Here is a 72,089-nt window from a genome sequence, read left to right as displayed (position 1 = left end):
ATTCGTTAACATTTTTGTCTACAGTTGTCATAAGATGTGGTATTTTATCCACTTTAATTCATTTGCGAAACGACTTTACTCTGCTTACTAATTTACTTACTTCGTTGAAAACTAATCAAAACAAAGTGTAGGCCTACCAGATGAGGAACAACTCCTACAGCAATGTTAATTTTACTAAATACTCTTTTGTGAACAAGCATTCCAAAAATTTGGAAACATGTAGTTTAAAGATGAAATTATTGTTTTTGACTGCTTTTTAAACACATCGTATGAAATTTAATGTTTGTCACATAATAAGGTATAAAAATACCTTAAACCAAAAACAAACAACAAAAAACGTAAAACCTTGTAGACAAAAAACAACGTGCAATTCGTGTGCAGATAACAGATTAAACAAAAACACTTTCCGTTAAAATCAACCAAATTGAGTTTTTCTATTGTTTACAAAAACCACTTTGCTCGCCAGTTTCTCAAAAAGCTTGTTTATGAGTAGACTATTTGTTATATTACCTACTTCTTTTTTGTAATAAGATTATTTTCCTTATATTGAAATTTAATTTTTAATACTTTTTAAATAACCTGAATTATGTGGTATAATGTACCTAGATTTCATAGTATTAAATTATATATCTAGTTCATTCCTTCTCCTGTCACTGTATGCAGTAGCAAACGTTTAACAAACTCAACTAGAGGACAATATATCAAACCGATCAAGATTTGAAATACACTTACACTTACACAAATTTTAACATCTAAAAAAGTTTGTTGATCAGCCGTAAACCAGAAAACATTACTATCAATTTTGTACAGACAGGTTCAGGAATAAGCACAGAATAAAGAAAAGACTACTCTACTCTTTATTCTGTGATATTAATTAATTGCATTCTATAATAATTCTCAGCTTCACATACATTACGTCTAAAACTTGCCCTACTACTCTTCATTCTATGATATTAATTAATTGCATTCAATAATATCCTCTACTTACATACAATACGACTAATAATTGCGACTGTAGCTAATTGCGCATACAATACAACTCAAAGTCTTCTGTTAACACATACAGGAAATCTCTTAAATCATCCAATTCGCTGGTCACCTACATTCTATAGCCAATCAACATAAGTCCGTCGCGTTGAGTGTTAAGTGCTCGGTGGCTAAGTGCATCTAGACATACGAATGCTAATGTCTCTCTATCACCACCCCTATCATCACTTTCACCCCCACCCATCCCCTTCATTAGAGTAGATCACCGTCAATCCTGGGTCGCATATAATAAGCTTTGTCAGGGATGGAGGTTTTGTTTTTAATTTTACTCATATAATACTTCTGAAACTTGATCACGATAAAAATATGAACAGTCATACTCCTGAAGTGATCCTAACATTAAGTGTAAAGTTTACTTGAGTAAATATGACCACCTCAGTATCTCACATTATAAGGTAGCTTTGTAACAACTAAGATGTCAAGGTCTGGACTGAACAACTCTCAGTTAAACAACACGAGAGTCGTCAATGTGGGACGTGTCTAGTCTCTAGCCGCTAGTGTGGCTTGTAATGGACACTGGACACTGGACATGCCTTATCAGGGCTCAGAGAGTGAGACCATGTGATGTTGACAAATATTACATGGGATCTAACTTAAACATAGAAAAACTTCTGTTACTCTGTTCCAAGTAGTATAACAATTTAAATAAAATCATACATTTGATTTGATTCAACTTGTTAAGCAGTTGAATACTCCTTTAATTTCCACTGATTAGGTTTATTAGTGAATATTAGGTTCATTCTCACAATCAGTTGAGTTTCTACTGACCACTACCTACCAGCTACAACTACTCTCATTTCCACCGTGTCCAGACAGCCGTGATAGTCTAGTGGTTAGGACATTGCGTTGTGGCCGCAATAACCCAGGTTCGAATCCTGGTCACGGCAGGACATATTTTATATTTTACAGTACAAATACTTTAAAATAAATTGCTATCCCAGAATATATTATCTGAATACATAATAAATAGCTCTCTGAATACATAAACAATTAATTGTTTGTTTATGAAACAAGCCTCGCATTACTAGTCCAATATTAGTAGAGGCCTTCCACTACACATTTCAATTCTTTAAGTCCATGGTTGTGTGTATCGTTTTATTTTGTACAAATTATGAAACAGTTGCAAGGTGAGTTCCGAATTCAGTTTACAATGATTATTGTTACATCGTTTTTAAATATACAACCAAGCATTTTTAGGCGTAGGCTTATAACAAACCAGTTCTAAAAGATTTGTCATATAAAATATACATATATTAAATGGATTGTTATAAAGATTTTCAAAGAATTACATTAGTTTTGTTCAAAATGTATCGAATAACATTATACCAAACAGTTTAGGTTAAAGCTTTAGGTTTAAGTTTAGGTTAAAGAAGAGCAATATGAGAATGTTGGGCATGGGTTATTGTTGTGGGCAGTTTTTAGGTTATTAGTAGTCATATTTATACAACTAAAACCTTAGGATGTATTTGATACCAATGATGAATGGCTACTAAGATGAACAAAAATTTACATTAAAGTAGATTTTAACAAAGATAATTAATATTCAAGCACGTAACCTAGAAGAGGTTCTCTTAAAATTTTTCTTGTTAGAAAATAAATAAGTGTGCTCTTAGACTTATTAAGATGCGCAATAATTTACAATGACCAGTATACAAGGATGTGTTTGTGTGGACGTGTTGTAGTGTTGTGTGACAGTAAGGCTCCTCCCCTGACAGGGGGTGGGCCGTGGTGAGCACCTCCTAGTGACGCCCCACACTCCCTATCTCTCACCTCACACCTCTCACCTCTCAAATACATCAATCAGTCGTCTAGATACATGATACATGAAATCATAACCTGACTGACTTTAAAGCCAAAATGTATATTTGAATATACCCAATCAATACAATAAAACACAGTTAAACCAGCAGTTAATCCATACTAATTCCAAGATTTGTAATGAAAAAATGAATTTTAATAAAAATGTAAATCATCTTATTAAGCTACAGCCTACTCTACCACTGATGATAAAATAATAACGTCTGTTTAAACCACAGTTGGTTTATGAAGCTCATTACATAGTAATATAGCACGTCCCACTTGACATCAGAGCAGACGCAAAGAAGCACTTTTAAGAATTAATTACAACATATATCTATCTTCTATATACATTGAAGAAATAATACGCTAAGCCGATGTTTATGAACAGAACTCCTCCCTCATGTTTTGACCGATTTTAATGATTAAAGTGTCAGAAAAAATGGACCTGATCTATAGTTAAAGTGGTTTTCATTTTTTTAAATTCTTTATTAGTTTGGACAGGACCTTACATCAAAGTTGGGTATTCTCCCATGAGGTTAACATGGGGGGATCAATACCCAACTAGCAGTTACTCGGCGCACGTTGCTGCGCTAACAACTATTATTTTGAATGTTAATTTGTTCATTACGATATATAATAAAAATGTATACCACAAACAAAAATAGAATATTTATTTTACTTAATTACCAGTGGATAAACAATGTTTTTTTGTTTTTTCATTAGTTGTATAAATATATAAGTTTTTAGGCGTACCTACCACCACGGGGTGAGCACGCAGCATACAGCTGTCTGTGTGAAAAGCATGCATTTTCTTAATTTAAATTTAAACTGGCGATAGTCAGGAATTGCCCTTGTTCCTTATAATGGTGGTTGCGAAAGCGAGACGCAATGGAAGTTGTAGTGGCTTGAATTCAAAGGGTAATTCGGATGAAATTATCGGTATTCTTGGGAGTAAGACTATTTCTCCTTTAAACTTACCACTGATGATTGTTGCTTCGATCAAGTTTGGTGTCATATTTTTAATCATCAGTCTGGTTCCGTAAGACAGCTTGGGTAGATTTAAGTTTCACATTATTATTATTGGAGTTCCTTCTTTTAATGATAAAAATGTGCTAGTAGAAGTGTACTAGTGAAGTGTAGAAGCTGAGACAACTGGCATTCGCATGTCTAGTAATTCCAGCTTTAACAGTAACCCCACGGCCAATTTCTCAAAACTATGCTAGAGGGTTATTCATTGGCTCAGAAGTACGCTATGATGACCGACGTAACGAAGTAAAAAATCTAATTTACAAAGCTTGACCTACTTTTGAAGTTTGAAGTAAGAACGTGCCTTCGCAACAAACAGATATTTGGTCTCAAATAAAAGCATTGATTTTATCTCCTTTACACTGATGAAATCACGGAAGTGTGTACCACAAAAGATCCACCAATAATATTTTAATACTATTTACAGGTTCTTCCAAAAGAAGAGAAACCAGTTAACATATTAATATTCCATACCGTTTTTCCCATACCGTACTCCTATGACGTACGGTATGGGAAATATTTTATTCATTGAATGATCAACCATATTTTGTAACTAACACAATAATCGTTTTTGTTTTTACACTCATTACTCATTAAACAATGCTAAATGCTCAATATTTGTAAAACTTCGCCCTACTTATTGCAGTTAGATGATTTAGCTGAAGCCTTGAAAGTAACCGTCGATTTCGACGGGTTTCGCTAAATATAATCTATTTCCCAAATATCGATTCAAAAAGACAGGAAGTAGTTTAATGTCTCAAAAGCCACCTTGTGAACGTTTTCCATAAGCTTGAGAAACTCAATTTATTAAACAATCGTAATTATCTTCAAGCAGGACTTAGTAATATATGGTTGAATTAGACTTTAAATAATAACATCACCAATATTTAATGAATTTTTAATTGCATGAGTTCACCAGCTATGATGGTTTTTGTTTTGTAATGTGTCTGATGATGCCAGCATAGCTGGCGGAAGACCTTATGAAATAAGAAATCCATTATATATCGGCGATGTATTTTAAATTTGAACTGTAATGTGTTACTAAATAATGTCGAAGTAAAGTTTTCTGGCAAACTGTATATAACAATTTAATTTCATTAATTAATTAATTAATTAATTAATTAATTAATTAATTAATTATTTAATACTTATTGTAAAAGCAAAATTGTCCTGCCGTGACCAGGATTCGAACCTGGGTTATTGCGGCCACAACGCAAGGTCCTAACCACTAGACTATCACGGCTGTCTGGACATGAAACCTACGGTAGTCAACAAAACTATTGACGTAAATATTTAGAATATTGCTAAGAGCAATCTTATTCTTCAGGGAATATACAATGTAGAATGGTTTCCTATCATATTAAAACTTTCTTTTCATCTATAAATTATTAGTATATACTATTACAACATCTATCTATCTTCTATATACATTGAAGTAATAATACGCTAAGCCGATGTTTATGAACATGTTGTCATAATATAAACCTGGTAGTGTTATAAGGATCAAAATTCTTTTCTGATACCCCACTTGCTATCGGGTATGGGTAGAATTTGTCTTCATATACGCAAGCAATGCCTACTGTGTGTATAGTTCAAAGGTTCATAACTAAATATACCTTGATCAAAATCATTATAACTGTAAATTTCTTGAAAATACAGTTTTTCTACTCTGATTAAAATATCACATCCCCTATGAGATTATATTTTTTTTAATACCCAATATTATCACAAAAACAAAATTTGAAATTTCTTTGTAAATAATTACGGTACATAGGAAAACTAGAAAATTGTAAATAGTATCATCTGTCAAATCACATAACAATTTAAGGTATTGCATTTCAATAAATCTAAACTTTATCCGTTTCCCTCTTAAGTTTTCAAAATATAAACCATAAACATGTTTTGACCACTATATAATATATTCTATTTTTTGTTTATTTACGATGTTAATTCCTAAACATGTATGACGCACAAGGCCGAAAGAGATCGGCCCTGCAAACAATTGACATGCATTTAACATGGGAAAAACATTTTTGTAATTGATAAGTCGAAATGTAAATAAAAGAAATACGGATAAAGATTAGGTTTTAACTTTTCTTAAAATCATGCCTTTAAATTAATTGATATGCAGTTTGTTATATGATGGAATTTTAAATTTTTCAGTTACGGCTGTGTAATTTTCGTATATAAAAAGTGTTTTTCATATTTTGTTTGTCAGGTCATAATGTGATGATACATATCAAAAAAGCACTTTCGTAGCAATTTCGTAAGGAAGGTGAAATTTTAATCAGAATATATATATATATATATATATATATATATGAAAATATTTTTCATAACCATGAAAGCTGTTTAACGCTTTGCAAATACATTTTATTTTCATATAGTAGTCATGTTAACTCAAATAAATTTATTAATTATTAATATCAATATTTTATTGTTAATTTATCTTCTTTTTTACACCATACGTATTTGGTTTCACATTAAAATCCGTTGATTATCTTACTAATGATTTGTTTTGTAAGCCAATGCTACCAATGCTAATGTAAATGTTATTTTACAACGAATAGGCTGATTATTACTTAATTGATATGCCAAATAGTTCAGCCAAGTAAACAAATTATAAGAATGGTTATGTTTGGTGTGTTGATTGTGTTTACTCCAATATGAAAATTTAATTATCTCCATTTCAAGAACTGGTTTTAATAGGTAATTAATACAGAGTAATTATTGGAAATGTAAAGTAAAACAACTGAATGAGCGCATTGTTGTTAAGTAATGAGATTTAAAGCAAGACTTGCTCTGCTGTTAAATAACATGAACGGTCGTTTACATTGTTATGAAATGGAATCTATTCTATATATATATATATATATATATATATACTTATTTAATACGCAAGCAGGTTTTTTGTGACAATTACTCCTCCGAAACTACTGAACCGATTGACATTTTTATGGTGTCATTGAAAAGAGCGTAACGTCGAGATGTGCAGGAAACTTTCTTTTTAGAGAAATAATAAGAGAGTGAGGCCCTGGGGCCCTTTAAATTTTCGTATTCCTCCTTAAGATTAACATGTGAAACAAACATGGTTATGAAACTCCAGCTGTTGTCAGAAATTAAAAGTGAGAAGTAGAACATATTATGTTAATTGTAAACAATCAATAAGTTTGCTAATTTAACAGTTTGCTACAAACATTTACTGACTTGGTTGAAATGAAATATTTACTATTTGAATTTCGGTTGGCGTAAATATTACAATGGAAAAAAGCGAGAGAGCCTGCATAATTTGATATACTAAAAAGAAAACTGGATTAACACTGTGCTGCATTTCTTAGTAATCATTGAAAGAGCCGATTTGCATACTATGGAAACTTAGGAAAGTCATAGAACACCACCAAGGAGAAGAAATTGAAATAATGTATTTTTTTATAATCGTTATTATGGACAACCTAAAGCTGCTATGAGTAAAGAAAACACTAAAAAACAAGATCAGCTATTGAAAAATTAAGATATTAACAAGAAATGTAGATTATATCGATCTGTTATGTACATCTTCAGTATTTCCATAATCTTTGAGTCGAATCTTCTAAAGAAATTATGACTCTTATTCGTTTTAAAATAACGCCTGTAATACTTAGCAATTGCTCGAATTCGAACAACAGGTACCTACACTAGTATAAACTTAAATAGTCTCAAAGCTAAGATTACATCTGATTTCGGGGCAAAGGTACTCTCAATTGTTAACATTTAGTTTTATAAGTATTTTATTATTTTTAATTTCAATCTTCGCCTCTTACCTCTTACCATTGGACTTAAAAACATCGGTTTAGATCTAAGTGTGAATTGGCTAGTCATGACTTATACTGAGAAAACCCTCTACTCTTTAAAAAGGTGTGGACGTCCTTAAGGGTTTGGAATTTAAAATTTACTATTCAAAGGCAACCCAGACATAATGTGGATAATCGAATATGTAAGTAGTTTAAGAAAACAGTCTTTAATCTTAATTCCAATCAAGTTTAACCGTAGAACATTTTACCAACTCAAAAACATATCAACAGTAATTTATGGTATAGCTTAACAAATGTAGGTTACATTACAGCATGTTACTAATTTTTAATTATTACTAAGGTTTTATCATGGCACTGAGGTTTTTGTAAAAAGGTTTATAATCGTAATCGTCTTCCTCATCTATACTTTTAAGGTATACTCAATCACAGTGGGCAGGGTGGATACCCTTTTAAAATTACCCTACCCACTGGGTAGATCTGCCTACCCCAGATCTGCCTAATAAGTGTAAAATCCATGTATATACCCAATAGAGTTTTATAAAAAGTATAAACTTTCTTCAGATTTGTCAACTTAAAATCAGTAAAAAAAGTAAGCTAATTTGTACGTTAGAAAGGAAATATGGTCAACTAAAACTAAAAAAAAACTCGATTAAGTACCTATCGCCCTAAACACTGGGTATTGATCATTTTTAAGTGGGTATTTGTGATTTGAAATATTATACCGTCAGTATTTTTTTGAGAGGACCTATGGTATGAAAATCATAATTTTCAATGAAAAAAAAACTTTAAACCTTATACAAATGATACTAAAACTACGACGATTTTGGAAAAAAGTGGCTACAAATTTAACATGGGGATGGAATATCTAAAAGGTATTAGGCCTATGTACAAATAGTGCCTAAATAGGACAGTAACACTTTAAGTTAAGAATAAGCTTAATTAATAAACCATTCCCCTTATAATTAAGGAGGATGAATTAAAATTATAATAAAAAGTCTACTGGGTGAAATGTATAAATTGTTTTCAAAATATCAAAATGGTGTTATAAATGTACATAAGCATGAAAATGTGTTACTTTCCATATAACTTGATGTAACCAAATAAGATATGCATAGCCTTGTTTTTTGCCGTCATTTAAAGAAAAAATCGTAAAAACTTGTGTGTAGCATGTCGATCGATAATATTTAAAAATGGATATTTACCTACAGTTTTCAGTATCCGGATATTTACCCACAGTTATGAGTACCCGGATATTTACCCACAGTTTTGAGTACCCGGATATTTACCCACAGTTATGAGTACCCGGATATTTTTACACCTCCGCCCAATCATACCTTAGTATACATTTAAACTTAAAGTATTTTATCCCTGGTTAAGGACGTTAAATAAACCTTATGTAAAGTGATGTGAACCTGTTTTGGTCACAAGGTAGGTATTGTAACTTCGGACTTTCTTTCTATGTTACGGCGGATAGTAGAACGTATTTAATCAAATGTCCTCTTTATCTGTAACGCTCTCTGAATTTTTCTTATGCAAATTATTATCTATGGTCAATTCAAGTGGTTGGTACATTTACCTAAATCCTAATATTGTATTCGATAATTTTTACAATCATATTAGTTTTTACCCCAGTCCTCATTATTTGCCCCGTTTGTCCCATTATTTGTCTTATTTTTTTAGTTTTTACCTCATTATTTGTACTCTAGTCGTTGCTTGTTATTACAAAAAGAAATCTGAAATGATTTAGAAATATTTGATTCAACTTGTAAACTATCTTGATCTTACCATATAAGTTTTACAACGATTACCCGTGCTCTAAAAAAATTTTGCTTATTTTTAAATCTAGCTTAAAATGCATGTTGACGGGTGCTGATGGATGCATTTACTTGGAACAATAATGTAGATAACAATGGTAAGTAATGTCATGCCAACAGGTTGATAATACATTATTATGATTTAAGTTTTCAGGTACCATACATAAATTTCTCCACATTATTTTATTTTAAACGTAATATTTAACCCTTTTTAACTGAACCAATTTCATTTTAAACACCACCATGTGTTGTGCAATAAACATCACTGAGTATGCCTGACAATAATGAACAATCTATACAGACCTGTGCTGCTATTAAATCAGATCACGTGAGCCACATGGCGGGAATGGTTTTATAAAACAGCTGTTATAAAACATCAGCTGTTATACCCCGCCACGGGGACTCAATCGTCCAGCGATCAGCGATGGCTGTGGTTGGGGGAGGGGGTAGTTTATTGGCACCATTGCAATTTTTTCATATCGAACTCTGTCATAAATATTGGGGTTAAACTTGGTCAAATGTTGCAGAGTAGGGTGACCTCCCCCCAGTCCTGGTGTCGCTCTGTCGCCCTTCGTGGTGCATAGCAGACAAAAATCTGAGATTTAAAACGAGCTCCTATTTATGATTACATATGTATATAAAAGGGGGTTTAATTTACTAGCAACCAGGCATCAAGTAAATAAAATTATGTTTTATCAGAATAAGTACAATACTGAGATCCAATACTTAAATATTTCACTAACTTTAAAATAATTTAACACAGGGGAAGTATTTTCTTATACAGTATAATCATATGATTGTTACAATATTGTTCATTTATGTATACTAGAGGTCTTCCAGTGGTTGAAAACTAGACCAAAAATATTTTTTATGTGCAGACTTCACTAGTTTTACCCCACGCTGTAAATAAAACATGGGATTGGAATTTCTTGCATTTGTTTTGATTTTCTGTGTACCAAAAAACACACCGGATTCATTACCGTATCAGGGTTTTGGTATTGTGTCTAATTAGGATCGTAAGTTGCATGGTATATTGTATTGTTATATCGTCACCAGCATGGCAACCCATAAGGCCCATGTTAATTTGTTTTTATTTAAAATTTTTTTTTGTTGATTTTCTATGCGATGCACACGAGCTAAGAAAAGAGGTTATAAAGAAACATGCCTGCTAGATAAAATTGGGATGACTAGGCACGTGTTGAACAACACAATACAATATAATTACAGTAATTTCAGTAATTGTATTATTAAACGAATCAACGATGAATACTTCATAATTTACTATTTTTTCAAGATAATTCTCATCGCCTCCACTTATTAGTTACCAAACTGAATTCAAGCGGAACGATTCCCCCGTGAAGAAAGAGGAAATGTAAATTTCGCTTAATTAAAAAACGTAATCAACCCATCACTATGTAAGACGGTGCTAAAAAGTAACAGCCAAAGGAGAAAGTGACGTAGAAGCAAGGTGGGTTGGTGACAAGGTTTGTACCACTGTTGGAGGTTTACCCCCCTCGCACCTCCCGGGAATTGAGGGGGAGTCTCATCAACCCCTGACTGACGGATCCTGAGCCCTCGCATACGAATGGCCTACTTGCACCGGTATATTTATTGTAGTGCTCTCCCCGCGCCCGTTCTACTCAGATAAGCCGTATTAATTGGGTTGGGGGCTTTTTGAAGGGGGGGGTTCAATTCTCACACATCACCTCCGCTTCTACTTTACTCTTGCTTTTAAAACACGTCCCCTTCACCGCGCATCTTGTCTCCAAATGTTTGGTCTTGTAATATCAAGTGTTGGGGTGAGCTATAAAAGTGTATTGATATCAGTATATTTTCCAGTGGATACTATTGAGAGTTGGGGGTGTGAAAAAGGTTAGAATAGTAGTGTTATTGAATTTGGATGTGTGCTATCAATATGACGTTGTATCATTATCGTTTAATTAATTGTTATTGAGTATTTTCATCTGTTATTCCTCCTTGTATTCGTGAGATGAATCATGGCCACAAGAATATTACTATGTTATAATAAAGAAAATGTTTAAGATGAGCCGTCCATAGCTATAAATTACAAGTCCCATGATTAAAGTTTTATCATACAACAATACTGTGTCGTTACAATGGATGTCCTCCAGTAAAATTAATAATGTAGCCTTAATGGAGGTAGAAAATGTAAAACATTTAGGTCTTACTCTTGACTAAAGATTGGAGAGCTCACGTCTGGTGCAAGAGACAGCAAATGGAATTGAAGACTCGTCAACTTAATTGGATATTAGGTACCAATTAAAAATTAGCCTTGGTCAAAACAATTTAACTACATAAAGCAATGATCAAACCCATTTAGAATATGGCATTCAATTTTAGGGGACCTCGAGTAAATCTAATAAAGAAATTATTTAACGCTTTGAGGCCAAAACTCTAAGAAGAATTATTGGCGCACCCTGGTTCATATCCGACACTACAATTAGAAAATATTTCTGTCACAGAAGAAATTACAGACCATAGTAAAAACATCAAGAAAAACTTGATCACCCACACAGTCTGGTGGTTAATCTGCTGGACAACAGTGAGTGTATTAACAGATTGAAAAGTGATAATATGTTGGACCTAAAGTACAGATTTGCTTAAATAATTATTCAACTATTTTAGCAAGACTTTTTCGATGGACAGGTGCTTGCTCCCTGCCAACTTTTTTGATAAGTATTCTACTTATTGTTCTAAAAATTGAATGAATAGATTGTAAAATAAATTCAGTTAAAAATTCTGTAAGCTAACCAACTATTGTAAATATACAGCACATGTTTTGCTAACAAAATTAGGTTGTTCTAAAAACTTTATGAACATATGTAAAATAAACGGTATCAGCATTCTGACACATACTTTCTCCCATAAGTTTGTCAACAACCTTTATCATGTGTAAGCGGTGAGAATAAATATACGAAAATGGGATTTGTACAATTTTCTTCAGAATTTAAAGGACTATAACATACTAAATTTGTATCAAAATCGTTCGAGCCAATTTTGGGAAAAACTGATTTTCCGTTATTTTATGGGGTTTTTATGGGAAAATAACATAATTTACAATAACTTTTGAACCGTAATTTTTACAGAAATGGGATTTGTACCATTTTGTTCAGAATAGAAAGGACTATAACATACTAAATTTTTATCAAAATCGTTCCAGCCATTTTTGGGAAAATCCTATTTTTCCGTTATTTTATGGGGTTTTATGGAAAAATCCCCATTAAAAATAAAAATTTCTAAAAAATGAAAAAAACTATTAAAGTTGTAAGGACCATAACATACTATGTTAAATCAAAACCGGATTTTTGTCTAAAATCCTATTTTTCGTTATTTTATGGGATTTTTAATGGGAAAATAAAATAATTTACCATAACTTTTGAACAGTAATTTTTACAGAAATGAGATTTGTACCATTTTGTTCAGAATTTAAAGGACTACAACACACTAAATTTTTATCAAAATCGTTCGGGCCATTTTTGAGAAAATCCGATTTTTCCGGTTTTTTATGGGTTTTTATGGGAAAATCCCCATTAAAAATCAAAATTTCAAAAAAATGAAAAAAACGCCTGGAGATACCATGGATTAGAACCTACATACCAAATTTCATCGAAATCGGACCACAGGTGTAGTCTCTAGCTCTGTACACATCCAGACACACAGACACACAGACACACAGACACACACACACACACACAGACATCACTTCGAAAACCACTTTTTTGGGTCCAGGGGGACCCAAAACGAATATATCCACTCAAAACTCAAACTCGAAAATTTTGACGAAAACAATACTTTCTCCATATACTATGGTATAGGGGGAGAAAGTAAAAATCATAAAAATTCTGTAAACTAACTAACCGTTGTAAATATACAGCACTAGTTTTGCTAACAAAATGTTGTTGTTTATTTTAGCAAATTTCCCATATAGGGAATAAGCTATTACCGTAGTACTCATGGTAAGACCTGGACGCGGGACCGATTTTTTTTTCGTTTTGAGGTCCCTAGAGGCCAAAAACACCATCCGTTCAAATTCATATATATATATATATATATATATATGTGTGTGTGTGTGTGTGTGTGTGTGTGTGTGTGTGTGTGTCCGTCAGCACGATAACTCGAGCAAAAATTATCCGATTTTGATGAAATTTGGTACAAACGTGTAAACGTACATTTATTCGAACGAGTTCGCGATCCAGCATGATCGGACCATGGGAACGGGGGTTTACGGGGGGTTTTATGGGGTAAAAATAGATTTTTCCCATTTTTGACCCAAAAAACATAAAATTTAGCAATTTCTTTCCAAAACATTTTGTAGAGCTTAAAAAAACAAATAATTTAGTATATTGAAGCGTTATTATGCGCCTAATGGTTACGGAGAAAATTCCAAAAAAATTTAAATTTAAAATTCCCATGTTATTCTTATGGAGAATAAGTAAACTGTTGTAGTTTGCTTGTTTGTGAACATATCTTGATCAAATTTGGAAAATGTTTTTATTTCTTACTAACTATTCACATTTTACAAAAAAAAGCAGTTTTACCCTCCCTGATGCAGCAAACCTAAGTACTTGTTAAACTAATTCTATTTAAATCAAGAATAAATGTTATATTTGTAAGTACACATTTCAGTGTAAATCCAATCAGTCAAATGGAAATTCGCTTAGTCTGCAGGTTTGCTGCGGCGGGGGTATTTTATTGTTGCATTGATATTTTGATTTTTTATAAATACATATTGTGGCGTATGTTGTTTCTCCCCATTAATTTTTTTCTCTGTGGCCTAGTTTCAGTCTATGCAACAGAGAAAAAATTACGGTATTCGAAATAGACGAAGGAATAAAATGCTATGTTGACTTCTTTTACAACCATTGCACTGTTTCCGAAACATTATCTCGGACTCCGAGTCAATCTCAATGATGGAATTAACTCTAGTTAGGTAATTACGTAGTTTCATCAAAAGTTATAATTGTTAGCGCCATAACTCATCGCCACCATGCTCGCGACCCCGTTATCTCATATCACGTCCAACCCCCGCTAAACGATGATATTTTACGTCTTTTCCTGCCCGGCTTATCAGCCTGAGTCGAACATTTTGCTAATTTACTGCGGCAATTAAAGGGTTGCTTTCAGTTCGTAGAGAGGGAGAGAGGGAGGGGCGGAGTAACAATCTCGTGTTTTAAAGGGGCTCGTTCACACTTTGCATTAACTGTTGATTGTAAGTTCAGCACGTACACTGTACAGTTGTCCGGTGCAGGTCTGCTGACGTGAGGGGATGTATTAGGCTGATTAACTTTGTAACACCCTTCATCCCCTGGACCCATGTGGCTAGGGAGTGAGTAACGATACCCCAGTTGCTGCAGTCCTACAACTAATCGAGTTTCTAGTTGTTACATTGAATGATAACTGATGAATTAATATGTATTATTTAGGTACTCAGTTGTGTTTGTGTCCTATAAATACAAAACTAAATTATCACCAAAATTTTAGGTAACAATATCCTGGCAGACAATATTATTTTTAGGTAAGTAATGTCCAATTTGTTTTACGTTAATCCCACTTATCTAACTAATAATTATGTATAATACAACTATACATATAATAATATTTCAGTAAATGATGCTGTTAAACATGTTTGAACAACATTGTAGTAGCCTACTTTTAAGTTTCTAAGCACACGGTTGGCATTATACTCGTTATTGTTGTATACAGAGACTTTTGACAGAGACATTTAAGTCTTTTTATTCAATCAATAAGTTAAAGCTAACATATAAGTTAACATAAGTAGGCCCTAGCTTTTTTCAATTTTTTAAGATCACAGCTTAATGACAGTTTTTAATCATTTACAAGTGTATTTATTCACCTACTTTAAATCATACTTTTAAAATATTTAAGTTTTTTCGAAAACTGAACACATTTATCCTAATTATTGTTAAGTTATTCAGAGATATGCGTTTGACTTCATACCAAGTTCAGTTATCACTGTAATATGTTTTGAATTTAAACATTTAGTATAAAATTAATATCATAGGGTAGTGTAAATAAAATTCCTTGATAAAAATAATTACTGAACCCTAGTTAAATGTAGACAGTATTGTAAACTAATTATTATTAATATTATATCGTTGTTCTGGATAAATATTAAATAAGAATACACAAAACATAGAATGGCTAACTTGTTTTGCTTATATTATTCTTACTTTTATATTTTTACGTGTAGTACTTACTGTGATTATGATACCAAGCTAATCCAGTAGAATATGTTACAAATAATAAATCATAAAAATGTAATAAATAAGTAGTTGTGTATAGTGCGAATTCTTGATAATTTACACTCCATCAATAATCCATTGATACATCAAGAAGTTTTTTTTTGTACCGAAACGAACTAATCGAATATAAAGTCAACTCTCCATCCTACTAACAGATAAAGTTTTAGCACTAGTCATAGTTTGTAGTGTTCCAGTCGCGCGTTGGTAGGCTTAAACCACAATGTCGCACATAAACATACGTTCTGGCTGTATAAAGCCACCTTGCTCACTTTTGATTCAGCGGACGCGATAATCTGTAAATCCACAGAGTCGTAAAATAACAGGGACATTAATATCGCCACCATCACGGCCATATTGAACTACAATCACAGGTGTGACAACGTAACAGAGCATTACTTCTAGTTTATTGGCAACACTGTCCCGTAACGATCCATTTTTGAATTGGATCATTTTTCACCGAGCGTTTCCATATTGCAACAAACATCCGGCGTGGCGAGTGATCTTTCGTGTTGTGTCCAATTTTATAGAAATATTTTCAGCTTATAATTTACCCGTTAAAAAAAAAACAATTTATAATAACCAACCCAAAAATGAAATTCATTACATAGGGCGTAAAGTGATTCTTTTCACCCTGAGCTCAAGTTTCTCGTGGAAAATTAGTGAGGGATGAAAATACTCTTTTTGCCAGTGCGATGAACTATATTTTTCGTCATATTGCGTCATTGTTTCAGCTAGAAACTAGGCTAGGGAACGAAAATACTTATTCTGTACTTCTTTCAAAACGACTTCTAACTTCCTGTTGCAAATAAGCAGCTGTGTGCTGCTTATTTGCAGTAATTTGTAAGTAAGTAAGTAAGTCAGTAATTTGGCCTCTTACGATTGTTTTAGTGTATATTATACCATCGATCAGAATGAAACAATAAGCTAACTGATTAAAACAACCGATACATACTATTGATACACATGGTTGCTTAGAATCGAAGTTTACAACTTAGTAAACATCAGCTGAATTTTACACCCTAGGGAGAAAAGGAACTACTGTAGACGAGCAACACATATATTTAAAATGGCTTATTGCTGCAGTATGACGACAAGTTAATTAATATAGGTGCTTAGTATTTCATAAATATTTAAAATACCTTTTATACCAGACTTACTGATGTTTCCCTATAAGGGCATTCAGTTTAACCCAGTAGCCACATTCACCGTAAAAGTATATACCCCTTAAACGTTTAAGTACTGTATTCGGTGACTGAGCTCTTCTCATGATTAAATGTTACAATACCTCTAAAAATGACCCCATTGTTCTCGATGGAGCGTAGTAGGCATATTTTTACACAACTGCTTCATCAAGTCAATAAGCTTGGTTCGGGTTAAGGTTATCTGTGTCATCTTTCTAACTACAACAATGTGGGCAATGCGTGTTACAACAATGGATTCACCGTGTAAGCAACTATTCCGTTGCAGAGAGTACAAATATGAACCATTTTCTTGCGGACTCTGCAAGTAAACAATTGCCATATCGAGTAAAAGATAGAGGTTAAGTGTATTAATTAATGGCCATGTTTGTTATCTTTGTTATCTTCTATTTGTATGTCCATGGTTGGTCTTAGATATTCCAGGGCGGAAAGCCCTGATGCTCATCAAGGTAGGATATAAAATAACTAGGGGGGGGGGGGGGGGTTTCTGTGTCAGAGCTACCTCAGTCAGGCCAAGCTTTACTATAATAGTTATGATGAGTTTTCAAACATATTCTTACACAATTTTATTGGTTCCATTTGTATAACCCTTCTTTTTATTATGCAGTACGCCAACACCTGAACAGGGAGCGTAGTCTCTTCGTAAGGGGATTAGAGTGAAGTATTACATTTTATACATTTTGTAAGTAGTTTGCAGTTAAAAATAAATAAAGTTTAGTCCTGTAGTTCTTTTACTATGCTTTTAATTGATTTACTTTATTTGATTTTTATTGTGTTAAAAATGCTTGAAATAAATAAATGTAATTTCTTATACTGAAGAGAGTAGTGTATATCAACATGTGTGTGAGAATTGTACGGCTTGTTTCTATCTTAATTATCACCTCAACCGGCACAAAATAAACCTAATCATTAATTAAAACCATATATATGATGATTTATTCATCATTGCCATTGTAGGCCCACACGTCCCCCAAGTTGGTGACGGCGCGGCGGCGGCGTTTAGAGAGTTACAATAATTAACTCAAGTCACATCCCCGGTTATTGCGGTAAATCACTCTTATCTCGCAGTCAATATTCATTTACTCAGGCTCCAAGTTAATGACTCCAACTCGTATAAATCAGGTGTTAAACGTCAGGCTCAGATATATTATGTAAGTTTACAACATTCGGGAATAGATGTTAGGTATCGCACATTGCACATATGATAACGCTCCGTAATATCTCTGTCTCAGTTGTAACGCGAATTATAAATGTAGGTTAATTTGCGTTATGGAATAATTAGTAAAATTAGTATTGATGAGGAAATCAAGCAAATAAATGTCAGATCTATTAATATTAATGTTATCATAAAATATTAAAAGCCGGACCTTTTACCGCTTCGCTCGGATTAAAGAAAACAGTTAATTATTGAATCGACTCTCCTGCTCAAAATTATCAGCCTGTTGTTTATCATATTGCTCATATTGTTTATCATATAGATCTTGAATTATTTCACACTTTCATTCATCGATGCGTGACTTGACCAAGATTCTGTCATTTGGTTCAGACCACGTTCAGACTGACTATGAGTTTGTTGGATCTGGCTCAGTTGTAGACGAAGTGGTAAAATTTGTTTCTCGTGGTCGATTGTAGCTTCTCTCCCTTCCAGATTTTGTAAATATTTTCGCTTCGGAAATCTTCCACGTTTCATTTTTAATATAGTAAATTAACCTTGAAAACATTTAACACTGATATAAACCTATTAATTAAACTAAAATACAACTGTGTTTTTAAGTTAGATCGAAATTTACTAATGCAGTTTTTTACACGTCAATAGTTATTTGTGCAACTAGTGAGAAAAGTGAGCAATTGACTCACTCGAGAGAAATCCTTACTCACGAGCCGTAGGCGAGTGAGGAATGGTTTCTCGAGTGAGGCAATTGTACTTTGAACTCGAGTTGCACATTATACTTTTCCTACAGTTACCATAAAACAAATAAATTGGTGAAGAAACATAACCTATTTTTACACAGAAGTGAACTTTTAATATAACATTTAACGTGAAGTGGCAAATACAACAGTACAACAGCTGACCAGCTGATTTACAGCCAGTGCTGCCAACGTATTTCGCGCGCATACGACGTTGCCTGCATGTTACGCGCTCACTATTTCGTGCCTTCACGTTGCAAATCTGGAGTGAGACAAAGTAATTAGAGTGAGACAATGTTAACATTGTCTCACTGATGAGCGAATTGGCCACTTTGCTTTCTCAAATCAGTGAGAGAACATGTACATTGTTAGGTAACTGTAGGAAAATAAAATGATAACTATAAAAAACCTGTGTCAGCTGTTTTTTTAACTGCCACAACTAAAAGGTATTGCCATGGACACTCTCAAGGGCTGTAGGACAGAAACTGGATGTTTCCCAACATTGGGACCAACTACAATCGATTTCGCGTGGCCAAATACCCCATATAAAAAAAAGAGAAAAAAATCCTCGGATGAAAATAAAAGTGTGTCCGTCCAGACGCTTGTTTTAGAGTATAAGATTAATCAGCCAATTCTCATTACAAAATAAGAACAAATATTGATCCAAAGAGATCTAGATAAATTTGTAACCATAGGCTACATGTAATACTTAATGTATATAAAATGAATGGATAGAAATTTGCCGTGTAACAAATGTGATTTTAGGCTTTTATAATTGTTTTAATATTTGGATCGTTTAGACTCTTAAAAAACTCTTTTGTTGCTGGAAAACGTTATTAGACGATTTCACTCTTATTATTCGTATAAAAAAATAAAACTTTAGAGACTAAATGGTCTCTAAAGTCTCTAAAATTTTAGTGCTTTTAGAGACTCAAAACAATGATTAATTAGCATATACCATGGTTCTAATTAATCAGAAATTTTTAGATTAAACCATTATTAAACACAACATAGGTCGATAGTCCCATTTTTAAGGGTTTTTTTATATTAAACTCGTTCTAGAAACTACTACTACTATGAAACTAAACTATTTAACTAGTTTTGACTTATCATGTTTAGCTATTTGGGATGGCTAGAGATATCATTTGACACATTTGTAGATAGTCTTGTTAATTCCCCCCACGACAGGCGTTTAACTGTATTTTTTAATGCGAGGAGGTCTGAACCATGAAATCTCTTGATTTCCGGGTAAACATTTTTCAAATATTTTTATTACCGGTAACTAAATAATAAATTTAATCCAGTTCAGCATGTTAGGCTTGAGTAAAACTCCAACAGACGTGTTTTAGTTTTTACTTATGGCATTTAAGGGAATTTTTGTTTATGCTATATCTACCACAATACTGTAAGCAAAACTAATTAATACATCAACTGTTGTTGGGGCCGCTACGATCTGGCCGTTGTTTTTTCAGAGCGCATTTTAACACAGCAACTCTAATTGACACATTTTTCACACGAGTGATATAAATCTTGCCGTGTCTATCGGTAATTGAAGTTTGGTTGCGAGATATGTCGCATATGGTAAACAACTGAAAAAAGCTGTCAACCTAATTGAATTTTTTGTTTACGACTTCACGATTTGTGTGGTTTTTTCCAGAGTTGTTTTGATCGTAGAGAGCTGGTCTCAGTGCATAAATCCTGGTGAGAGGGGTATTTAGTACGACCGTATTTCATTGGCATGTGTTAAAAGTTATATTCGCTCGACAATAGATTGCTCAATCAAATCGTTTCATTGATAAATTGCTGTAGAGCGCAACCAATTGCCCACTTGATTTTTTAAATAAAAAACTGCATGTTCGGAAATTGAAGAAATAATGTTTAACAGCAATAAAAATAGATAACCCCCTTATCGGAGTGAAATACTGCAGCAAACCTGCAGACTAAGCGAATTTCCATTTGTCTGATTGGCTTTTTACTAAAACAGTACCAGGAGACCGAGCTCAGATCGTTTTGAATTAAACATTAAATTTATTATATTGTATAAGTTAATTAGCAAAATTAAAGATATTTATTATCTACGGTAATCAATGTAAACACATTTTTGACGATACAAAGAAACATGCTTATAAATACCATTACATAGCTTACAATAAAAACAACCTGTATCGGCTGCTTTAGCGAATTTCCTATACAGGGCATAAGCTATTAACGTAGTACTCATGGTAAGACCTGGACCCGGGACCGATTTACTTTTTCGTGTTGGGGTCCCTAGAGGGCAAAAACACCATCCGTTCAAATTCATAATAATCCGTTAGCACGATAACTCGAGCAAAAATGATCCAATTTCGATGGAATTTGGTATAAACGTGTAAATCTACGTTTATTTGAACGAGTTCACGGACCAGCATGATCTGACCATGGGAACAGGGTTTTATAGGGAAATTTATGGGGTAAAAATAAGGTTTTCTCATTTTTGGCCCTCAAAACATAATTTTTCCATTTTTCTCTCTTGACCATTTTGAAAAGCTTAAAAAAAAACAAATAATTTAGTATATTGAAGTGTTTTTATACGCTTATTGGTTACGGAGAAAATTCAAAAGATTGTAAATTTAAAAATCCTATGTTATTCTTATGCAGTATAAGTAAACTATTGTAGTTTCCTTGTTTATGGATATATTTTCATCAAACTTGGCAAATCTATTTATTTTATATTAGGCTATTAATCTATATATATAAAATCCAATGTATGTTTGTTTGTATGCATGTATATTTGTTTGTCCTTTATGGACTCGGAAACCGCTTGACAGATTGTAATGCAACTTTTAGGCATTATTAAGCATTATTCAAGGATGGTTTGTGTGAAGTTTGGTGCAGATCCGTCAAAAGGGCTCCGCCCCAGTGGCTCTGAAGCTTCCCATGTTAATCTTATGAGTACTCATTTAAATGTAACTAGTGTACCGGTTGCTCGAATTCGAGCAATTGCTACGTATTACAGGCGTTATTTTAAAACGAATAACAGTCATAATTTCTGATGACTTTAAAAGATTCGACTCAAATATTATGGAAATACTCAAGATGTACATAACAGATCGATATAATCAACAGTTCATGTAATTATCTTATCATTTCTCAAAAGCTGATCTTGTTTTTTAGTGTTTTCTACAAATAGCTTTACTTATAGCCACATTAGGTTGTCCATAATAACGATTATAATTAAAAAAAAACATTATTTCTATTTCTTCTCCTTGGTGGTGTTCTATGACTTTTATATGTTTCCATAGTATGCAAATCGGCTCTTTCAATGATTAACACAGTGTTAATTCAGTTTTCTTTTTAGTATATCAAATTATCCAGGGTCTCCCGCTTTTTCCCATTGTAATATTTACGCCAACCAAAATTCAAATTGTAAATATTTCATTTCAACCAAGTCAGTAAATGTTTGTGGCTAACTGTTAAATTAGCAAACTTATTGACTGTTTAAAATCAACATAATTATGCTCTTCTTCTCACTTTTAATTTCTAACAACAGCTGGAGTTTCATAACAATTTTTTCCCATGTTAATCTTATGGAGAAATATGAAACTTTAAAGGGCTCCAGGGCCTCACTCACTAACTATCTCCCTAAAAAAAAGTTTTCTGCACAACTTCACGTTACGCTCTTTCCAATGACACCAAAAACATGTCAATCGGTACAGTAGTTTCGGAGGAGTAATTGTCACAAAAAACCTGCTTGCGTATTAAATAAGTACGAGAGGTCGTCCAGTGGTCGAAACTCGACCAAAAATATGTAATGTACTCACTTCTCTATTTCCACCCCACACTGTAAATAAAACATGTGATTGGAGTTTCTTCCATTTGTTTTGATTTTCTGTTTATATTTCGTTGTTATTTCGTCACCAGGCAACGCATAAAATCCATGTTAATTTTTTCAAATTTTCAAACTCATTTTTTGTGCTTATCTTTGAGCCTATTTAAATTTATAAAGGGATTCTGCACACCTACAGGAAAATTGCTTTCTAACGGTATGCGCAGATTTACCCCACGATGCACACAAGCTGAGAAAAAAGGTTTTAAAGAAACATGCTTGCCTGTTAATATATAGATAGATAGATTTAAGAATCTTAACAGCTGGTTCAACTAATCAATTTGATTCTGTGATGTTAACTAGTATTATAAAGTTAATAGGTTCACCAACAGGGTGCAGGACTATCATTTTTTTATTTATGACAACAGCTAATTTGCAACCAAAAGGTGAGTGAGCCTAGCGAACGGGCTAAGCTGTAGGCAAGTGAGCGCAGCGAACGAGCTCCAACCCAAAGGTGAGTGAGCGCAGCGAACGAACTTCAACCAGGACGTGATTGAGCCATGCGAACGACTTCATCTTGAAAATGAACGAGCTTTTGACATGAAACCACATTAGGACAGGACGACGTCTGTCGGGCCAGCTAGTACTTTACTAAAACACACTTCATTACCGTCCCTTTAGCAAACCTAGGTATTTGTTAAGCCTAATGTTATTAAAGTAGATCAATTGGAAATCAAATCAGGCAAAATGGAAATTCGATTAGTCTACAGGTTTGCTGTGGCGGGTGTATTTATTAACTGCAGCTACAAATAGGTATTGACGATAACATTAACACTTTCAAGGGCCGTAGGGTGGAAACTGGATTTTTTTTAGACCAACTCCAATCGATTTATCGTAGCCAAATACCACATAATAAACACCAAAATAAAAATCCTTGGACGAAAATTAGTTTGTCTGTACACGCGCTTGTTTTAGAGTATAGGATGTCCTTAAACTAGTCAGATGTATTCCCTATATAGTTCAAATAAAACTTAACTAGTGCCTAGGGTTTTTGTTAAATGTTAATAGCATAGTATGAAATACGCCAAATTCGATTTTAACAATTTACAAATAGGCAATCTACAACAATTTGCTTTCCGTAAGAATAACAAAATGGTAAAGTTATTTCTAAATATTTTTCGTACCGTAACCTTCAATCATAAAACAACATTGCATCCTGAAAATTGCTTGCTTATTTAGCTTTACACGATTTAATGAGCTTTTTATATTTAGCTTTAATGAAATTTGGATGTTTTAAGGGTATAAACATGAAAACCCCAATTAAAAAAGTCCACACCCCCATAACACCCTGTTCCCATGACCCAATCTTTCTCTGGCTCGCGAACTCCTTTTTAAATGTATCCAGCATTACAGGGCCATACAACAGTTCATCAAAATCGGGCAAAAATGCTCTAGTTATCGTTTCTGTCTACGGACATAATATTTGAAAAAACGTGTTTTTGATATCTGGGGATATAAAAAAGTAAAAGTAAATCAGTCCTGGTTATCCTGTAGGTGTTTCCATGTCACCTTAAGGTAGGTAGCGTCTTCCCTAAAAGGAAATTCTCTAGTATTAGCAGATATATTTTCCTACAGAGACTACTTTCAAAAATAACAATGGGTCAAGTTACAAGATTGAGGAACATAATATATTACTCTTTTGTCAAGTTTTAAATAAGTTAAAGCAAATGAAGAATGGTCATATCTAACTCTTACCACTGTGCATCAAATTTGTTACATGCAAGGCTTCGCCTTATGTGTAGGCCTGTGGTCTTAATATTATTTTTAAAATCATTTACTTTCAACAGTTGCAACTAAGTTACTGTTTCTCCTTTTGCGAGTCAATCGTGAAATGGTCTGAGAAGTGCACAAGCCATTTTTAGATGCACCTGTGAGAGGTCTTGATGGGTATCAATTTATATCATTTCCAAAATTTCAGTAACTATTAAGCTTGTCTAACTACTGTAACCATAGATAAATGTGTACTCCTTTTATCTATGCTGTAACTGACTAGTAACGTTGCTGGATCACCTTTATAAGTGTGCGCTAAACATATTTTGGACGAGTGACATACGAGATTTTTCGCCGTACACACTACTCTAAAAACCCACAGTATATTTAATATTGTCAGTTACTGTTCTAATCGTCTGTTCAGTGTTCACAACATTTAAGAGGCTTAAGAGGAAGATTTCCTAAAATCCCCCACCACTTTTTTTAGAAGTGTTGCTCGGCTTTCCAATTCCAACACAATAAAATGAACACTGCCGACGGTTTACTACGCGCTAATATAACTCCAGTTGTAAGGAGCCTCCACTGTCCCCCAGTTTTAAAAACCTATTCGACGCAAAATTAACTGTATGTATGTTTTTTACCTCATTAAGTGGGATTTTAGAGGGACTCAGTGCGAATGCTTCGCGTGGGTCGGCTACTAAAATAGAAAAATGGAATTCGTGGCAAAACGTTATAACAAGCATTTTTTCAACTAGTTGTACGGTGGCTATTGGTGGAGTGGCTTGTCAGTTGCCTGTACCATCAATGGATGCCCGACACAGCTTAAACATTGTTTTACACGGGAACTTTCAGACGATGGCACAGGCCACTGCAGGCTGTCTAGGTCCTGCAGTAAAGGACAAAGTGACCGAGTAGTGTCTCCTCGCGCAACTACTAGCGGCAACCACCGGCAACCGCATAGTGCGGCAACTCGTCGCGGGGCATTTAATTAAATACTAGTGTACATGTTGCTCGAAATCGAGCAATTGCAAAGAAGTACAGGAGTTATTTATAAACAAATAACTTGTTTGAAAACTAACAACAGTAATAATTTCCGATGATTTTAAAAGAGTCAACCAAAAGATTATTAACTAATGGAAATACTCACAATTTACATAACACTCCTATTCCAGTTTAAAGGGTTAATTATTAACAATCAAACTGCCCATGGACGGGAAAAGGTAAGCTTACAATTTAAGTCAACATAAAAAGGCTGTCAGCTTTTATAAAGTACGATACCTAAGTTATTTAGCCAATTTGTAGACACTAAGGTGTAGGCTACTTTAAACTCTACAGGACAGAGTTAGGCTAAAACTGGCAGTACTCTGAAATGGTGTTATTTATGATAGGCTTACTCATATGCCAAATCCTTAAAATAAAAATTCAATAACTAATAAAATAACTTATATCATTGAACACAAACCAACATCCAAAACTATACACATTTTTAATACAACATAGATAATTTACACATTGACGGTTTACAATTAACATATGTTCTTCTTCTCGCTATTAATTTTTGCTTCGCAACGGGAAAAATCTGTTTCATAATCATTGAAATAGATTTATAATAAATAATCTATCATAAAGTTTAAGATTAAATAAACCTACCACATAGTTGTTTAATTTTTTTGGATCAGCTGTCTAAAATTGTGAAATAGGCATTTGACAGTTCTGGTTGTTTACATTTAAATGTCAAAAAGCAAATGTAAACATTGTGAATTTTCTCATGCTTCCATGGAGACCAATTTTTTATATTTAATTTCTGACAACAGCTGGAGTTTCAAAACAATTTTTGTTTCCCATGTTAATCTTATGGAGAAATAAGAAACTTTAAAGAGCCCCAGGGCCTCACTCTCTAATTATTTCCCTAAAAAGAAAGTTTCCTGCACAACTTCACGTTACGCTCTTTCCAATGACACCAAAAACATGTCAATCGGTTCAGTAGTTTCGGAGGAGTAATTGTCACAAAAATCCTGCTTGCGTATTAAATAAGTAATAGATGAGCCTTCAGACGAAGCCACTAGTGGCCGCGACCGTGGAACCGCACGCATATATTATTTTGAGGTAAACAGAGTCAGTTCACTTGCAGAAATAGACGCGGCACGTGCGAGTTGTGGATTGGTTTCGTGTTGAACTGCTTTTCTTGTGTTCAGATCACTGAGCAGAAGAAAAAAATAAATAGGGCGTTGCGGCAAAAGAAGAAGAACACAAAGGAAGAAGAACAGAATAAAAGACTGAACAAAATAATTGAAGACCAAATTAATACTGAGGAGATCTTATTTGCGAGATTGAAAAAGTACCTGGCAATTTGATTCACATATTTAAAAAGGGAGGTCTATGTTGATATATGTATATAGTGAAGTCCATGTTTAGAGGTATTACTCTTTGGTCTTTGTGTATTCTCTTTTAAGTGTATTTGATTTCCGATCCAGAATAAAAGATGTCGGCTCATTAACTGCAGCCTAAATGTAATTCTGTCGATGTTAATTACAATTTATAATAAATAGTATTGAAACCAATGGTTCCATGCAATCTTCAGAATTTTAATTTCGAGGGCAATTTAGCCGAAAATTGGAAGCACTGGTATCAGAAATTTGAGATTTATCTCTTGGCTTCTAACCTAAATTCTGAAAATGACGCTAGGAAGGTTGCTCTACTACTACATAATTTGGGTGACAAATGCATAGACATTTTCAATTCGTTCAACCTCTCATCCGAAGATGCAAAAAAGTATGACGTGGTGGTAAGTAAATTTGAAAACCATTTCTCGCCTAAGAAAAACCTCACGGTTCTGAGACATAAATTTCTAAATAGGAAACAGCTGCCATCTGAATCCATCGATAGTTTCTATACAGACTTAGTTAACTTGAGCCTCGCTTGTGAATTTGACTCTGTCCGCGAAAGTCTTGTTTGCGATGTCTTAATATCAGGGCTTAACTCTCAAAACCAGAATGTCAGGGAACGATTATTGAGAGAGCCGGAGATTAACTTGGAGAAGACTTTAGCAATTTGTAAAGCTGCTGAACTGTCTAAACAACACATCAGAGAACTTGAAGCAGAACATAATGTCCATACAGTAAACGTCCATAAGCAACGAGAGAGGGGTTACCAACAACCACAAACGTTCAGACAGAAACAGGTTCATCAGGACCAACGGAACAAATTTCATCCACCATCACAGCAGAAATCAACTGGGACAGGTAGGCCTAACAAAAGTACAAGTGCTAAGAAGTTTATTTCAAACTGCCGTAATTGTGGGAAAAATCACGGTATTAACAAGTGCTCTGCGTATGGCTTAGTGTGCTATAAGTGCGGTAAAAACAACCACTTTGCCAGTGTATGCAAATCAGCCAAAAAGGTTTGTGAAGTAGGCCTAAGTTTAGATTCTAATTCGAGTGATGTAGCTATAAGGCAAGGTAGGCAAGACAGTTCTTCTAAAAGTACTTGTGCACAAGAATATTTTTCAATTGATACGGTATCGCTCACGTCTGAATCTATATCTAATTACGTGATTGACAAAAACTTTTTATTCAGTAATATATGTTCAGTTAATGATTCTGTTCCTAAAAATTACATGTGTAAATCCAGGGCTAATGAATGGCTAGAGAATTTGAACATTAGGGAACACACAATATCATTTAAAATAGATACAGGTGCTCAGACAAATATCATCCCAATTGATTTGTTTAATAGGCTAGGCCTATCAAAGGCATTAATACGCACCTCAAATATAAATCTTAGTACACTAACTGGTGAAAAAATACCGGTACTAGGTATTGTAGATTTAGATTGCTCTTTCAACAGGAAAATGTTAAAGTTGTATTTTGGAAAGTTAAAATTTTCAATTTTGTAAAAGAGAGGGGATGTTGATATATGTATATAGTGAAGTCCATGTTTAGAGGTATTACTCTTTGGTCTTTGTGTATTCTCTTTTAAGTGTATTTGATTTCCGATCCAGAATAAAAGATGTCGGCTCATTAACTGCAGCCTAAATGTATTTCTGTCGATGTTAATTACAATTTATAATAAATAGTATTGAAACTTCAATTGTGTTTTTATTTAAAACATGAAACAGTCTATTGGACAATTTGGCACTCATTAGAAACCATTTTATCGGTGTCTACTGTCCGTGGGTTTCCTCCATTTAAAATACAACTTTTTTAGAGTCTTAAGAAAAAAAAACACATTTAAAACCATCAATATCGCCTGAACCGTTTATAGTAGATAGGTATTGTATTCGAAATTTAATGTAGATTATTTTTATAATTCATTATATTTTGAGGAAACAACGCATAGTTTTTTCGAGTTTTTGCAAAAATGTAAAAAAGTCCTATTTTCACTCCTTCCCCACAAACCCGATGATACTAAACCAGTGTAACTTTTTTTACATATTGAGGGAAGTGTATTCAACGATTTGCCGCTGGTTTGGAAGTTTTTCTCATGTCCCGGTTTGCTCTTTGTTTAAGCTAATTGCACTATACTAATTCAAATAATAAATTTCCTAACTAGCTTCCTGCTAACAAGTCCGTGGAAATTGTACTCATGAAGTAGTGTGGCTACATGGCTAGTTAAACCAAGCCAGCTTTACAAGCAAACTAGTAAAAAGAAGAAGAACCACTACACACTTACACTACTTCTAGTCTGTCTGTTCGGTCTCCTGTCAACATTTCCAATTTCTCATTATTCATTTTAGTGAATTTAGGTTATAAACAAAAGCTATAAAATGGACAGTAAAACGCTTGATTATTATGCTTCAGAAATAGGCAACTACGAAAGTTTGAAAAAGAAAGAAAATAAATGGATGAATAAATTGTTAGATGATTTGAACGCAAGAGATTGTAGATTATTAAGTCCTTTAGAAAGCAAGGTAGGCCTAACTTAGATAGTTTTAGATTTCGTGTAAAATCGTTTGGTTTATTGGTTCTGTAAGTGCGATGGGGGTAGACTTCCATATCTGTTGGCACAAACAACCGAATGAAAATATCGATTATTCGATTGTTTCATTCTGTATATTGTTTGGTTAGTTGGATTAGGTTAACCTTACCTAACTAACCAAATGATATATCGAATAATCGATACATCAATCGATATTTTCATTCGGTTGTTTGTGCCAAAAGATATGGAAGTCTACCCTGCGATGGATCTTTAGGTCTGAGATCAATGGCCGAGAGGTTCATCTGGCCAGGCACAGTCAGTACTGTAGTACCAAACCATCTCAGATTCAACATTCAAATTTCATCTCAATTAGGTTGGGGGGATACACTTCCATATCTGTTGGCACAAACAACCGAATGAGTAATATTGATTATTCGATTGTTTAAATACGATATATCGTTTGGTTAGTTAACTTAGGTTAGGTTAACCTTACCGAACTAACCAAATGATATCCTATCGATCGATATTTTCATTCAGTTGTTTGTGCCAACAGATATGGAAGTGTACCCCTTAGGTAACTTAGGCATATGAGTATTAAAATTATATAGTCCGGTCATATCACTAGTTACACATAGAGTTACAGTAAGATGACATTTCGTATTCCTATTCCTGATACCACTTGGTCAATGACAACAGGCCTAAATCTCTTATTCTTATACCATCGAAACCCCGCTTTAGCTAAGCCTTTCTGTCTCCCTTACTCTCCTTTGTTTTTATAATAAGTTCAGAATAAGTTAACTCAGGTTCTCCATATAGGCCTATTTAAGTTAAGACAGTGCAAAATTGTCATCATGTTATCCAATGTCATAACTTAGAATTGAACGTTTCACAAAACGCGATAGAGCGTACAGTAACTAACTATTTTCCTTTGCAGTGTTACTGCCTCCTATAGCAAAAACTATGCAACACAGCATAAAATTGGAACTGTGAACTTAAGTTGGGGAAGTAAAGATTACAGTGTTCTGATATTTCTGAGCTTGCTTCGTCATTAGTAAGATATTAATAATAAAAATCCATGATTTGTTCATAAGAGATGTTTTTTTTTTTGTTTCAGAAAATTTCTTTCATTTTAAATCAGTGCTGCTCACTTATTTTACCCAGTGAGACATTCTTAGTGGCCAAGTGCTGCCAGTTGTTGTTGACTGTGGTTGGCAGGCAAGCTATTCAGCCTGAGAAGTCCCTGTTAAGTATAGCTGTGCCTTGGTGTCTGCAAGCGCTTCAAGAGAGTGCTGACATAGCATTGTTAGATATATTACAAGCTCTAGAGGCTATTATACGTTTATGCCCAAAAGATTTAAGCGAGGTATGTAAGTATGTCTAGGCTATAGCAAGGCAACACTAAATAAACAGGCCGTAATACTCCTCAGCGATTACGTCAACATAGACGACGGCAATGATGTAATGTTTTTTTTTATTTATATATTTTTTCCAATAAAATATTAAAACAAGCAGCTGATCGCAAACGGGAAACATTACGTCATTACCGTCTCCTACGATGACATTATGCCAGTGGAGCATTACGGCTTGTTTATCTATTGTTGCCTTGGCTATAGCCTAATTATTCTCCATAGTGCATTATTTACATTTTCATACAAGTTTTTGTTAAACTTACACTTTTTGTTTGTAAACTATTATAAGCTTCATTTTCAAGGATACTTCCTAGTTGCTCATGATAAAATTTGCATATATGGCCTTGTTACCTCTGATTTTATTGGTCAACATTGGAGACTGTTGTATTAAATTTTGGAAAAAAGCATAACAATTTTTTTGGGAGGTTAAACTTAGCCTATGTACTGATACCGGGGTCCCGAGGATCTTGGTTCAAAGTTTAAATATTGAGTTATTTAAACGTTGGTTTAGGCTATGTTTTTGTATTATAAACTGTTTTATTTATAGTTGTCTTCATTACATATTTTTCATAATTTAATTATTGCCCTCACCACTTGCATACGTTGAAGAATATTTTTAACAGAATTCATTGGTAATCCAATTTAGCATCACTGAGCAACACTACTAGAGTAACAAAGGTATATTGAATAACACCTCGGATACCAGCGGCACGATGATCATAATCTTACGAATCATTAGACACTGTACCCTCTTATATTAGTTTGGATGAAGTCCCAAACACCCTATATTTGTTGCATTAAGTTAGAGCCTGACTCAGCCCGCTGTAATTGGTAGAATGTTTCCATGCGGTTTATATGGGAGTTTGAACTCACTGAGCTTCCGTGTTTTACCTACCTTCTTCAAAAATATCAACCGTCCTAAAAACGTTGACATACACCCTAGCTTACGTTTGTGTATACATTCAAATTTAGGAATAAAAATCATATTTATTAATTATTCTTATTTTTACTTTTGTCTTGCAAATGGAAGGACTCCGTCCCAGAGAACGTATGAACTGTTATTAGTTTTTGTATTTTTTCTTCTTAAATCTAAAAACACTATTTTTTATGCTTTCACGTACAATTTTTTTAAATACACAAACTGATGTCACCACTAGGCCTACAATATGTAGGACCTCATGTTATATGAAACCTAAGTAGACTTTAAACATCGATAAGGTATATCACTTTATTCTGTTGGTTGGTCAGATGGCTGGGGATATTATTGAGAGTCTCAGAATCCCGCTGGAATCCAAAGTGAGTCTGACAGCTCCGTTGGATGTTCGGGTTTGGCGAATCCAGTGTCTATGTGCCTTGGCTCCAATAGTTTCTGACTCCTCTTCCGTCAGACCCAACTCTTACCTCAGTCTGCTTTATGATTTACTAGAGAAGCGACCCAACCTGGAATGTGACGCTGATGCTCAGGTATAGTTGGAGTTGAATTATTTAATTTAGGCTTTTGTAACGAATACAGTTAGGCTCTTGCAAATCTGGTGACTGGTCATTGAACATACCAAATTACTGAATGCCTTCTATGGGTATAAACAATTTTTATTGCAATCCTGCTGATTATTAAATATCAAAAGGGTGTCAAAAGGAAATTGTTGGCAGAAGGGCCATTTTTTTGTTTAATTCTTTTCTCTTAAGTTGTATAAAGTCCTTATCTATTTAAACTCCTCCAAGTGTAACCAAAGTCTGCCGACTGCTCAAGACTACTAAAAATGCTATAAACACTTAATCAGCATAAACAAATTTAAAGGCCTGTAGACTTATTCCAGATTATTGAAAGTGCCTTACCGTCAGATGCCATTAGTGGGCTTTTACTATGTGAGCTGGTCGGGCTGAAACCAAAAGTTAAAAACACCTTCCTTTTACGGATTCCTCCTTTTACGGAAAAGGCTTTTTCTTTTATATGTAATCAATTATGGGTACCGGTAGGCCAGGTTTTGCAGTAGGTACTAGTTGTTTTTCACCAAATTTATAGGCCTAAACATTGTTTTTCTAACTCCACTGATATGATGAATCAAAAATGGCATAAAATGTAAACAATATAAAATCAAATCAAATAAAGTCCAACAGTGAACGATTTCCACTTAAGCCTGTGACATATTTTGATCCCAAAAAATCTTACACTCTCTACGTGATTGGGCCTACACTCTATGAAGGTTTACACGTTTCAACCCAACTTTTGATCTGTCAGCCTATATAGAGGACATACTTTTGAGGCTACCATAAGTGATATTGAACCTTGAACCTATAAAAAGCTATTTAAGAAAGCACCACTTTGTACTAGGTTTATTAACCTTGTCAAAACACCAAACATGTTGTACTCCTGAATAAAGATTATATGACTATGACTATGACTATGACTAAATGTTTGAAGTTAAACACCTTTCAGTTAAGATAAAATTTATAAAAAATCTATGCCTAGGGTAGGCTTGCTGGATAATTTATTCCCTTTTTAGACTCTTTTTGCAGACCCCTCCTTGAGTTTACCATTGTACATTTAAGTTTTTCTTTTATTTGTCTATATATTGTTGTAGGTACCTATAAAAACATTTTTACCTCCTCCCCCTAATCATAGTATATGGAGAAAGTATTAATTTTTGTTAAAAGTCAAAAATGGAAAGAGAAATAGACTAGATAATGAGCAGAAAATAATTTAATTATTCACAAAAGAAAAGTTACTCAATCATAGTAAAATGCTACCAAAACCATATTTCTGTAATCACAACATAACAATTCATTAAAAATCATATGTGTCAAAATTATAAAAGTTCATATTTTCATAGCAGCTGGAAAAGACAATACAAAATATAAACCATAGATTATTTAAATCAAATGTTTCTATACTATATCCAACATTCTCCCACCTTTTGAGCCTTTTTCTCCCACTTGTAAAGTCAAAATATTAATTATCACTTCAGGTATCTTCGTGGGGGTATAATTTTTCTTCCTCTTTGTGTGTAAACAGGTTGATCATGTTCACGACCAACACCTTCAGCTACTTGTTCGTCTTCCATTTCGAATGTTTCATTACCATCTTGATTGTCTTTCTGCTGGACCAATTCAAGTGGAAACACATGTTGTATGGGTCTCAGCACTGTTCCTTTTGATGTTTTCATTTCCACAAGACGTATGTTGCCATCTTTTCCAGGAAGTATCTTCTCAATCTTCGCCAAAGGCCAGTCCATCCGTTTGGTATTGTCGCTTCCAAGTAAAACAATTTCTCCAACTTGTACTTGACGAGATTTCTTCTTCTTCGAATGCAACACCAATTGACTTAAGTATTCACTTCTAAATCTTTTTTCAAGATCTTCTTTTAATTTTAATTTAAAGTTCCAACGTCGAGACCAATTTGTGTAGTTGATCTGGTCCAAATCAATAACTCCATACTCCTTCGTACCATTCAAAAACATAGCTGGCGTCAAAACTTCCATGTCATGGCTGTCTTCTGAAATGTAAGTCAAGGGTCTACTATTTATGACAGATTCACAACTGCACAAAACGGTCAAAAATTCTTCATAAGTCAAACTAGCTCTTCCTAAGACTCTGCGAAGAAGCTGTTTCAATAGTCTTATGAGTCTTTCCCACCAGCCTCCCCACCATGGTGAAGCAGGTGGGTTGAATTTCCATTTTATACGTTTGATTGTGCTGTACTCAACAATCTTATTCCAATCTATTTGCTTCAACGCACTGAAAGCTCCTCGGAAGTTAGTGACGTTGTCCGCAAACAAGACTGTTGGTCGACCCCGTCTGGAAATGAATCTTCTCAAACTTTGCAAGAATGACTCAGTCGATAATGAAGTAACTAACTCCAAATGCACGGCACGGTATACTGCACATGTATATAATGTAATCCAAGCTTTTTGGCCATCTCGAAGGAAAACAGGTCCAGCTAAGTCAACTCCACAGACTTCAAAAACAGAAGCATCTCGAACCCGTTGCGAAGGAAGTGGTACTGGATCAGTATCCAAACTTTTAACACAATATCGCTTGCATTTGACACATTTGTCAATAACTGATTTTACAGTTCTTCTCCCACTAATGATCCAAACTTCTTCTCTGAGAATAGATAACAATCCTTGGACTCCAACATGTGAATTTTCTTCATGTTTGTATTGTATGTATCTGTGAACAACAGGATGGTTACTCGGCAATACGATTGGAAGATTAAAATTTCTACTATCAGGTCTCTCTGTGATTTTTGTTTTTAACCTTAATAAGCCATCACTGTCTTCAAACGGACACAATGAGCTCAATTTTTCATCCTTGATACTATGGAAAGCATCTTTCTGAATAAGTTTAAACACTTTATTTTGAGCCTTAATCAATTCATCAACCGACAATCCTCCTGATATCTTTTGTTTAGACATATTTGTGTTACCACAAAATCTCAAAATCCAGCCTACCAACCTGACGATTTTATCAAATCTGGAGAAATATCTATAATACCAAAAATCTGGTTCAGGTTTTGAATTAATCAGAATCTTTGTAGTTGATTTGGTCTTCCTAAGTTCAGAATTTACTTCTTTCTCATCACAATCATCACTGAAGTTTTGGTTAGGCCACAAGTTTGATGAGTTTCTTAGCCATTGTGGTCCCTCCCACCATTTCGACTCTACTAGCTGCTTAGGAGAACATCCACGTGACGGCAAATCAGCTGGATTCATATGGCCTGGAACATGATTCCAAGATTCAATGTTACTTAGGGATCTTATTTCCTTTACTCGGTTCCAAACAAACACTCCCCAGTAATCTTCTCGACGAATCCATGACAAAACGGTGGTTGAGTCGGTCCAATAAAATGTTTTGACATTTTCAAATCCCAAACTCTTTAAGACGTTGTCAGTTAGACGAGCGCCAATGGTAGCCGCCAGTAACTCCAGCCGAGGAATGGTCATCTTCTTGACAGGTGCAACTCTACTCTTCGCTTGAACTAATTGAACTGTGACAAGTCCATTAGATTCACCCCTCAGGAAAACCGCGGCCGCATAAGCGTCCTGGCTTGCATCACAAAAACAGTGAACTGTCCAAGAAATATTCCCTCCGATTTCATTTCCAAAATATCTTGGAATTTTCAAATTTGAAAAAATCTCAAGTTGCTTTGCCCAATCTAAAAACAAAAGTGTTATCTCTTCTGAAACCTTGTCATCCCATCCAATTTTACTTTCCCATGTTTTCTGCAGCAATATCTTAGGCAAGAGTGTAGCAGGACAAGTTATACCTATGGGGTCAAACAACTTGTGAGCAAAAGACAAAATAGATCTCTTTGTGACTATTTCAGTTTCTTTAAACGCAAAGTTTTCAAAATTCAACTCAATCATGTCAGTATTTTTGTTCCAATTTAAACCTAAGATAGGTGTCAAGGAAGAATCATTTTTGAAACTCTGAATTTCTGTGTACTCCCAACTCTGAAGACAGAATCTAGCATCTTTCATTACAGAAGTCGCTTGATCTACAAATTGATTCAAATCTGAAAAGTCATCAAAACTTGCCATACAATTATCTACATAGAAACTTCTCGTCAGCGTCTCTACTACTTTTCTTGAGTAGTTTAACGATCCAGAATCTATCAAGTCTAATGTTTTTTTCTAAATGAAGTTTTATTACTGCACTTAGCATAAGTGGGCTACAGGTAACTCCAAAGACCACTCTAGCGTGTCTGTAAACAACCAATTGACCATCTTCATTAATCCACAAAAAACGAAGAAAATCTCTATCGTCCCTATGTACACCAATCTGTAGAAAAGCCTTCTCGATGTCAGCAACAACTCCATATCTGTGTAGTCTAAAACGATTTAATATGGACGGAATCAATTCAATTAGATTGTCCCCCTTTTCTAGACAATCGTTCAACGAGGGCTGATTCTTTTCTTTAGCGGATGCATCAAATACAGGTCTCAATTTTGTGGTAAGACTGTTTTCTTTTATCACATGTCGATGCGGTAGGTAGTGACCAATTTCCAAATCGGCATCGTTAACCTTCTCTATGATACCTAATTCCTCCCAGTCAGACAACACCTGTTGATATGAACTAAGATATCCACTAGAATTAAGTTTATTTGTAAGATTACTGAGTCTCTTCTGTGCTACTTTTAAATTAGTAGGTAACGGCGGGTGATCTTCAACCCATGGCAATTTGACCTGATATCTGCCATAATTTTCCACTGAAACAGATTCTACAAAATGTTCCATTGTTCTACTTGTAACTGAAGATTCACTCTTGACCTCCACTGGATCCTTGATTCCTAAAACATCCAAACTCCACAAATCTGAAATGGATTTATTATCAATAGGGGAAAGTAAAGAAGTTACTGCCATAGAACTGGACCTGTCATTCCCTTCAACTGTAGTTCTTCCCATTAAAGTCCACCCCAACAAAGTGTGCATCGCAACTAACCCGTTGGAAAGCAGATATCGTTTCTCAGTGTAAAGTTTCCCGGCAACGTCTGCACCTATCAGAACTTCAATAGGCCCGTCTCCATCTTTACATTAATTCCCAGTGTTCCAAGCTCAATGGACCAAGGACCAGGCTTAACTGTTGTAACATCGTTACAAATTATATCTTGATCAAGAACGTCAAAATTGCATGCATATCTGTTATTTAAGTCACTTAGTCTAACCTTATAACACGCATGCTCAATTGTTTCAGTACTAGTGCCACCAAATGAAGCATGAACTAGTTTCTCCTTTCTGACTATGTCGTAGCCAAATTCCTTTGCTGTATTTTTCAAAATATAAGATCGTTGTGATCCCGTATCTATTAAAGCACGTGCTGTTCGCTCTCGATTTTGGTTTCTAATTTTTACTAAAAAGGTTTGTAAAAACACTTCTGTGTGAACATTGTTTGCTAGAGAACTTTCTTTGCCTGGTTGTTCACTCAATGAACTTCCTTCTGCATCAGATGCCCTACACATAACAGCAGTGTGCCTCCTTCCACAATTGAGACATTTTACTCTAACTTTACATTGCGCACTCCTATGACCATACTTCAAGCAAGTAAAACAACAACCATTTTTTCCAACGATTTTCACCTTCTCATCTACTGTCAATTTACTGTCTTTACAGTTTTCAGCTAAGTGGTTAGAACCACAAAACATACATTTAACGTCTTTAGTATTTAACTTATCAGACTTCGTTGGGTTAACTAAACCAGCAGCTGTCGGCATCATTTCAGTATGTCTGGGGTAACTAGGTTTAGGTCGAAATACAGTAGATTTACTTACTTTAGGCTGTTGGCTAGGTCGCTTACTATTTTCAAAACCAGATGCGGCTAGAGTAATCCTTTCCTCGTTAGCAACCTCCTTTTGCAGAAACTTCATCAAGCCATCAAGTCTATCCTTAAGTTCAGCATCAACTTCATAGCCGGAGTGACGCTGCCAAGCTCTCAACAATTCCTCAGGCAAACAAGACTCTATAAGAGGATATAACATAGCAGAACATTTGTCAGTTGTTACTCCTAATGTCTCCAATGCTCTTAGTTGGGTTTCCAGTTTATCGTAAATGCAAGAAACTTCTACCTTACTGTTTAAATTACTCAGAACTAACTTCAAAAGCTCTCTAACATACACTTCTATGAGAAGGTCATCTCTACCAAAACGACTTTTAAGACTTTGCAAAGCTTTTGAATAGTTCTCAGCGGTAGCAGGATAGCTTTCGACCAGCTGACGAGCCCTAGAATTAGCTAAAGTAGCCTGCACAAGATAATGATATTTATCAATATCGTCAATATTCTCGTCATCATCTATTCTTTTGAATTGTGCCCAAAAAGGTAACCAATCCTTCAAATCCCCGCTAAACTTTGTGAATTCAATAGTAGGTAGCTTCAGCTTAGTCCTAACAGCAGTAGATTTACTCATTACAGATCCATTGGACTCAGGTGAAGTAGACCCAGGCCTAATCAATCTACTCTGTACAGCTAAACTAATTCGATTAAACTTATCTACATATTCATCTGCTAGCCTAACTTCTTCATTTAACTCTTCTTCATCTGCTTCAGAATCAAGCAAGAAATCTAAAATTTCCCTGTCCAAAGTTTTTAGTTCTTCTATCTTACCTTCCAGGGAGCTCAATTTACCCTGTATATTGTGTAGGTCTTGCTCATCTTGGCATAGCTCCTTATTTATCCCATTATAAATTCTGGTAAATGCTGTTCTGAAGGTTTTTCTTAGTTTCCTATTTCTTTCCATTATCTCAATAGTGACTATCTGGTTAAGAACTCATACAGTCCTGTCACGGTCGCCAAATGTTAAAAGTCAAAAATGGAAAGAGAAATAGACTAGATAATGAGCAGAAAATAATTTAATTATTCACAAAAGAAAAGTTACTCAATCATAGTAAAATGCTACCAAAACCATATTTCTGTAATCACAACATAACAATTCATTAAAAATCATATGTGTCAAAATTATAAAAGTTCATATTTTCATAGCAGCTGGAAAAGACAATACAAAATATAAACCATAGATTATTTAAATCAAATGTTTCTATACTATATCCAACATTTTTGGGTTTTTAGTTTTGGGTGGATTTATCCGTTTTGGATCCCTTTTGTCCCCTGACCTCTTCTTTAAAGCTGTTTTAAAGAAAGTTGGTCAGCATCACTGGATCTTTAAAAGCAAACTCTGAATAAATCTAACACTTCGATGATGAAGACCTAAAGGAAATTACCTTTTTAGTTACTATTGGGCACTCTGCTATCATAACCTTTACAATGATACCTGAATCACAAAAAATGTTTAACTTGAGCAGTTTAAAATTATATAATAAATGAATAGCCTAACATGTATGTTTGCGCTCAATATTTTTTTTTATAATTTATAAGTCTACAAATATTTTAAAATAGCCACTTTGTTCTAAACTTTATAAGGATTACAAAAATTTAATAATATAAGGAAGTAAATTTGCAAATAAATAAGTTATGGGTGAAAAACAGATTTCGTACATTAAGCGTTAGCTAAGAATGCATAGCCTAACCATAGCTAGGAATCTGGCCGATAATTTACATCAATATCACTACCGGACCTATTCTTCAGGATCATCAACCAGCCCTTCAAAATCACTTAAATCTTCTTATAATGCACCACGTATATCACTACTTTTTATTTTTAACACTAAAACAATGGAAACGTTTAATAAAACACATCAGTCATCGGTGCGAGGTTAACCAAGTTGTTTACAAATACGCACGTCAGCTGTCTGCTAAAATATTTTCGGAACTAAAATGAAAAGCGTATAGAAACAGACATCAGGAGAAAGCTTAGAATCTGCCGAAAACAATACCAATCTCGATCCAGTTCAATCTGATTAAGTCAGTCCCAGAGCCTTCGCCATAAACGATGTTTGTGTGTCGCAAAAGCGACGCATAACACCACGGCGGGTGTGTTGTGCGTCGATTACGCGACGCTTAACACTCGGAGGGTTAAATTTTGAGTTAACCAAGTTTCAAGGTCTAGTAAGTTAACATATTTGTAAACTTAACGTAATTGAGTTGAAAAACCCCTGCAGCCCTTAACACAACAAGTTTAAAAATAGGCTAACTTAACTTAAATCAATCCCTAGCTGATGTAACTTAGCTAGGCCTAAGCCTAAATACCTAGTCATATTACTTTTAAGCAGTTACCGCATTAGGCGACAGGCCCTACAATGTCATTTTCTATTTGAGTTGGGGACGCCACCTAAGTGAGTAATTCAATTAAATTATAAGTTTATAAACTTAATGTTAGATGCCTTGTGTAAGTTAGGTCTAAGTTATTTTAGTTTTGGTTACTGTAAATCCAACTGTATCATTTAGCAACGACCATTTACTAAAAACCCAACGGTAACTTACAGTTTCAGTAACATAGCCTGTTATATTTATGAGAAACAAAAGGAAATTAATTAGAGTTTGCTCACATAGGCTAGGCCAGTTCTAGAGATGGGCCATAATCATGTTACCCACCAAATACCTATCAAAGTTATTGGTTAACTTAGACCAGGAACTATTGGAGTACCTCTATTTCATTTTAAGTTAGGCCTATATGTTAGTTTAGAATAACTGAATCACCACTGACTGAAAAGGCCTAAGTAAGTTATAACTCACCTTGTTTGCTGCTTAAGAAGCTATGTAGGATAAAATCAGTAAACTTGATGCACCTCTAATAACTTTTTAAACAAAAACAAAATGCCGTGATGCCCGTCAGTCGTCAGCCCGTGATCAAGATCAAATCAACAGACTGGAGACTGCTGTAGTCAGTGAACTGCGAAACTCTGGTAGAGTCTAGAGTAGATGATTCTTGTAAGAATGTTAAAACTCATCCAGTATACTTATACAATTACAAATAATAAATAATTTATTTTCACGACTGTTAACCTGTTGTTATTAACCATTAAACTTATACAGGTTCCGCTTTAACTTGAGTTTGGCAGTCTGCCCCTCCTCCATGACTCTTTCACTTGATTTTACCACTATCGTACTGTACTCTAATCAAAATCGCGGGGAGCTGTCGTTGCTGACGCATTGGCACATACACACAGCACGACACACTGACTATTATCCTACAAGTATAAGTGTCCCATAAGGAAAAATAGAAAAAATGCGCGAAAGATTTAAAATTTGGGTGAAAAAACACGAAAATCATTATACATCTTTTTACAAAACAGACCATTTCAAGATTATGGATGGCCACCCTAGTGGAAGACATCAATAGAAATCAATAGAAAAAATCTATTGATATCACTAGATGCTTAGTGATATCAATAAATGTTCATGGATATCATTACAAGTAAATACAAACAAATAGACATCACTGAAAACTTAGTCAATACATATCACTAGACATCTATAAACATAAAATATATCAATATAGATCATTAGAGCAAACAAATCGTTCATTGATATCAATAGAGAATATTTTGTTTAGTATTAGTTGTAAATATAAATCAATAGACATCAATACGGGTAAATAAAATTCAAAATATCTCTAAAATTTATCACATATGAGCATTATGGATTATACAAAATATCAATGTAAAGTGGTTAAATAAACAGTAATAAAAATGTTATTTTTTTTTAAGGAAAAACTCTAGTTTTAGGTCATAGACGTTAGCTGAGGTACCTAAAACTCAATATAATTTAAAAATATATCATTTTAAAACTGTTGTAAAACAGTTACAACTTGTATTAAATCTTATTTTTTAAACTGCCAAAAACTGATTGCTAAACAATTTTAAAATTGTTGTAAAACAGTTTACAACTTGTATTAAAACTAATTTTCTTAAACTTCAAAAAACTGATTGTAAAACAGTTTTAAAATTGTTTCAATCTTACATCAACATTGTTGTAATATGAAGTTTAAATCAAAATGTTTTAAAATTGTTATACAACAATTGTAATACAGCTTTCGACAACTTTTAACAATTTCTTTCTTAATGGGTTATTGTTAGGGATAAAAATCACTCACACATTCATCATTAAATTCCTTATTTCTAGAAATCAATAAAAATTAATTGTATTGACACTATTCACATCACCCAAGTAGTAATAAAACAGTTTGAACTGGAAATAAAACAGTTTTGAAACATTTTAAAGCGTAATTACATGCATAGGTACATGCTTGAAATGACACAAATGCCATTGAAAAATCTTTTCAAGTTTAATTATGAGGCCTAACACAGCTTCTCACATTCAAAGTGGCTATCATTACTTAGTAGTGTCCGTGGCGTATTGGCTTAGACAACTGGCTACAATGCTGGAGTCCCAGGTTCAAACCACGGGAAGACCAAGAGCTTTTTGACAAGATTTTTTTTACTTTTTCATTTTTATTTTATTTTTAGTGCGCATAGTAGATGTGATTCAATGTGTTGAAACAAATTAAAAATTGTTTTTTAACAAGCTACAAATTATTTTCAATTAAGCTAATGACTCGGATCCTATATTTACTTGTATTGATATGTATTGATGTGTATTGGCCCAAATACACATACGTATCAATACGTATCAATATAAAATTTTTGTATTGATATATATTGATCTCTTCCACTAGGGCATTGTAATTTTTGTAACTTATATTACTGAAAGGAAAGCCGCTTTCATAAATATAATATCCAGAACATTTTGGTTTTAACATTAATTATTATTTTAATGATTTTTAGAAGTTTCATTTAAATTGGTTTAAAACAATTTTAAGATTGTTGTAAACTTATATCAATACAATTGTGATACGTGTTTTCGAAACATTATTAAAATTGTTTCAAAACAATTTTAAAACTGTTGCAAACTTATATCAAAACAATTTTGATATGTGTTTTCGAAATAGTATTATAATTGTTTCTAAACAATTTTAAAACTGTTGCAAACTTATATCAAAACAATTTTGATATGTGTTTTCGAAATAGTATTAAAATTGTTTTAAAACAATTTTAAAATTGTTGCACACTCATATCAAAACAATTGTAATATAGTTACTAACCATCTATATTAAAACAATTTTTAAATTGTTTAAAACTTATATTAAAATTGTTTTATATCCAAACTTATTTTGAAATTGTTGCAAACTCTTTTAAAATTGTTGTACAAAAATTTTTTTGGCTTTTTAACAATTTTTATGCTGATTGGGAGCCTATGTGCCGAGATCTCAGCACCATTCAGTAGCACCAATTGGAAAGCAGACATGCAGTAGAAGGCGCTAGCAGGAGCGGGGACTGCTGCCCTTTAGCATAAGCCTACTAAGGGCAGCGATTCCCTTCTTAGCAGCAATGTCAACATTTTGCTTGATCAGGTCTCCGAAAGCCAATTTGCTGTTAATCGCAACACTAAGGTATTTGGAATTAGGCTTGGTCTCAAGTTGGACATAGCCCACTTACACAGGAAGGACATTGGGAATTTTCTTTTTGGTTAGGACCACGATCTCTGCCTTTCTGACTGCCAGCAACATGCCATGATCCTGCATCCACTCGTTCACTCGGAGCCAACCAGAGCAGCAATGTTGTCGCCATAACCAAAAAGGTGGGTTTCATCAAGCATTTTGAGTCTTAGTAGACTGTCGTTAGACATCTTCTAGAGATCGAGTCTTAAGACCAATCCTTGTTCAGCCTCAGAAGTAATGGATATGCGACACTGCCCTTCGGTGGTGTCAAAAAACAAGACATGGTCTAAAAGGTAGAACGTGGATCGTTCCCAGAAGGTAGAAAGGGACATGGAATGTACAGTCAAGTTCCCACAGCAAATTACTCCACCTGGCGGAGTTGAACACATTCTTCATGTCAAGAGTAACGTGGAAAACCTCAAGGCGCGGCAAGTGGCTGTGGTCCTCCGCACTCTGCACTGCCTCAGCTACCTCTTGGATGCCATCAATGGTTGGGTGACCGGAAAATAAATCATGCTGCTGCAGGGACAAATTACCCCCGGAGATGATCGCCTCAGTCAGTCTGACACGAATTAGCTCCTCATCCATTTAACTGTGGTGTTGAGTATACACAGGGAGTGGAAAGCAGAGATGGTCCCGGGTACACTCTTCGTCTTGGGGTTCAAGACAAGGCAACAACTTTCTACGCCAACAGAATAACTCCTTCTGCCATTAAGCAAGCATGGAATGTATCCTAATGAACCTTTGGTTTGGACTCATTGACAAGCTTGAGGATCTTCGCAGACTTGTCATCAGAGCCGGGGGCCCTTCAGTTTCTAAGGGATTGGACAGTGGAGGAAAGTTCCTCTTTCTGAAAGGCTGGGATATCGCCCAAATTCCAATTATCCTTACACTGGGTGCTGGGTGCTTTTTTTATTTTATGTGCAAATAGATAAAGTATGTTATATTATTATTAATTGACAAGACACCAGTTACTGCTATAAGCATTTGGTGTAAGTCTCTGTATGAGAACTCCTCACAAAATGGCATGCAAAAATACAAAATACTATTTTGTTGACAGGTTGTGAGATTTGTGCTGGAAGCTATGGGAACTCTTTGCCAGACGGACACAGTATGGCTTAATGAAAATGTTGGAGAAGTTTTGGGTGTTGCAGTCACATTTATTCATTTTGGACTCGAAGGTTGGCGACACCAAACCCCAACCAGGCTCTTTCCTCTGCCAGGAGCCATGACTGACACACCTAAAGCTCCTAATGTCAAGGTAATTAACAACAACATAACAATAACAAAATCCTCTGATCATTGAATTGTAATACAACTTGCTTGGTTAAATTATTTATCTAGTTTGGCTCATAAATCTTGTTACACATATTATTTGCAAAGATAGGTATAGGTACACAAAATTGGTTAGTTAGGTAGGCGGACACTTGTTGGTTGTCAACTTTCTCTATCCAAGAGAATGTTTATAATTACATTATGGGTGAGTATCGTAACAAAACTTCTTGGTCATACAGGCCTGTAGGCCTACTTACTCACTGAGAAAATGTGTATGATGTTCTATTATGTAGTCTGTTCAAGGTATATTGAATGATAAATCTATTTTAGACTCACACAAATGCTCCATGATTTCCTATTAGGTTTATTTTTAAATGAGCAATTTAATATTTCCATTCATTATATTTTATAATCAAACCATGTATGTTTGGCTCAAAATTTTATTTATCATGACCATGGCACCATACATTATGATGAAAAGATTATTTATTTGATTTTGTATGTCATCTATAAAAGGACCAATAGGCTAGTAGGCCTAATCCATTGAGGTTAAGTTGTGGTTTAGCAATTTCTTTTTTGTAAAGAGAAATATTTTGATTACAGAGCAAAATAAAAAGGAAACAAAAAAAGAGAGTGTCTAATATAGCCGGAACCACAGATGGGGATGAAGACCCTGAAGATGGTCCAAAACCTTCCTCCAGACCCAGCTACATGATGGCTCCTGCTTGTGTTACCTGGCTCACAAGCGACTCTGAGGTCAATGACCGTAACAAATTTGAATTATTTATATTTATTTTAAATTTGTCTGTCTTGTCCCATTAATAGAAGCTTAATATTTCAAGTTAGATTATAAAGCTAATTGCTATGTATTATGAAACTCGCTCGTAAATAAAGGCATTTTTATTTATTTATTTATTGTGTGAGCATTGTCGAGCGTGATGCACAATAACTTATACAGTAGATCTAATTATTCAATTGGGACCTTACATCATTTGGATAGTCAGAAATTCGGATGATTGGAGATTTGTACTGAAATTCAGGGTATTTTATATAAGATGAAGAAGATGAAGTAAGATGAATCCAGCCAAGCTTTTACCATCGTGTTTGCAGATCACCTCTGCAAAGATTTTGCGGTCAAAGAATTTAACAATTTGCTGTGATTGCGGAAGAGAAGATGAGAGTGATTTTCTGTGACTGCGGGAGCGATTGAAATTATAAATAAGGTTTAAATTCCTTACTCCCCCCTGTGAACTTGCACTTGTGGCGGCATAGTCAGTTTTTTTTACAAATCAGTGATACCTAATGCATTAAATGGTCATATAATACATAGTTCAGGTCAAACGCAAAAAAAAAACTTAAATAATGAACATGCAACTTAGGCATTACATGATTGTAAAATACCATTGCAGAAGATGTACACATGTTGTGTTTGAAAAAGGGAAATGCATACCAGTTTCTATGGGTTAATGTAACTGTTGTATTGGATCATATTATTTACATTTACTTTGTGTACTGTCTGGTTTAAACGTACAGTTTTTGGTTTGTGTTATTTTTTGTGGTAATTAAGGTCCAATTCCTATGCGGCAACTGATACGAACGAGCCACGAACTGAGCCACGTGTCTAGAGCCGTACGGCTCGAGACCCTTGTCTTAATTCCTATGCTGCGACTCCCATGACTAGTGACTAGTGCAATTGCACTCTTGACCCTCATGGAATAAGCACAGTTGGCAGCGAATATATTACTTAGAGAAGAGGAGGAAAAGGAAATATCAATGTGCATGGTAAAAAACAATGAACAAGTGCTTGGGGTTGATAACGTATGGGTGGTGACTGGTGACGAACCAGTTCCATCAACTTTGGATCATCTATGAAGGTACACACCTCAAACTCCGTATGTATAAACTATAAATTCGTAACAGCCGCGCGGCTCCAGTAGCTCCAGTCGCGCGGCTGTACACGCTCGATCGGAATGGGTTACATTTAATTTGCATTGAAGCAGTCAATTTTTTTAGCTGCACGACTAGAGACGTCACAGTCGCAGGATAGGAATTGGACCTTTAGTTTGGTTGTGAGAAAGTGTGGACTGATGAAAGTACTGATTAATGCAATTACTATGGGGTAAATACTTGGGGTAAATTCAAGCTCTCAAAACTTTGAGTGCATTATTTTGTTTAGCAACCCAAATTTGATTTATATTGCAGAAAACTAAAACTGCCTAAAAATATTACCAAACGGATTGGGGTGTAGTAAAATAACATCTTTCCTTAGTATGAGGGAATGTTTAGTGGTAAATTATATTGATTGATCAATGATATTGATGACTGATGTGTGATCTATAATGGTTATCCTGTGTTGACAGGTGTCAGACAGTGAAGGAGGTCGTACCAGGAGAGTAAAAAGAACTCAAGCCAGAGTGCGGCTTGTGGCCATCAACATAATCATACATGTAGCCAAAGTAAGATTCTTACAATATGATTTATTTTGAGAAAGCGAAAATCAAAATAGATTTGCTCAACTAATAAACAGTTTATGACTTTTTTTTAGCATTATCAAATATATTTAGGCCTACATTCTGTGACAGAATACATTTACAGTACCTTTAAGAATACTGATTAAATACAAACGTTTTTGTCTGTATTGCTGAGCACTTAGTACAAAACAGTTTTATGAACTTTTATTTTGTTCATCATATTCCAGGGAACATTGACCAACAAGCACTAGCAACATCCAGACACCTATAAGTATCTAAATGTTTTATGGTAGATGCTAGATCGTAGATGTTTCATGCTCTCTATCTACAAAGATGCTAATTTTTCCAATTCTTAAATTTTTAAAAAAATCAGCATTGTTTATTGTTTAAATGAACTTGATGTGATAAACAGTAATTGCTAGAGTCAAATGTATTAACAGGCCTATTAACCCTTCCTGGACAGCCTATAATATGTATACAGACAGCAAAATAAATAATTAAAAAGAAACAAAAAATATGTTTTTTACATATGTAATTTATAGATTGTTGTAAATAATTTACCTATGCGGCACTTTTGTCCAAATTTAATTTCCATTTCATTTAGTTTTTTTTTTTTTTTAGAATCCTTATATATAATACGTGAAGGCGATTTATACAAAACACTACTCCTCCATTAATAATGGACGGATTTTTACAAACGATGTGTCAAAATGAAGTATTGTTTGTGTAGATGCCCCCTTTCACCAATTCCTGTAATAAAAGTTCTCCGGCTTTGCCCCACAGGCCATCAAAATCCCAATGTATTTCTTATGGATGAAATATTTTGTTTACTTAAACGGACAAATAAATTGTATTAATTACAGCTGTTAATAGTAAACACACGATACACACAAGAGCATTCGTTTTCAGTTTTGATAACTGGAGTGGAGTGATTGATTACATTATCTTTGAGTTGATTCTTTTAAGTTATCGGATTTAATTATAACTGTTATTCGTTTTGAAATATCACCCGTAATACTTTGCAATTGCTCGTATTCGAGCAACAGGTGCACTAGTTTTTTATATTTCTTGGAAAACATTTCTAGTAGGCCTACATCGGTTAAAGATATAATTGAATAAAAGAACGTTTTTACGAAGATTAATGTTGTTATATGTAATCAACTATAACAATAGCAGTTGTAATAATCGGCAGATATATCCGCCTACCGTCCGCTATGCACAAAATGCTAGCTGATGTATCCGCCTACAGTCTGGCAAGGGTAAGAGATGACTATGATGTTGATCGTTTGTCAGACAGTTAACGTGAGAGATCTGTTTGGTTTCTACTCCTCCCTGATGGGCAGTCAAGGCTTGTCACACAGTCTGATCAATGACCCCAACCCCAGAGTCACTGTTGCGGCTGCCTCCACCTTGTCTTTCTTGCTTGGTAATGCCAAGTCCTACCTTGCCCAAGCCCAGCATAGGTAATATATTCTATTATTCATTATGATATGATATCAAACATATCATTATGCGTTTAGTTGTTAAGTTAGTTAAGTTGTTTCTCAGAAGGACTAAGGTGTTCAGTACAGTATATACTGGCTGTAGACTGATAAGATGCCAAGTTCTTGAAAAATCAGCCTACAATGGTCAGTTGGGCCGGAAGATGTTATCAGTTTTAGAGCCCTCTTCTGCAGCAGTAGCACACTCTGAGTTGCGTGGCTATGTCCCCATACCACCAAGCCATAGTTGATGTGGCTGTGGAATAATGTGTGGTACATGATGAGCAGGTAGGGGCGTGTGATCTCGATCTTCAGCCTTCTGATCAGATAAAGTATTCTAATAAGCCTAACACATACCTTCTCAACATGATTCCAGTTTAGTTTGGAGTCGACCCAGAACCCTAACAGTTTGACCGCCTCGTCTTCGATACCATGTTTGAGGGTGCACGTGATGGACTGTGTCTTGTCATTGTTGATTTTGAGACGGTTTACATGGTGTCTAGAAGTCGGGGGAAAACGGGATAGTCGGGAATTAGTATTGAATTTCAAAATGGTCTTGAAAAGTCGGGATTAAGTCTTTACTTTGATATCAAAGTCAGGAATTTTTGTGATTTTGCCACGATCTTTATCATTATCTTTATCTCTCAAAATAAAGAGATTTTCTCTTTATTTTGACCCAATGAATAAGTAGGTAAATTATGTCCCCACCTTCTTTGAACATCCTGTATATGTGTCCGTTAGCACAATCACTTGAAGAGCAATAATGATCGGATTTCGATGAAATTTGGTACAAATGTGTAATCCTACGTTTATTAGAATGAGTTCGCAAACCATTATGATTGGACCATGGCAACGGGGTTTTATGGAGGGATTTATGCTGTAAAATAAGTAAACTATTGTAGTTTGCTTGTTTATGTATATATTTTGATCAAACTTGTCAAATCTGTTTATTTTATACTAAGCTATTAATTTGTTACTAAAAACACTTTATTACCCTCCCTGTAGCAGCAAACCTAGGTACTCGTTAAACCTAATGTTATTGAAATAGATTTAATTGAAAATCAAATCAGGCAAATGGAAAATCGCTTAGTCTGCAGGTTTGCTGCGGCGGTGGTAAGTTATTTAAACATGGGATATCTTTATGGCTACAGTATACATTCTCTTAGGTTAGTGGAATATTCTAAGTAATATTATTAACTAAAAAAAATTGATATTCCAGCACAGTGAAGACATATACTCCATTCTCTGCTGTGTTGGCAGCACTGTTGACCAATCTGCATCACAGCGTGGTGACAGCACTGATCTCCCCAGCACCACTGGCAGTGCTACATTGTGCTGCATGTCTGGTGGATGTCACACCTTACCACAGGCTAGGCTCAGACATCCTTCCACCTCTCCTACAAGCTGTCCTTCCCTACCTCAGGCACAAGGGTCAGTATATACCACAACTAGATGAACTTACAATGGTATTTTAATTTTAACTTATTAGGGACACACTTTGAAACAAAAAAATTGAACGCTTCTTAAGAGATTCTTTACACTTGAAGCTTTTCAAGAGTCAATTATCATGGTTTGAGAAGCAGGTCTTCATCACACAATGCTATTATTGTTAAAAAAGTTGCATGTCAGAGTTAGTTCTAGACCTAATGGTCTACCTGCAACTATGTAAATAAATGCCTACAACAAAAACTAGGCGCCTGTAAGAAACAATCACAAACAAACTTATTTCTCTCCATGGTTTTAATAGATTTTAATTTTTGTTATGAATAATTTATAATACAGATAATGATAAAATTAATGACCAATAGGTAGATTCAAAACGCATCCTATAGGTGCCAGTGAAATTTGGCGTAGGGGTTGGCGACCAATCGCCCAGTGTAGCCATTGCAATCAGCCTCCCTGACTACTTACTCTTTACTGATTACTGAATGCGATGCATTTGGGCGGAAAGAGAGCCAAGAGCTTGGGAATGCACCAAGTAGCAGTGTTAGATTTTCCGCAGTTAGAAGCTCACCTGACCCTGAACTTCATTAAGGAGATAGGATTGGAAGGGATTTTCTAGACAAAGACTGGAGACTAGTTGGGTAGAACAATAGATATTACATGTCGCAGTGTAATCTTCCCCCCTTGTATCATCAGTATCAGTATCAGTATAGGTGCCAGTGTACATAGTCCCAGAGCCATTGAATGTTTCTTCTTTAGTTCCAGAAGTGTTAGGAAACCCTTTTACCCAGTTTTTGTTTCTACTAATTGTTAGTAGTACAGTTTGTAAGCTATAGTGAATTTAGTAGAAATATTTTTATAGTAGTAACACAAGGTGCCCAAATGCGGTGCACAAGGGTGGTGTTATTTTTAGTTACACAAATTTGATAACCAATTATCAAATTAAAATGATTTCCTATGCAGTTTCCCAGATTAGACTAGGTCCAAACCAGTGTCAATATGTCAAAAAAAGGCATCTCAAAGGCATAAGACTATGTCGCCTAAAGATCAGGGTGTCTACCAGTCGGGAATTCCGGGAAATTCGGGAAAAAGTCGGGGATTTTGAAAGGTCGGGAAAAGTCGTGAAAAAGTCATGAATTTCGGCCGAAAGTCGGGAATAATCTAACCTTTCAAAATTAGGAATGAACGGGTCCCAAAAGTTTAAAAAATGTTCTGGATCTTATATTCCTGATCATTGGGACGGGATTACATTTGAGGGGGGGGGGATGAAACGAAAATGCATCGGAATTCCAATTCGATTCAGTGATGATCAAAATAACGATTTGAATCATGGGCATTCAGTGTCCATAATATACGTTTTTGAATCAGCATCCATACGTTATGGAATCAGTATCTATATACGGTATTGAATCAGTATCCATATACGTTATTGAATCATTATCCAAATAGCTTTTTGAATCAGTGTCTATACGTCATTGAATCAGTATCCATATACCTAGTTGACTGTTACATTGATAATGTTACTTTGACTATCAGTATCCATATAACTTATTGACATTATTCAAATGATTGACATTAATTATATAAGGTATTTATTGAGATGAGACATTGCTTAGCCATATAAGTTATTACCATCCAAGTACATGGCATACACTGAGACATTGCTTAGCCATACAAGTTATTACCATCCAAGTACATGGCATACACTGAGACATTGCTTAGCCATACAGGTTATTGCCATCCAAGTACATGGCATACACTGAGACATTGCTTGGCCATACAGGTTATTGCCATCCAAGTACATGGCATACACTGAGACATTGCTTAGCCATACAGGTTATTGCCATCCAAGTACATGGCATACACTGAGACATTGCTTGACCATACAGGTTATTACCATCCAAGTACATGGCATACACTGAGACATTGCTTAGCCATACAAGTTATTACCATCCAAGTACATGGCATACACTGAGACATTGCTTAGCCATACAAGTTATTACCATCCAAGTACATGGCATACACTGAGACATTGCTTAGCCATACAGGTTATTGCCATCCAAGTACATGGCATACACTGAGACATTGCTTGACCATACAGGTTATTGCCATCCAAGTACATGGCATACACTGAGACATTGCTTAGCCATACAGGTTATTGCCATCCAAGTACATGGCATACACTGAGACATTGCTTGACCATACAGGTTATTGCCATCCAAGTACATGGCATACACTGAGACATTGCTTAGCCATACAGGTTATTGCCATCCAAGTACATGGCATACACTGAGACATTGCTTGACCATACAGGTTATTGCCATCCAAGTACATGGAATACACTGAGACATTGCTTCGCCATACAAGAAGTTATGTATACCTTGTAGTTCTGATTCTATCCTCTTATTTTATCAATGTAAACCAATTGAAAGATTCAGTATTTAAATCTTACAAAGGTTTTTATTTGTTTACACCCAAACATATCTTTATTTATAAAATGAATAAAATAAAATAGGTAACATACTTAACAACATGATGCTGCAAGTAAAAATTATGAAATAGGCAAGAAGCTCACTGATATTTCCAGAAATACTGGTTCTTCTAATGTATGATTGAAAACAGATATTTCACTCCACTGAGAAGTATGAATAGAAAAATTCCATGTTGCTTCGAATCGAGTTACGCATCAACATTTTTTTAAATTGAATCGTTGCTTTGAGTTGAAATGTTTTGCTGCTTCACACACCCCTACATTTAATACGGGATTTTCTTGGCATGTGATACGTTTTGATCGTCAGTGATTTCGCTGGGTCGTAAGTGACAACATATGTTGACGAAAGTACCGTGACCGCGAGACGGAAAAAGGTGTAGTAACATGGAGAATGGACCGAGTTTTTGGTCGGGATTTATATAAAAATGGTAATGAAAAGTCGGGAAAAAGTCGGGAATTCCATTTGAGAAATCTGGTAGACACCCTGAAGATGAGGGACTTGAAGAGCCAGGCTTGGTTTATGATCATAAGCTAGTGAACCAAGCAGTGGCGTAAGAACATTGAGCGGCACCCCGCGCACTACATGTGGATGCCCCCCGCCCCACCAAAACATCACCATTTATGTTTTATTCGTTTATCTTAGCAAAGGCTGTGATCGTGGCAAAGTCCAAAAACTCTCACCGACGTTTTTTAATCGCCTCCATGGAAACATGGTCATCGTTTTCTGTGATTGCGGCAAAATCATGAATAAATTTTTCAGTCTTTAAGACGTAATCATCATCTCCCGTGGTCACGGAAACGACGTCACCTTTTATCGCAGTTGTAGTGAGCGGTGATAGGTGGACCTCGGCGCCCCCGCACTGCGGTGGTTGCGGGGATGTTATTTACTCCACTAGAACCGAGCTTTGACTTTGAAACTGGATGGAAAGGGAGGCAGCTAAAGATTAGATTAGAGGTAGAGGGTACTTTAACACTACCACCCCAATCTATTTCAGCATGTCCATGTTTCAGATGTGTCCGTGGTGGTGGCAGCAGTGACAGTACTTGGTGTAGTGGTATCACTGCAGCCTCACACTGATCAGCTGACTACACTCTTGTCATCTCCCACTCCACCCATCTCTCTGCCAGAACTCCCAGAAGATCCACCTAGATCTTGGGTTTTGGCTGCTTCCTTAAACTACTTGCAGGTCTTAATCCTGTCTTTATCCTCTTAGTTAATTTTGGTTTAGCTGATGATTTAGTTTAATTTTGGGAGCTGAAACAGTTGTGACCAACCACAAAAACAAGAAAATAACTCATTTATATTGCAGTTTGTTTGTAATGTTTTTTTTTTTTTTTTTTTTTTTTTGTATTATAAAGAATGTATATCAATTGGGTTTTTGGACAGATATATCCGTATAAGAGATTGCTTCAGTATAAAACTCAAACAAACAAAACATACTTTTATTTATTTGTGGTGTATTCTATTTTTACCAAGTGTAATCAGTAATCACTAATCAGTCAACAAATAATTACTAGTTAAAGTGGCTTCTACTGTAGTGTAACTTATCTTATCTCTTGACTGTACACATCACTACATCATATTTAATCTGAACACCAAAAAACTATTTTGTAGACAATCCGTTCAAAAAACATTTTCCAACAATCTATTGGAAAGGCTGTGTTCAATGTTCATTATCACTTATCATCATTAAATTTGATAGATTTGAATTGTGATTGCACCTGACTGCAGGGAGACAATGAGAGGGCAGTAATGGGAGCGCTGCGTGTGGAGTGGTGGCAAGTACTAGGGGCTTTGATGCGTCACCACTACCCCCTGGTGCAGCATGATGTTCCACACATCACCACAGCCATGGCCAGAGACATGCGAGCCAACATTGAGCTGGTCAAACTACATGCAGCACGGGCCTTCCACATACTGGCTGAGATCATGGCAGGACCTGGTAAATGAATTAGTTAGGAAATAATACCCTATATTGTATTTTTGTAAACATCTTCCACAATCGCGATGACCAGCTGAACTTATTCTACGATCTCAGAGACATCTTGTCTCCCAAAATAACTGCAATAGTGATGGTAAAAAAAAAATTTTTTGTTCAAAACCAAAACCATAACTAAAAATTTGAATTTAGAATCCCAAATCTTGATACCTGTAGGCAATACTTGTTTACTTGTCTGGTTAAAATACAAAGTTAATATTACGCAGTCAAAACTAAACAGAATCGAACCCCTGACTTTAAAAAAAAACTGTCATTTACCTGATTGCCAGCGAAGGTTCTCATTTCACGTAGAAGAGTTGTGGGCTTCTTTTTCTTTTCACCGAGAAAAACTTTGATTGTTAGTTTTTATAGCTTGATATTTTCCAAGACTTCATATTCTGAGCAGAGCATTTCCTTCAAGACAGTTTGAGACAAAGGTTTTTCGATAAAATCTGAAAGGTAACTTGCATCTTCATTGTCCAGTGAGCTAATTACATCATTGTGTTTAGTTCTTTCCTTCGAAATTCCATGAAGAGAAAATTGACATTCAATTTGATGAAACTAAAGTGAAAAATGTTTGGTCCAAAATGGTGGAATTTTCAATTGAATTGGTGAGATTTGTGAAGCCTCTGAGTTACTAGGAGTTGGAGAAGATTCTTGATTATTCATGATGGCCTAATTGAAATAATGACAAAAACAAGTATAATAAGGAGTCACCAAATAAGGCAAGTGTCTTATATACATTTACTAAAACAAACTAATTAATTAAAAAGGAGAGTTGATAAATCATTAAAACACTTTTTATATCAAGAAAGAACAACAACAAAATTAAGTTAAAACATAAAATAGAAACAAGAAGTCTGTTGATCAATTGATCATATGACAATTAATTTGTAAACTATAGATTTAGTAAAGACAGTAAGCTGCAGATTAGTGGTAGAACCAAACCCTCAGTTTGAATTTTAACTTTATTAACAGTAGAAAAAATGTATGATATCTGAACTGCTACAGAGTGAAACAGCGGTTAAAACAATAAAAAAAAATGAAGAATCTAAAGAAATTGCTAGAGCTATGCTCGTAAACAAGATTAATTAAACCGTGAAACATTCATCGTCGACTAAATACAAGAATAGGTTTAGGTCACTGAGACAGGTTGCAGTCTCAGAGATAAGCTCATTAACAACAATGCCGTGTCACAAAGACCGATAAGGGGAACGCATCAGTAATTCTCTACAAACATGAGTACTACGACAAAGTTTACAGCTTTCTCAGAGACAATAACATTTATGAAATAAATGAAGATCCCACAAAAACCTATTCCAAAGAAATTAACGGCATAATTAGCCACTCAACTAATCATCAACATCTCTTGGAATTGGGGCAAAATCATATATGTACACATTAGAACCTCAAGTATGTGGGGTTGGAGGGAGACTACGGATAACTGAAAACCACGGTTAATCCAACATGGCATAGAAATATAATATGAAAGGCCCATAAAAAAAACTGTAATCCTCTATATTTATTACTGTAGTCATTAATCATAATTTGGATTTTTACATCAACAAAATAAAATATTGCACATGCACAATCATATTATCTTATCTAACAGGAGCAGGCCGAGACCATAAAACACTTTATCCGAAAGTTGAATTATTGCGCATCCCAGAAAGTTGTTTTATTGGATAGACCCAACAGATTCAGGCATCCGATGAAAGCCTGTAGTCTTCCAATTGGGTATTCTTCCCTGGGAAGAGTTATCCGTCTAGCATCAGAGAGATTTAAAGCAGGTGATTGGCTATCTTTTCTAACCTACCGCAGTGCATACAGATAGGTTCACCATCAAACCAGCCCATCCGTTATAAATGTTTCCTGAATTGCCCATGGTTAGCTATCAGTTCCACTATTAACTCTAAGGAGAAAAGTTTCAATCCAACATTTACCGTGCTTTTCATTGGCCCATGACACATTAGAGTTGCACATGCTTTTTCGTGATATACCACAGAAGGGTTGTGGACCAATCATTGTTGTCGTTGAGGCAACATTTTCCAATCTGTCCGCGGCTTCATTTCCTTTAACGCCAGAGTGTCCAGGCACCCAGCAATTTTAATTTCAAGTCACAACATTGGTCCTTGGTTCAGTTATAAAATCTGTTCAGTTTAAAATAACAGCTTCCTCAAACTGACCAAAAATCTGCTTATTATTGTACAGCAGTAAATCACCTAAGAACAAAACAGAAAGTCTAGAGGGCTGCTGGAGGTAGGCTAACTGTTAAATTCTGTTTCAAAACAGAGGAATTTCGGATAGTAATACGGTAGTCAACTATCATTGATGTTCCCGTGATTGAAAACAAGTTTTATAGGAGACAATAAATACTAGGTGTACAATTTAATTGTCTGCTTGCAATATTGAGCGGTCTTGGGTCTCCCTTCATCCATGCATTCGACAAGTTGCCATGCTTACCCAAAAAAAATCATCCAATCACAAACAGCTTGTGTCGTCATCAGCTGATGTGAAACAGTGCATAACAGACAGATATGTATGGAAAAGACCATTGTCAGCCCATGGGTGGCATCAACATGGAGCTCGCGATCAATATTTCTTTGTCCTGCTTCTTGTTTATTTAATTTTTTTCAATGAATACAAACCCTTTAAAAAGCTAAATGCGTAAGGAGAATAGTCAGACTGGAATTTTGCCGCCAAAATGAGCTTTGCGAGGCCGCCGCTATGATCACTCGTGTGGCGGCCCACATACTCTGTCACTCTCTCTTTCTAAGCATATTGTTTGTCTCATTCCCTCTCACTCAGTCAGCTGACTTAAACGCATGCTCGCGATAGTCTACCTAGCGGCCGCCGCAGGAACTATAAAAAATTCAAATATTTCCGGACTGAATATTTTACAAAGGCATTGCGCTTCTTAAAGGGTTTGTATTCATTGTTTTTGTCCAATTAAATTTGATATAAAATAAGCCAATATAATATAAGTAAGTCACCTACAGTTGATGATATTCTGTATTAGATGCAGATGTGACGGAGTGTGTGGAGGTGTGGAACATGATGATTGGTTCTCAGCTACTTAGTCTACTAGGTTCCTCTCCAGGACTGACCACTACAGTGTGTGAGTGTCTTGGAGCCATGAGTCCTTCTGCATACCAACATCTCACGGTATACTCCAGTCATAGATTTGGTTGCATTGTAATAAATTGATAGCAAAATCTTCAAAATTAAAATTAAATTTAGTCTAGGAAAAAGAAATAATGTATATATTTATATTTAGATTACGCACACATAAATAACCTTTGTGCATGAAAATATCAAAAATCTTTTGCTGAAACCTTTTCTATTTCCTAGAAGCTCACTATAACCATATATTATCTTTAGATAAGAAATAAATTGCCTATAACAAGAGAAAAAGTATTAGAAATAAACTTACAAACTTACAACGATACAATCTACTTGTCAGGAGAAGCAGCAGATATGTTGCATCACTTCGCTGCTCGGATGTGCTAGAGATGAGGAACCCAATGTGAGAGCTGCGGCAGTCCAGGCTCTTGCTAACTACCTTACCTTCCCTACACTCAGTCAGGTAACATACTTTAAATGTCAAAATGTTACAGTAACATTGAGATTGTGGAGATGCTGCTGGTATTGGGGGGCATGATCTTGATTTTGCTGGGATTGTGGGAGATAATCACCGTGCTACTGGGATTGAAGAATATGATTGCAATAATATTGGGATTGTGAAGGATTCAAGGATGATCATTCTGCTGTGGGACTATTGTAGATTATCACAATGATGCTGGGACTATTGTAGATTATCACAATGTTGCTAGGACTATTGTAGATTATCACAATGTTGCTGGGACTATTGTAGATTATCACAATGATGCTGGGACTGTGGGAGATGATCACAATTTTGCTGGGCCTGTAGGTACAGTTGACATGAGTTGTATTGTGTAGGATGAACAGTTTGTCAGTGACTGCAGTGAGGTCATCTGTCATCTCATTAAGGATCCCTTCCCCCTTGTGTCAGGCAAGGCATCCTGGGCTCTGGGCAACCTGTCCGACATGCTCTACAAAACTCAGTGAGTGTTTTCCATTAGTTGTATTGCCAATCTTGATAAGCTAGTGAGTCAACCCTCACTTAAATTTTGTAAAGTCCTGGGATGGAATGCCCTAGTGGAAAAATATAAACACAACCAAAAATATAAACATTATTTGAATCATAGTTTATATATGTGTCAATTTTGCATACAAACAATTGAGGACTTAACTAAAATCATTTGTATAGAGCTGTTGGCAAAACTGAATGAGGTATAAGACTGTCTGGACAAGGACATCTCCTCCTTACCTCATCTAATCTTACAAACCAATGGCAAGTTTCACCTCCAGATAAATTGTCTGACATGCAGTTTCCCCGGCGGTTGAAGGAATTTATTAGGGTCGATGATAATCCTGCCCCTCAAAAATGTCTGCAGTTCCCCCGGCGCATTCCGCTTGAGTGAGTACACATGAGACCTGACTCGCCCATGATCAAAAATTCTTAGGTAACCAGTGAACTGGTATTATTTAAGTCCAATTAGTGAGATTTTTTAATTACACAAATCCATAACATTTCCATACTGTACACGATTCACGGGAACCCATGTTTTCCTCAATGCTTTCCGTCACTCCAGAAAAAAATATAAAAATACATCTCATTTAAATAGTAACCTAATCTCACCTAATCTAACCTAACTAGAGATATGTCGAATCCAAATCTCGAATCTCAAATCCACCGAATCCTAAGAAAAGATTTGGATTCGAGATTCGATTAACAAAATTAGAAAATCAAACTTTTATTTAAATATATTTATAAGGCATATACTGTGTGGCCTAACCATAGAGGTTATTGACGTTGTAATATACAGCACTGTGACATTGCCATTTTATGAATTTTAATGAACAGGGTATACTATTGATCAACGAATTTTAAATTAACAAGTGTACCTACAACAACCATAACTAACTAATAATGAATATTTGCCGTCCAAATAAAGTATACCGACCGACCGTTTGATTTAGGTTAATAAGTTAAAAGATGTAACCAATTAGTCGTCAGTTATTTTTGCCATGTGTCAAAATCAAAAGTAATTGTAGCTACGTAACTTTTCATTGCAAAGAGTAGTCATTTATGGTCAGTGTAATATTTATTTTTAAATGGTTCCTAATCCATTCTTGTTTTTTAATCACTATAAGCCCATTTGTAATTATTTTTTGGACTCAAGATTCGAGATTTTATTTTTTAGGGTTCGGATTCAAGATTCAAAATTCCTGGATTCAACTATCACTAAACCTAACCTTTCCTAACCTACCCTATCCTAACCTAACCTAACCTAAACTAACTTAACCCTAGATCTGGCACTAACCGAAATGGGAAAGCCCGCTGTATTCTGTTTCCAGTTGTGCATATTGTAAAACTTAAATAAACATCCAAATATTATGTTAAGTTTATTTGCTTTCATTTAACACTTATTTTATTTGTTGTGTTAGCAAATAACGATAAAACAGAAATTACCACTGGGGGAACTGCAGATACCCTTCGGGAGCTGCCCCTGACCGCCGGGGGACTGCAGAACTCCCGATTAATTAATATCTAGCTCAGTGTTAAGTACACGGCTGCTCCAGTCGTCACTCAAGAAAGATGTCTACTATACTACTTTAACTAAACTATGTCAGCTGATTAGCTGATTTGACAGAGCTGCTCAGCTCGCAGAGTTCTGAATTGAAAAAATATATTTTTAAGACGGTTGTGCTACCACCAGTATGTTTTCTACTGAGCCTATGCTTGTTCAAATTAAATGTTAACAAAGATATTTTTCATTACTATAAAATGTGATATGGATGGTTCCAGATTGAAAGAAGAAATAATTCCACCTATTCAGCTAATAAGAACTAGCTTCACTGCTGCTCAAGACAGAGTCAAGGTAACTTTTATTATGATTAATAACTTTCACAAGCTAATTGTGCATGTAAAAAAAAACATCACCCAATACTTAGAAACATCATCAGTCCCAGCTTTTGATACAACTAACATCCTGGTGTTTTAAGTGGTTAGGTACTAAACTATGTTGAATCACACACACACCCCCGCAACAGGTCATGTAACTTGCATAAATAAATGCTGCTAATAAGTTTCATTAAAGAACTTTGCTACCTTAGAAGTTTCTATATTTGTTATCAAAAGTGAAGCAAATATTTGGTAAATAACTTGTCTAGTGATAATATTTATAGAAATTCTTGATTTAGGTGAGAGCCAATGGAATGCGAGCACTAGGCAACTTGTTGGGCCTCTTAAAAGAAAAACATTTTTCAAAACCTGAATACAAAGAAGTTCTTGTACAAGCTGCTCAAATTCTCGCAAAAAATGCTACATCAAACCTAAGTATGAAGGTAGGTAATGTTTTGTTTATATTAGTAGGGGCAAGGGGGCCTGAGATTATCTATCAAGCAAAGCTCAACCCCAGCTTTATTATACTGTGAATTTTACCAATGACCATATAATGAGTTAATTTTTCACAAACCTTCTTTTTAAAGTGCAATTCAATGTTATGATGTAGAGTTCAATATAATTTTAAAGTGCACAAAAGGGTTATGAAACAAGGAACTACTGTCGGGGAAATAAATATGTATGTGCACTCGAGTTTGAGCTTAAATATCTCTGAAATGGATTATCTGAATTTGTTGAAACAAAAATTAAATATAAGCTAGTTTGAATAGATTTTACGTGGTAACAATAAAAAAATTCTCTTTACCAGAAAAATTGATATAGTTGAAAAAAAAGATCTACCAGTTGACTTATCATCCCTTGCAGCTTGCAATTCTTATAAATAACTATTATAACTATAAATTCATTACAAATGTTAGTTCGTTGCTGAGGCACTTCTTGTAAATAATTACTAGGCCTACATTATTTTCTAAGTGTATTTTAATTTTTACCCGATCGTACACAATTTGAAATAGAGCACTGCATACCACAATGCTCTTCTAATGTTTAATTGTAGTGAAATTTCTAGTAAACTTACTTGAATTTCCTATGTAAATTCAAAGTATCAAAATATATTTATTAGCGGTCTGCGGGCCAGAATCTTTTTGTGTTGAGGGAAAATTATTAAGTTTTATAAATATCAACTGTCATTACTAGTACTACTCCATTTCATAATATATTGTACATTATCTCCATTAGTCTCATAATGTTGAATGTCTCCCAAAATCATATGGAATTATGAACATCTGTGGTTGTGTACATGTTCTGTGGTCGTGACAAAATTGTGATTATCTCCTGCAGTTGCCGTGTAATCGTTAAGGTCTCCTGCTATTAACAAAATTGAAAACATCTTCCACAACTTCAGGACATTGTCATTGTCTTCTGCGATTGCAACAAAATAATGAATTTATGATTTTGCAATCTTCTAAACGTGTTCTGTTCTGCAATTAGCTATTCAATATTTTACTTTGTGGTGAAAGTAAACGGTTCTGTACTGTAAACTGATTTATTGTTGTAAACATTGAATGTAAAATATTGATAGCAGAATGTATAGCCTACAATGACTTTGTATTTTTCCTTACAGGTAAGCTGGAATGCCTGTTATGCCCTTGGCAGCATGTTGAAAAACGAAGCTATTCATGATGCTTCTTCTGAATGGCAGGTAGGTAATACATAAAAATACATAAAATATATAGGGCGGGTTTCTGAGTCTGGGATTTATAAGTCCAGAACTAGGCTAGTCATGGATTAAAATTAGTCATGTACTAAAGATTGACTTTCTGAGTCAAGGATTAAGGACACACAGACTAATTTAAAGCGGGTACTTTGTTTAGTCAGAGATTAAAAGAGCTCATGATTTTCAAGGGAAATGTAGGGTAATTTGTTCCGGCGTGCTGGTAACACTGTCAGTTTGATGTGCGCACTGCTCTGAAAAAGTAAACAAACAACGATCTCAGTCAAACCTTGGTTTTGAGGTTTATTTCTGTTTTAATTCATTTATCATTGTAATACTTATATTTTGTTATAAACTAGGTAGTTGTATCGTAAAATTTTAAAGGTGTTTTAAAGGTAGGATTGGTGTTTCATCCTATTTCTTTTGGCTGCAGTTTACTTTACGTCCAACACTCCTTCGAATTAAAATATCGGTTATTCGATTGTTTCATTCGATATATCGTTTGGTTAGTTAGGATAGGTTAACCTTACCTAACTAACCAAACGATATAACTTATCGAATAATCAATATAACGATCGATATTTTCATTACAAAGAGGGTAGGACGTAGTGCAGCCATAGTTTGAATAGGCTTATTGCAATAATGATCAGGTAATTTCAACCGAGAGTCATAAGTTACCAGTACTAACTTACTGGCGGACCCTAGCCTTAAAAAAAAAACTTGTCGACCAGGCTAATGAAATAATCAAAATATCGAATAATCAATTATTTCATTCGGTTGTTCTTGACAACAGAAGTTACGGAAGTCTCTTTACATACTGTCTAACACTTAGGCCTAATCTAATTTAAGTTTTGCTTTTCATCAGCACCAATCCTTGTTCTCCTAATCACCTGAAATGTTCTATAAGATGTGTTTAAACCGTTCCTAGACACCAAAACTAACTTTCTCAAATGACTTTTTTGTTGTCGAGGCTTCCTTTGACCCCTACAATTTTATATATATCAGCAATAACCTCTACCATATAACCTAGGGGACCAGTGGGAATTAGAGGTTTTTTATGGGAGTAAAAGCTCTTGATGTAGTCTTTCCTCAGTTCACGGCATATTGCCAATGCCACTTTGGGCAAATAGCGGCATGCCGATGATTCTGAAATATTAGTTAGATCGCCGGCTTCCCGCAAAAGTGTTCCACTTGCAAAAAAGCGCAACGCTACCAACACTTTCTTCCACAAAGGTAACCTAGTTCCCCTTGTGGAAGTGCCTTCCAAACTAGGCCTTATCAATTCAATTACAGTAGGTAGTTCTCTCACAGAGCTGTTTAAAAATCTATACCTAACTTATCCTTGAATTCATCCTCACTTAAGTTATCAAATGGATTGTTTTCCCGCTCACGACGAATTCACGGCCCACGAAAACAGTAAAAATCATGATAATCAATGTAATCCATAATCACCTTAATCTTTAACACACAAAAATGGCTTAGGTTAAAAGTGGACGACTAAAATTAATCCTACCCCTATGTAGGATTAAAATCTAGCATGTTTTAGTCTGTGGACTAAAGCATAATTTCTTTAGTTCAGACTTAAAAACTAGTTCTTGACTAAGATTAGTCGCTGACTTATAAGTACTCGAATCAGAAAGATATTTTTCTTAGTCCAGTACTAAAATGAGCTTTAGTCTAAGACTAGCGCTAATACCTGAATCAGAAACCCGCCCATAATCTTTTAAGTTTCATTGTACAGTAGTCTTGGTTATCCAACCTTAAGCTATCCGACCTTCCGATTTATTTTACCTTTCTGAGCAATCATTGGTTACGGCGTCGTCTAAAACATCTCCCACGATCAAGACACAATTGACAGCATGTCACACGCTCCTGGCGTTATTGTCAATCCATCCTGCAGTCATAGCACACCGTCAACATGTCTTGTGGTACTACTATTGGTCAAGGCGCCATCTTGAACATCTCCCACAGCCACGGCACCATCGTTAACATGTCCCACAATCGTGGCGCGATCGTAAACTCATCCCGCGGTCACAGCACCATTGAAAGCATAGTTTTTTAATCACTTTCCATGTTATTCAACCATTTTGCTTATCCAAATTTTCGAGACTCTACTGTATCTAGTTTGAATTTTTTTAACTTTATTTAGGCACTAATGTTAGGGAGAATATGAGCAGTGAATCTTTTCTATTTTATCTTATCCACCATAATTCATTCGTCCACCATTACTACAATTAACACTAAGAGTACACTGTTTAGTATGTATTAGTTGTATGTGAGTGAAAATTTAAAAACGTACGTTTTCATGTCCCTGGCCTTTTACTTCGTAGATACTGGATTTGTAGTTTATTATTATGTGTTTTAATATTTTTTGGGACGGGGGCAACATGTTACACACATTTATTTGGTTTTAAATAGGTTCTAGGTATTTTTTTTCGTATTTTTAAAGTCTCGAAATTCACGACCATGACGTGTCCCTAGGGTACATTTTCCAACTTTCACGCTGTTTTTAGACTAATTATTCATGCCGAAATGTATAAAGCCATATTTTTATGTCATCAATGGTTATTAAACTTACAAAAAAGAAGCAAATTATAATTTTATTGTCATTGCAGACTGACTACCATGACAAAATAAGTCTGTCCCTCGATTTGGCGTCACGACCATTTGGGAAAAATTTTCAACTTTGGAGCACGACAGTGGCAAGCCTGGCGTCGATGGAGTCAGTTGGTTTTAGAAACTAGTTCGGGGTGTACGTCAGGATTGTAGTGCCGGTCGTTTTGAGTTGAAAGGAGGAATAGCAAGATTAATAAAGGAAAGATTGTGTTTTTTGTAATTTTAGTGTGTCCATGACCGTACATAGTCATTCGATGAAGTAGACATGGTATTAATTTTTGTTTATAAGATATTTCAATTGCTAGATTAACCTAGAAGTCCACTTTGTATCCTCGAACATGAGGTGCAGGGCTACCGCCAGAACAGAGCCAAATAACACGTAATTTCACGACCAAAGTTTCACGACCATTGCGGTTTTTTTCACGACCAATCCAGCCTTATGGATTATAGTGTGTTTGGTCGTGACAATAACTTTAATATAATTGTAAATTGAACAGTTTAGTTCAATTGAAACACGTAGTTTTATTATAACTAACAGTATAATTGAAGGATTGTTTGGAAAGATTTAGATTATTCCAGACAATTCACGACCGTACCGCTTGTCCCTGACCATCACGTTTATGATTTCTATCATAAAAATTTCAAAAATTAAAATATCGTCATATTTCAATGTTTTATACACAAAAGAAGCACACCTCTATACAAACATAACGATTTTTCACGTCTCAGGTAAGTTTTTTCGTAGTTATACAAACTTAAAAATATTTTATTGGCTTTTTTCTATTTTTTGAGTTTTTTAAATTTTTTTCTAGAAAGACCAAATATACCAAAAGCTCAGTGACCTTTTTATTGTATAATGGTCATAAAAGTAAATTAGTTTATAGCAAAATATAGTTATACAAATAATATTAACTATTTTTAATATTCATTTAAACGTCCGTTATGGTCGTGACAGGATTTTGTGTTTTTCTACTAAAGATTCTCTTTAAAAAGAAAACTACCAAAGATATTGCGTTACCATGGACATTTTATGAAACTTCAAATGTTAATAAAATAAAAAAAATAATAAAAGTTTTGAAAAAAGGGGAAAAAAATTTGCAAAGTCCTTTTCCTGAAAACGTACGTTTTTAAATTTTCACTCATTTATCAAAATATGTCTCTAACCCTCAAATAGTTAAGTTGCACTGTTAGCTAATTCATTTTAGTTTTTAGGTTTTAGAGATTGCCTTACCAAATAAATACCCCATCCTTCATAGTAGAAACGTTAAGTTTCCATCCAACCACCTTACCACTTAACTTAGTAGTACTTTCAACTTTGTCTTTGATGTATTGTATGATAATTGGTTGTTTACTTTTAGATGCGTACGATAGAGGGTTTAAAAGTACAATACAACTTGGTTATGACTTGGTATACAATAGGAATAGTTTATCAAAGACATGCTGTTTTTTTTTTAATCTGCAATGTGGATTTCATAATTGCTTAAACTGTTTACTATATTTCAGGACATAGTACTGCCTGCTTTGTGTACAGTTCTGACTCGCAGTTCCAACTTCAAGGTGCGGATGAACGCTTGTGTTGCGTTGAGTTGTGTTCAGTCACGTTCTCGTTACGGAGCACACTACCTGGTCGTGTGGCGTGCTCTCCTAGCTGGCCTGGATAATGCATTCAACATGACTGACTTCAAAGAAGTCAAACATCAAGATAGCCTTCTGGAACAGGTATGAGGTCAACTTAACAACTTCTTTGAGTCACTGGTAACTGTATGGATTTAAATAATAATTCTGATTTTTTCAACAGTATTATGTATCATGAAATAATGTGTAGTATTAACAGTATACCTCATCTTCTTCGTGGCGGAAAAAACAGAGGTTTCTTATCAAACTTAGGTTGGGGAGATAATTACAATTTCTGAATGAAAATTGAGTTTCCCCTTATTTGCTTTACATTCAATATATCTTCAATTTTGTATCTCATATATCTTTGAACTCGCCAATCTAATTTTGAAATGAAAACTTTTGATAGTTTTGAGATTTGAGATTCGGTTTTGACAGATCACTACACCTCGATGACAAGATTGTTTCCCTAAATCCCTTGAGACACTTCTTATCGAGGTTCTACTGTTAGTTAATGCATATTACCATTGATTTTAGATGAGGATATCAATAGATGAAGATATCACATCTACATGTCATTCTTTATTACAGTAGGCCAATGTAAGGTTTCAGATTTTTACTTAGGGGCACTTGTACCCTGGTAGGCAAGCTGTTACAGGCAAGGCTTACATGTACATAGTATAGTTCGGCCGCTTAGAAAGCGACCTCCAGCATTGGTTTAGCATTAGCGCGCAGGTCGTTTTCTAAGCGCAAACTATAATTATAAGCATAAACTATAGTTTATGTTAAATATATGAAAGCTATATATTTGATTGTGTCAGTGTTGTATGTTTGTTTTCTAGCTGTGCCTTGCAATGTGCCATCTGACATCAGTGGTGGAGCTGTCTGATCTGTCACAGTTGCATGAGGTTGTAGTGTACCACTGTGACACCATGCAGCAGCACCTGTCCCGCTTCAACTCCTCCACTGTACCAGAGCGGACGGAGGCCGTACTACATGCAGCATCACGTGTCGCTACACTGAGAGAGACATCACAGCTGACCGTGACACAGCGTGACGCTCTTACCATCCTCACCAGTGTGTTCACGTTTGACGTGTGACCTTCCACTGTGATCCTTGCTTTACAATAACTTGTAGGTAGCATTTATAAGATTATGAGATACAGAATCATGTTTTTAAAACCTGGCTAACATAGCTTGAGTTAAAGTAGTGTGAACACTATTTTTACTCTGTTAAATGATAAAAGATAAGGAAGAAGTTTGCTGCATTGCTTAGCCACTAGCAAAAGGAAAAAAACAGGTAGGTACTTACTTGTGTTACCAGTTAGTATTACAACACATAATACAAAACTGTGTTACTGTTTATACAAAACTAAGTTTTTGTTATCGTTTTTTGGCACAAATTCCATAGTGTGGACGGGGTGTATTGTTCATTAAATTTTTCTAGGTTTATCAGGCTTTATTTATGATTTATGGAATAATTTTGTATTTTAAAATAATTTCAAATGTTTTGAAAAAAGAAAAAGGAATCGTTGTAGCATCGTAGGTTCAACCATTAACAGTTTCACCAGAATGTGTTCTTAATTTTTCCATTTTTGTAACCTTACAAATCACTAGTGGTGTTTGTCCAGGATATGCCAGGTTTTAGGAATTGCCAATAATAGTTAAGAACGAAATGCAGTTAAGAACTTAAAATAATTAAGAAGTGGCAAAATGATGATAGTGTAAGGTGAGCACCTTTTCGTCTAAAAACGCTGTGTGATTTCGCCACTATCGTTCGTTACTCTATCGAATCACAACATCATCTATTACTATCGATTCGATTGTAGTTGTCGTTTGTCACAGATCTGTCAGAGCAGAGGCTATTGTGATACAGACAAAATGAGAGCACTCTATCATAAAATTAAACTGTCATAACCTAACCAAACTTGCTGATAATGAAAAATCGAATGAAGGTTTACTAATTGAAAAAAAAAGTTCTGTTTATAAAATAAAATTATAAATGCCTCAAATTCTAACAAAATATGTACAGGTAAGAAGTAATCACATTCTAAGCAAGATCTCAAAAAGTTACTGTCACTAGTGGAATACGATCTGGTTACCTCTAAGCCGAGTACTCAATCCACTACACCACGAATACCGATGGCAGCATTTTGTATCGTTGTGGTAATGGTGTTCATTATATTCATTCAACCATTAATAGATTGAATCGAACCCATTTGGTCCTAAATAATATCTATACTTAGTATTTTGATATTGAACCGATAGTACACAACGTTTTTGTACGAAAATTTGCTCAACGAAGTGAAATACTTTTTCCCACCACACAATGAAAAACACTCCTAAAAATGTATATTATGTAAAAATAAATCTTTGTTTACACACAATGCATTAACGAATTCCAAAACATTGATTATACAATGTTAGAAAATTGTAGGTCATGGTTTCATAGTAGCAACTCAACAATATAATTGCCACTGATTGGTAGTCAAGTGAATAATTTAATTAAATATATTAACAGCAGATTTTCTGCCCACTAAACACCACTTTTAGGCCTTAATGATTACACCTTTGTATAGTAAGAAATGTGGTATAGTTAACAAAGTTCACATTGTTATTTTACACGTTTATGCTTCTTTAAGTTCCTAAAATAACTTTCACGAATTTTCCTATCCATTCTGTTAATATAGTAGGAACAAATTTTTTTACCAGAGTATGTTTAGTCAAATTTGTTATATAAATGAATATTTAGAAATATTTTGTATTAAGTAACTTAATTTCTTTTATTTTAGTTTTCTTAGTTATAAACATAAAATATTAATGAACATCAAAGAAGAATGAACTTGATTTAATCAGAAATAATATTATATTGTATGTTAATAGTTTGGATGAATAATTTTATAATTATTGTTTTTATTTATTTGTACAGTTTTTATAATGTCGTGTACACAATTTTATAAAATAAACATATTAACACAGCTATATATGAGTAAATATTTAAACCTATCATCTTTTGATAATCGTTAGATCTTAGTATGGAAATAGGGTAATTATAAACCAGTACATTGAAATGTACGTACCTACCTTAACCTAGATTAAGAAATTCACATTTTTTAAACTCAGAAATATGTGTTGAGTTCTAAACCTTTTATTTCAAAATATTTAGGTACCTAAAACCTTTAAAAAAATTTGTCATTGGTATTGATTGAAAGGTCCTGTGAAATCCTTTAATATTTCACATACATCAGTGGGTACGATAAAACATACTATCAATGATTCTGTATTTGTTTATTAAGATTATTTTGCATAATACATAAACTGTGGCTATTGTTATGTTGTTTTTTTTACAAAGCTAAGTTGGTTAATTATTCCTGTTTAGTGATTTATCATTGCAGACTACATACAATGCATCGTTATCGTTTCACAACACTGTACAGGTTACCAAACAACTATTGTGTAACAGGTGATAGTTAGCGTGTACAGGGCGTAGACTGGTAATTATAGCGATTGACTTGGTACTGTTATACTCTACTGCTAACATTGTGCATCATACCTGCTGTGCTGTGTAAATTGTAGTCAGTCACTCACTACAAAGTGTGAGTTGTATTGGTTCACTAAAAAGTATGATTTATTTGTATTCACCTATTACAAAGAGTGAGTGGTTTGTATTCACTCATCACAAAGTTTGAATGGTTTGTATTCACTCATCACAAAGTTTGAATGGTTTGTATTCATTTATCACAAAGTTTGACAGGTTTGCATTCACTTACCACAAAGTTTGACAGGTTTGTATTCACCTATTACAAATTGTGAATGTTTTTTAATTCTAATCCGTATTTTCTAGCCCCTGAGCTGGTTCTTAATTCTCAAATCACTAAGTTTAAATGGTTTCTATTCACTTATCCCAAAATTTGTGTGGTTTTGTGAAGAAGTTAATGTTTTCTGGTCTGATTGCAATGACATTTCAATTAGATTTTATTATTTATGTTTAGGAACATAATTCCACTTCTTAGGTTGCTCTACTTGATACCTTAAAGACAGTTACAGTGATGGTTAACAGTTACAGTTATGACTTTGTGCATGGCTATTTAATTTCATTACACACTAGAGGACCCATGCTGCCCCGCAGTGTTAAAATAAATATAATATCCGAGAAATGATCAAATTTATAATTTTTGATTGAGTAATACAGTATCTTAATCGCTTAAATAAAAGCCAATATTTCACTGAAAGGTCTAAGACCAAAATGTAAAGGATTATAAAATTATAACTGGTGAAATACGTCTTAAATTGATGTAAGAATTCAAAAATTATACAAATTATGTTTTTTAGTCCAGTAATACAGTAAGTATAAGTATATGCCGATGCTTGATGTGAAATCTGTGCGTGCATACCTTCGATTTCAGACCTAAATCATGAAAATCGGTCGTGTAGAAGAGCCAATCGAACTCGGCAAAGAAAAACCCAATTTAACTCCCATAAGAAGTACATGGGGAGAAAAATTTTGTTTACGTATAAGCAGAATGGGATTATAGATAAATATATGCTGATACTTGATGGCAAATCTGTGCGTGCATACCTTCAATTTGAGACCTCAATCATGAAAATCGGTCGGGTAGAAGAACCAAACGAACTCGGCAAAAAAAGCAAATTTAACTCCCATATGAAATACATGGGGAGCAAATTTCGTTTACGTATAAGAAGAGTGGGATTATAGATAGATATATGCCAATGTTTGATGGGAAATCTGTGTCTGCATACCTTCAATTTGAGACCTCAATCATGAAAATTGGTCGGGTAGGGTAGAAGAGCCAAACGAACTTGGAAAAGAAAAACCAAGTTTTTCAAAATATATAAGATGAATATCCCATTCCTTATCAAATTTATTTTAATGGATCTGACTAATTCAATTATTAAGTCACAATTAGTACATGTAAAGCTGTATTTAGGAATATATAAAAGCCGAGGTGTGTGGGAGAAAAGCAGGAAATTGAAATGTCATCTCACTACAGAAGCCTTAGGTTCATAACATGTGTTCTAATAAATTAACCTACCACTTTGAGTTATCCCTATGATGAAATAACAGATAACGTCAATTAAAATCAGAGTAAATTAAATCTTTGATTTCGGTCTTAGTGGGTTATATTTCTATCTTATGTTGGTTAGCTTTTATAAATAAAGGCAGTCTTTGGTATCCCTACACATATAGACAATGTGTAGGGTAGAACCCATGAAGCGAAAGCAAGGGATGAGACAAAAAAGACAAATAAAACAGTCAAACATTTGGTAATTTTTTGCAACAGTTGGGATTTGACCCGACAAGTAAATTGATCAATCTTTAATTAGTGATATCATGTATGTGT

At 34.7% G+C, this 72,089-nt stretch overlaps 1 protein-coding gene and 2 non-coding genes across 4 annotated transcripts; 2 read left to right on the top strand and 1 right to left on the bottom strand.

The window, feature by feature from the left end:
* Positions 1 to 1,862: 1,862 nt before the first annotated feature.
* On the top strand, positions 1,863 to 1,934 carry Trnah-gug (transfer RNA histidin (anticodon GUG)). The gene has a single exon. It is a non-coding gene; the product is annotated as a tRNA-His (tRNA).
* A 3,110-nt stretch (positions 1,935 to 5,044) lies between these two features.
* On the bottom strand, positions 5,045 to 5,116 carry Trnah-gug (transfer RNA histidin (anticodon GUG)). Its single transcript has one exon. It is a non-coding gene; the product is annotated as a tRNA-His (tRNA).
* Positions 5,117 to 29,175: 24,059 nt separating this feature from the next.
* On the top strand, positions 29,176 to 69,464 carry LOC128987821 (HEAT repeat-containing protein 6-like). Of its 2 annotated transcripts, XM_054408851.1 has the most exons (18): positions 29,176 to 29,353; positions 30,476 to 30,724; positions 32,019 to 32,234; positions 44,718 to 44,918; positions 45,536 to 45,688; positions 47,293 to 47,388; positions 48,697 to 48,866; positions 50,104 to 50,315; positions 53,830 to 54,005; positions 54,551 to 54,761; positions 57,817 to 57,962; positions 58,261 to 58,383; positions 58,758 to 58,882; positions 60,691 to 60,763; positions 61,086 to 61,229; positions 62,408 to 62,485; positions 66,617 to 66,832; positions 67,570 to 69,464. In XM_054408851.1, the coding sequence occupies exons 1-18, from the start codon at positions 29,210 to 29,212 to the stop codon at positions 67,825 to 67,827; spliced, it is 2,991 nt and encodes a 996-aa protein (XP_054264826.1). In that variant the 5' UTR covers positions 29,176 to 29,209; the 3' UTR covers positions 67,828 to 69,464. The 2 variants fall into 2 exon arrangements, with proteins under 2 accessions (XP_054264826.1, XP_054264827.1); XM_054408852.1 differs by lacking the exon at positions 32,019 to 32,234.
* The last annotated feature ends 2,625 nt before the right edge of the window (positions 69,465 to 72,089 follow it).

The sequence above is a fragment of the Macrosteles quadrilineatus genome, unplaced genomic scaffold, assembly GCF_028750875.1.
Source record: "Macrosteles quadrilineatus isolate MER2022 unplaced genomic scaffold, UCM_ALF_1.0 Scaffold_2__2_contigs__length_208266976, whole genome shotgun sequence".
Lineage (NCBI taxonomy): Eukaryota > Metazoa > Arthropoda > Insecta > Hemiptera > Cicadellidae > Macrosteles > Macrosteles quadrilineatus.
Note: the sequence above shows the minus strand (reverse complement) of the source record. Positions and strands in the feature narration are given on the sequence as shown.

What these genes read in the sequence shown, in the direction of transcription:
- LOC128987821 (XM_054408851.1), top strand. Translation starts at nt 29,210, where the DNA reads ATGGACAGTAAAACGCTTGATTATTATGCTTCAGAAATAGGCAACTAC. An exon ending in GCCCAAAAGATTTAAGCGAG is followed by an intron (nt 30,725 to 32,018) that starts GTATGTAAGTAT and finishes TTGGTTGGTCAG; the next exon opens with ATGGCTGGGGATATTATTGA. An exon ending in TCCCTACCTCAGGCACAAGG is followed by an intron (nt 50,316 to 53,829) that starts GTCAGTATATAC and finishes TCCATGTTTCAG; the next exon opens with ATGTGTCCGTGGTGGTGGCA.